This window comes from Cervus canadensis, chromosome X, assembly GCF_019320065.1.
Source record: "Cervus canadensis isolate Bull #8, Minnesota chromosome X, ASM1932006v1, whole genome shotgun sequence".
In the NCBI taxonomy this organism is placed as follows: domain Eukaryota; kingdom Metazoa; phylum Chordata; class Mammalia; order Artiodactyla; family Cervidae; genus Cervus; species Cervus canadensis.
This window is the reverse complement of record NC_057419.1, coordinates 97,525,970-97,598,058: the sequence shown is the minus strand read 5'-3', so window position 1 is coordinate 97,598,058 and position 72,089 is coordinate 97,525,970. Positions and strand designations below refer to the sequence as shown.

The 72,089-nt window shown below is 45.6% G+C and overlaps 1 protein-coding gene, 1 long non-coding RNA gene and 2 pseudogenes across 2 annotated transcripts; 2 read left to right on the top strand and 2 right to left on the bottom strand.

The window, feature by feature from the left end:
- The first annotated feature begins 14,933 nt into the window (after positions 1–14,933).
- Positions 14,934–17,877, top strand: LOC122435662 (annotated as a pseudogene).
- Positions 17,878–18,805: 928 nt separating this feature from the next.
- On the bottom strand, positions 18,806–20,266 carry LOC122435661 (annotated as a pseudogene).
- A 5,397-nt stretch (positions 20,267–25,663) lies between these two features.
- LOC122435926 (piezo-type mechanosensitive ion channel component 2-like) lies at positions 25,664–31,246 on the bottom strand. The gene is made up of 3 exons (XM_043460030.1): positions 31,117–31,246; positions 29,493–29,674; positions 25,664–25,701 (listed from the first exon to the last, which is right to left on the bottom strand). The coding sequence occupies exons 1-2, from the start codon at positions 31,231–31,233 to the stop codon at positions 29,495–29,497; spliced, it is 297 nt and encodes a 98-aa protein (XP_043315965.1). The 5' UTR covers positions 31,234–31,246; the 3' UTR covers positions 25,664–25,701; positions 29,493–29,494.
- An 8,930-nt stretch (positions 31,247–40,176) lies between these two features.
- Positions 40,177–55,023, top strand: LOC122435927. Its single transcript, XR_006267736.1, has 3 exons — positions 40,177–40,188; positions 45,125–45,127; positions 54,847–55,023. It is a non-coding gene; the product is annotated as an uncharacterized LOC122435927 (long non-coding RNA).
- The last annotated feature ends 17,066 nt before the right edge of the window (positions 55,024–72,089 follow it).

The following is a 72,089-nucleotide window of genomic DNA, read 5'->3' as shown; positions in this document are numbered from 1 at the left end:
TCGAGTGTAATATGTGGTGACTTAAGGGGGAGGTAACATTCATTCTATAAAAACTGAGCTATCCTAAAAAATAAAAAAAAAAGCTACCTTTTCTACACAACCGTCTCTGTGTGTGTCTGTCTTCTTCCTCACCAACACCACTCATCCCTTGGGTATTCCTGGTCCTGCTGGGGCTGGACATCAGCCCCCTTTTTTCTCCTCCTGCTCACCTCTATCTCCTTCCTCCCTCTCCTCTTCTTCATGTAACTCTGTGAACCACTCTGGGTGTCCCTCACTGTGGAGAATCTTTTCACCACTAACCTAGAAGTTTTATTATCAGTGCTGTATGAATGGAGAAGTTTTGAGGCTACTGGAAGACTAAGACTGAAATCCAGCAGCAGGAGGCTTAAGCCTAAAACTGAGAACACCGGAGAACTCCTGACTACAGGGAACGCTAATTAATAAGAGATCATCCAAAAGCCTCCATACCTACACTGAAACCAACCACCACCCAAGAGCCAATAAGTTCCAGAGCAAGACATACCACACAAATTCTCCAGCAACACAGCAACATAGCCCTGAGCATCAATATACAGGCTGCCCATAATCACACCAAACCCATAAACCCATCTCAAAACTCACTACTGGACACTCCATTGCATTCCAGAGAGAAGAAATCCAGCTCCATGCACCAGAACACCAACGCAAGCTGCCCTAACCAGGAAACCTTGACAAACCAATCGTCCAACCCCACCCACTGGGAGAAACCTCCACAATAAAAAGGAAGCACAGACTACCAGAATACAGAAAGGCCACCCCAAACACAGCAATCTAAATAAGACGAAAAGGCAGAGAAATACACAGCAGGTAAAGGAACATGAAAAATGCCCACCAAGCCAAACAGAAGAGGAGAGATAGGGAATCTACCTGAAAAAGAATTTAGAATAATGATAATAAAAATGATCCAAAATCTTGAAAACAAAATGGAGTTACAGATAAATAGCCTGGAGACAAGGATTGAGAAGATGCAAGAAATGTTTAAGAAGGACCTAGAAGAAATAAAAAAGAGTCAATTAAAAATGAATGATGCAATAAATGAGATTAAAAACACTCTGGAGGGAACCAACAGTAGAATAAATGATGCAGAAGGTAGGATAAGTGAGGTAGAAGATAAAATGGTGGAAATAAATGAAGCAGAGAGGAAAAAAGAAAAAAGAACAAACAGAAATGAGGACAACCTCAGGGACCTCTGGGACAATGTGAAACACCCCAACATTCGAATCATGAGTCCCAGAAGAAGAAGACAAAAAGAAAGGTCATGAGAAAATACTCGAGGAGATAATAGCTGAAAACTTCCCCAAAATGGGGAAGGAAATAGTCACACAAGTCTAAGAAACCCAGAGAGTCCCAAACAGGATAAACCCAAGGTGAAATACCCCAAGACACATATTAATCAAATTAACAAAGATCAAACACAAAGAACAAATATTAAAAGCAGCAAGGGAGAAACAACAAATAACACACAAAGGGATTCCCATAAGGATAACAGCTGACCTTTCATTAGAAACTCTTCAGGACAGACGGGAATGGCTGGACATACTTAAAGTAATGAAAGAGAATAACCTACAACCCAGATTACTGTATCCAGCAAGGATCTCATTCAGATATGAAGGAGAATTCAAAAGCTTTACAGACAAGCCAAAGCTGAGAGAATTCAGCACCACCAAACCAGCTCTTCACCAAATGCTAAAGGATCTTCTCTAGACAGGAAACAGAGAAAGGTTGTATAAATGTGAACCCAAAACAACAAAGTAAATGGCAATGGGACCATACTTATCAATAATTACCTTAAATGTAAATGGGTTGAATGCCCCAACCAAAAAACAAAGACTGGCTGAATGGATACAAAAGCAAGACCCCTATATATGCTGTCTACAAGAGACCCACCTCAAAACAAGGGACACATACAGACTGAAAGTGAAAGGCTGGAAAAAAATATTTCACACAAATGGAGACCAAAAGAAAGCGGGAGTCACAATACTCATATCAGATAAAATAATTTTAAGATAAAGGCTGTGAAAAGAGACAAAGAAGGACACTACATAATGATCAAAGGAACAATCAAAGAAGAAGATATAACAATTATAAATATATATGCACCAAACATAAGAGCACCACAATACGTAAGGCAAATGCTAACAAGTATGAAAGGGGAAATTAACAAGAACACATTAATAGTGGGAGAATCTAATACCCCACTCACACGTGTGGGTAGATCAACTAAACAGAAAATTAACAAGGAAACACAAACTTTAAATGACACAATGGATCAGCTAGGCCTAATTGATATCTATAGGACATTTCACCCCAAAACAATCAATTTCACCTTTTTCTCAAGTGCACACAGAACCTTCTCCAGAATAGATCACACCCTGGGCCATAAATCTAGCCTTGGTAAATTTTTTAAAAAATTGAAATCATTCCAGTCATCTTTTCTGACCACAATGCTGTAAGATTAGATCTCAATTACAGGAAAAAAAAAAACTATTAAAAATTCCAACACATGGAGGCTAAATAACACGCTTCTGAATAACCAACATATCATAGAAGAAATCAAAAAAAGAAATCAAAATATGCACAGAAACGAATGAAAATGAAACCATAACAACCCAAAACCTATGGGACATGGTAAAAGCAGTGCTAAGGGGAAGGTTCATAGCAATACAGGCTTACCTCAAGAAACAAGAAAAAAGTCAAATAAATAACCTAACTCTACAACTAAAGCAACTAGAGAAGGAAGAAATGAAGAACTCCAGGGTTAGTAGAAGGAAAGAAATCTTAAAAAATAGGGCAGAAATAAATGCAAAAGAAACAAAAGAGACCATAGTAAAAATCAACAAAGCTACAAACTATTTTTTTGAAAATAGAAATAAAATTGACAAACTGTTAGCCAGACTCATCAAGAAACAAAAGGAGAATAACAAAATCAACAAAATTAGAAATGAAAATGGAGAGATCACAGCAGACAACACTGAAATACAAAGGGTCATAAGAGACTACTACCAGCAGCAATATGCCAATAAAATGGACAACTTGGAAGAAATGGACAAATTCTTAGAAAAGTATAACTCTCCAAAACTGAATCAGGAAGAAATAGATGATCTTAAGAGACCCATCACAAGCAGGGAAATTGAAACTGTAATCAGAAATCTTCCAGCAAACAAAAGCCCAGGAGCAGATGATTTAACAGCTGAATTCTACCTAAAATTTAGAGAAGAGCTAACACCTATCTTACTCAAACTCTTCCAGAAAATTGCAGAAGGTAAACTTCCAAATTCATTCTATGAGGCCATCATCACCATATTACCAAAACCTGACAGAGATGCCACACACACACACACACACACACACACACAGAAAAAAAAAACTACAGGCCAATATCACTGATGAACATAGATGCAAAAATCCTTCACAAAATTCTAGCAAACAGAATCCAACATCTTTAAAAGATCATACATCATGACCAAGTGGGCTTTATCCCAGGAATGCAAGGATTCTTTAACATCTGCAAATCAATCAATGTAATACTCCACATTAACAAACTGAAAGATAAAAGCCATATGATTATCTCAATAGAGCAGAAAAAGCTTTTGACAAAATTCATCATTCATTTATGATAAAAAACTCTCTAGAAAGCAGGAATAGAAGGAACATACCTCAACATATTAAAGGCTATATATGACAAACCCACAGCAAACATTATCCTCAATGGTGAATAATTGATAGCATTTCCCCTAAAGTCAGGAACAAGGCAAGGGTGCCCACTCTCACCACTACTATTCAACATAGTTTTGGAAGTGTTGGCCACAGCAGTCAGAGCAGAAAAAGAAATAAAATAAATCCAGAAGGGAAAAGAAGAAGTAAAACTCTCACTGTTTGCAGACGACATGATCCTCTACATAGAAAACCCTAAAGACTCTACCAGAAAATTACTAGAGCTAATCAATGAATATAGTCAAGTTGTAGGATATAAAATTAGCATGCAGAAACCCCTTGCATTTCTATACACTAACAAGGAGAAAACAGAAAGGGAAATTAAGGAAACAATACCATTCACCATTGCAACAAAAATAATAAAATACTTAGGAGTATATCTACCTAAAGAAACAAAAGAATTATATATAGAAAACTATAAAATACTAATAAAAGAAATCAAAGAGGACACAAATAGATGGAAAATATACCGTGTTCATGGATTGGAAGAATCAATATTGTGAAAATGACTATGCTACCCAAAGTAATCTATAGATTCAGTGTAATCCCTATCAAGCTACCAACGGTATTTTTCAGAGAATTAGAACAAATAATTTCACAATTTGTATGGAAATACAAAAAAACCTCAAATAGCCAAAGCAAACTTGAGAAAGAAGAATGGAACTGGAAGAATCAACCTGCCTGACTTCGGGCTCTACTACAAAGCCACAGTCATCAAGACAGTATGGCACTGGCACAAAGACAGAAATGTAGATCAATGGATCAAAATAAAAAGCCCAGAGATAAATCCACATACCTATGGACAACTTATCTTTGACAAAGGAGGCAAGACTATGGAAAAAAGGAAAAAAGACAATCTCTTTAACAAGTGGTGCTGGGAAAACTGGTCAACCACTTGTAAAAGAATGAAACTAGAATACTTTCTAACACCATACACAAAAATAAACTCAAAATGGATTAAAGATCTAAATGTAAGACCAGAAACTACAAAACTCCTAGAGGAGAACATGGGCAAAACACTCTCGGACATAAATCACAGCAAGTTCCTCTATGACCCACCTCCCAGAATATTGGAAATAAAAGCAAAAATAAACAAATGGGACCTAATTAAACTTAAAAGCTTTTACACAACAAAGGAAGGTGAAAAGCAAGGTGAAAAGACAGACTTCAAAATGGGAGAAAATAATAGCAAATGAAGCAACAGACAAAGGATTAATCTCAAAAATATACAAGCAACACCTGCAGCTCAATTCCAGAAAAATAAATGACCCAATCAAAAAATGGGCCAAAGAACTAAACAGACATTTCTCCAAAGAAGACATACAGATAGCTAACAACACATGAAAAGATGCTTAACATCACTCATTATCAGAGAAATGCAAATCCAAACCACAATGAGGTACCATTACATGCCAGTCAGAATGGCTGCTATCCAAAACTCTACAAGCAATAAATGCTGGAGAGGGTGTGGAGAAAAGGGAACCCTCTTACACTGTTGGTGGGAATGCAAACTAGTACAGCCACTATGGAGAACAGTGTGGAGATTCCTTTAAAAACTGGAAATAGAACTGCCATATGACCCAGCAATCCCACTGCTGGGCCTACACACCGAGGAAAGCAGAACTGAAAGAGACATGTGTACCCCAATGTTCATCACAGCACTGTTTATAATAGCCAGGACATGAAAGCAACCTAGATGCCCATCAGCAGACGAATGGATAAGAAAACGGTGGTACATATACACAAACTCAGCCATTAAAAAGAATTCATTTGAATCAGTTCTAATGAGGTGGATGAAACTGGAGCCCATTATACAGAGTGAAGTAAGCCAGAAAGAAAAACACCAATACAGTATACTAACACATATATATGGAATTTAGAAAGATGGTAACAATAACCCTATATGCACGACAGCAAAAGAGACACAGATGTATAGAACAGACTTTTGGACTCTATGGGAGAAGGCGAGGGTGGGATGTTCTGAGAGAACAGCATCGAAACATGTATATTATCAAGTGTGAAACAGATCACCAGTCCAGGTTGGATGCATGAGACAAGTGCTCAGGGCTGGTGCATTGGGATGACCCAGAGGGATGGGATGGGGAAGGAGTTGGGAGGGGGGTTCAGGATGGGGAACACATGCAAATCCATGCCTGATTCATGTCAATGTATGGCAAAAACCACTACAATATTGTAAAGTAATTAGCCTCCAACTAATAAAAATAATTGGGAAAAAAAGAAATCTGAATATACATAAAGAAATAAAGACACTGGGGAAAAAAAGGAAACCAAAATTGAAAGAGACACATGTATCCCATTGTTCATTGCAGCACTATTTACAATAGCTAGAACATGGAAGCAACCTAGATATCCATCGACAGATAAATGGATAGAGAAGTTGTGGTATATATAAACAATGGAATTTTACTCAGCCATAAAAAGGAACACATTTGAGTCCATTCTAACGAGGTGGGTGTACCTAGAACTTATTATACAGAGTGAAGGGAGTCAGAAAGAGAAAGATAAATACCATATTCTAACACATATATACGGAATCCAGAAAAGTGGTACTGAAGAATTTATTTACAGGTCAACAATGGAGAAACAGACATAGAAAATTGATTTATGGACATGGGGAGAGGGGAGGAGAGGTATGGAAAGAGTAACACGGAAACTTATACTACCATATGTAAAATAGATAGCCAAAAGGAATTTGCTGTATGTCTCAGGAAACTCAAACAGGGGCTCTGTATCAACCTAGAGGGGTGGGATGGGGAGGGAGGTGGGAGGGAGTTTCAAAATGGAAGGGATATATGTATACCTATGTCTGATTCATGTTGAGGTTTGACAGAAAAGAGCCAAATTCTGTAAAGCAAATATCCTGCAATAAAAAAAAGATTAATTAAAAAATAACCCTGAATATCTACTCAGTATTCTAAATAATTGAAGCTGCCTTGCTTGAAATCAATTACATTGTTGGTGGTGAAAAATAATTCATTCTTTCTTGTATCTGGACAATGTGGACAACTTCCTGGAACAGGTCTTATTACTTGAAAATCACACACCTTTGGGTCACATTACATATCTCTGAGCTCAGACTAAGAATGATGCTGATTTTGCCTTAACAAACGTATCAACATTTGATGTTCTTCCTCCTTTCTGTCTTAATTATAGATAATTCTCAGGAATCAAAGTGCCAATATTTATAGAACACCAATCCTGTACTCAGCACTGTGTGAGCCACAGATGCGGATGGTAGCCTTTATTCCCTCCAGGAACACAGAAAGTAGTTGGGAGAGTTAAAATAATCACATTTGAAAAGAGAGAAAACTATTCAATAGTCACTAAGCCCTACTGTGTTCTGTTGTTGGGATGGGAAGATAAGTGGGGGTACATGCCCTCCGGGGATCAGCCTACAGTGCAGGAGATGTGGCAGCCATGGGTTCAATCCCTGGGTCAGGAAGATCTTCTAGAGAAGGAAATGGCAACCCACTCCAGTATATTTGCCTGAGAAATTCCATGGACAGAGGAGCCTGATGGGCTATAGTCCATGGGGTCGCAAAAGAGCTGGACAAAATTTAGAAACTAAATAACAACAACATGCCCTCCATAGCAGAGGCGTTTTCTTATTGGGGGATAGGGGGAGAGCTTCTAAGACTTGTAGAACTTCAAAGGAAGAGGAGACTAATGAAACTAGGCACAACTAAGGAAGACATTGTGGCTAAGGGATGTTTTGAAGGATGAGAAGAAGTCAGACAGGCAAGCAGTGGGAAAAAAAGATCATGAAGTAGAAATGACCAGCTTTGCATGATGCCCAGAGCCGGGGGCAGTACACAAGCTGGACACCCATATCCACTAGCCCTGGAAAGGTCCTGAAATGCTCATAGTAAGAGGAAAAAGCAAAGCACATTGAGCAATGGAGAATGAGAGCATGCTGGGCTGTGTGGAACAGGCTAGATTGTGGAGGGCCTCGAAAGTCCAGCAGAGAAAAATGGAAGGTGTATGGTAATCCATAGGGAGCACAGTATGTTTCTTAGTTGGGGACGGACACGGTGGAAGCATGTTTGGGGATAATTAGCAGAGAAACAGGAGGCAGAGGTGCCTGGAATATGTAGAATTAAGATCAAGGAGGTGGACTTGGAGGTAACCACAGGGACCCCCCAGTTGAGGTGATGACACCTGAGGCTATTGAACAGTCTAAATGGTAGTAGAGAAGCAAAGTGGAGGTGAGCATCTGGAAGGAAAACCCGACCAGATGGGATCAGAAGATGAGAAAGGATTCGGGCAGGGATTAAACACTATGGTGGTAGAACCCTGGCTGACTCACATAAATCCTTTAAGCCAGCAATACTTCTTAGGATCAATGTGCTAATAGCAAAAGATTCACAAAAGATGTGGCAGAGAAATAGCTTCTGTGACAAAACCTTTCCTCTTGGGGCAAAGACAGGTGATCCTGTCAGCAAACCAGCTGCAGAGGCTACATGCACGGTCAGGTGAGGCATGGCTAATGCATTCATCCACAGATTTGTCCCAGGGCTCATCATTCCAGAACTGTGGGCCTGGCTGTAAACAGTTTCGGGGGTTAAGGGAGCCTAGAAGTTTGAAAGTTACTCAATTTAGAACATCCTTGACCTTGTTCTGAGTAGTCACTGAGAGGACCTCAACCTCTGACATGCTCAACAGCAGTCTGAAAGTAACAAGAAAGGGCTTAGGGTCAGTGGGCTTAGCAGAAGCTTAACAGCACACCCAGGGCAGCTTGCACTGTTCCTCAGAAGTCTGTTTCTCTCATAGTCGCTTGGACCACTATTCAGAAGCAACTCCCCCAACTGCACCCCCATGGACCATGAAAACTTCACAGCAGGTATTAGAGCAGCCCCATAGGGAAACATGTGGCTCAGGCACAAGATAACTTATTAAAACCACTCCACCCTGATGCAAACACACCTACCCATCATGGAGATGTGATGCAAGAGTGCAGGCTAGGCAAAGCCAAGAAAGACACAGTGGGACGAGAGGAGGGAGGTGAGATGCATGGAGAGAGTAACATAGAAATTTAAAAGACTTTATGTAAAATAGATAGCCAATGGGAATGTACTCAGGGAAGTCAAACAGGAGCTCTGTGACAAACTGAAGGGTGGGATGAGGAGGGAGATGGGAGGGAGGTCGGGAGGGAAGGCAAATGGGTGTACCTGTGGCTGATTCTTGTTGATGTATGACAGAAAACCACAAAATTCTATAAAGCAATTATCCTTCAATTTAAACATTTTTTTTAAAGCCAATAAGTACTGAAAATATTGGGCTTTGGTGTTTATAGAAGGAAAAAATGCAGCATCGATGATTTGACACAAAGGCATTTCCACAGGCAGGACTTTAGAACACCCTTTCCTGCAAGGAGAGGCTCCAGGGTTCAACGGTCGATGAACCACTTACGACCACCTTGCCACAGAAAAAATTGGATGCAGTGTTGTCGTTTAGTTACTAAGTCGTGTTTAACTCTTTCATGACCCCATGGACTATAGCCCACCAGGTTCCTATATCCATGGAATTCTCCAGGCGAGAACACTGGAGTGGGTTTCTATTTCCTTTCCCAGGGATCTTCCTGACCTAGGGACTGAACCAGAGTCTCCTGCATTGGCAGGCAGATTCTTTACCATTGAGCCACCAGGTAATCCCCAATGCAATGTATCATCTTGTTAAATTAGAAACTACAACAACATCTTGAAATATGGATGTTTCATATGAACACACAGGGAGCTAGAAGGCGGGTGGCCCTAGTTTTGGTTCCCCCAGAGTCACACCCTAAAATAAGAATTCTAGAGCAAGTAGTTTCCTTGGGAGATGTGCTTTCCAGAGAAAGGATGGAGAGCTTCAATAGAGATAGGAAGGGAGCCAAGAAAAGTTGCATTTCAAGAAAGATTAAGGGAGCTTCATTCTACTGGAGAACTCTGCTAGCCTATGGAGAATTACCTGAGTTATCATGTTTGAGGCTGAGGGAGCTGGGGTATTTATACTCCAGTTCCTATGGGTCACAAAGCATCACGTCTCTGACATTTCCAGTCTGCCCTAAGCACTGACAAAGTAGGCTTCAGGCATGAGGGAAAAACCTCCAAGCCACTGACGAGCTGCTTGCACTTTAGTAACTGGCTGGTATGTGCTGCAGCCACGAGGCAGAGGGGACATGGGCAGGATCTGCCACACACGTCTTCCTCAGAAAATCTCCCAAATGTTAGGCCAGGAGACAGAGTTTTTAGGCAAACATGTTGTTTCTCCCAAAGTATATTTTTCTCTCATTTCCTTCAAGCAGATCCCCATTTCCCATTTTCTGGAGTTCCACCACTAGGAAGAGGCAAAGGTCCAAAAGAAGAATCAGGTATTAGTTTGCTAGGGCTGCCAGAACAAAGTGTCACAGACTGGGTAGCATGCACAATGGAAATTCATTTACTTTTTTTAAAAAATAATTTTATTTGTTGATTTATTTATTGCTTTGCTGGGCCATTGTTGCTGCACAGGCTTTTCTCTAGTTATGGCGAATGGTGGTTACTCTCTAGCTGTGATGTGCAAGCTTCTCACTGTGGTGGCTTCTCTTGTTGCAGAGCACGGGATCTAGGGCACACAGCCTGCAACAGTTTCGGCTCCCAGGTTCTAGAGCACAGACTCAACAGTTGCATGGGGTAGTTGCTTTGTGGCATGTGGGGTCTTCTAAGATCAGGGATTGAATCTGTGTCTTCTGCATTATCAGGCGGGTTCTGTACTACTGAGCTACCAGAAAAGCCCAAGAAATTAATTTTCTGACAGTACTGAAGGCTGAAAGTCCAAGATGAAGGTGTCAGCAGGTCAGGTTTCTCCTGAAGCCTCTCTCCTTGGCTTGCAGATGGTGGTCTCCATCCTGAATCTTCAGATGTCACCTTCCCTGTGCCTGCCCAACCCTGTGTTCCTTTATGTCTCCAAACTTACTCTTCTTATAAGAACCACAGTCAGAATGAATGAGGGCCCACTCATATGACCTCATTTAACCTTAAACACCTTTCTTTTTTCGTTGTTGTTGTTGTTTGTTTTTTAAATTAATTTATTTTAATTGGAGGCTAATTACTTTACATACTGTAGTGGTTTTTGCCATACATTGACAAGAATCAGCAGTGGGCATACATGCGTTCCCCATCCTGAACCCCGCTCCGAAGTCCCTATATTCAAACAGAAACACATTCTGAAGTGCTGGGGTTAGGGCCTTAACATGTGAATTTGGAGGGGGAAACAAAATTCACCCCATGACAGAGTGTAAAAATCATAGTCATCAGTTAGATTTGTACAATTTCTGTCAAAAAGGAAAGTAGTGTTTTTACCAGTCTCAAGCAAACAGTTACAGGGAAAAAATGAATAAGTGGACTTTAACTGCTGTTTTAATTTGGAGGAGAATTTAAATGGTCTTAATTTGGTTGAGAACTGCACCCTGGGTGGTCTGACTCAGACCACTTACAGGTCTACCCTTGAGGGGTTTACTCAGACCCCACAGGGGTGCTCCTCCTGGCTGGCCAGTCCCCTTGCTACCTGAAGGAGGAAGTGAGGTGGTTCCCCAGGATGCAGATAGCACAGCTCGAGATTTCTGGTAATGACAAGGTAGGGGGATTAGGGCCTGTGGAATCCCCTCCTCACCTTGACTCCTGGCACTGCCTGGACCTTCTTTGCTCTCTGACCTCAGCACACAGTCCTCAGACCTCTGTCTTCACCTCCTGGTTCCTGGAGCTCCTGTGAGAGAAATGGAGGTGACACATCAAGGGTATCCTGTGGCACAGCCTTGGGCCTTCTGTGATGGTAAGAGGGGTGGACTCTGTGAGGTCCCCCTGTTGTGCAGTGGGAGGGCCTCTTGGGGCCCCCTTGTAGTGCTCAGCTTTCCCCTGACCAGCCTGATCCCTCACCTTTGGGGGCCTGCAGTGAAACTCGTCTGCTTACAATGCGGGAGACCAGGGTTCGATCCCTGGGTCGGGAAGATCCTCTGGAGAAGGAAATGGCAACCCACTCCAGCACTGTTGCCTGGAAAATCACATGGACAGAGGTGCCATGTAGGCTACAGTCCACGGGGTCGCAAACAGTCAGACACGACTGAGCAACTTCACTTCACTTCACTTCAGTGAAACTCAGATCAAGACCCGAGTCTGAACAGAAATGGTGGTGGGGCCCCACATGCAGCCGCACCTGCCCAGGGCCTCCCACGGGTCTTAAGCTGGTGAGATGCTCGGTCATCAACTCCTCCTCACGTCCTGCCTGGCCTCCCAGCACGGACCACGGGGGTGGGAGTCTGCTCAGTCCTCCCTCGGGGTTAGGAAGTCCAGCCTCTGCCTTCTGCCCGAAAATCCTCACCTCCCGAGGTCCCTAAGTCAGCGATCAAAAAACTGCTCGCCCTGCACACCCAGTTCTAGAGCTTCCAAGAGTCCCCACAAGGGCCAGGATCGCTGCCTCCCTGTTGAGGTCTAACCCCCTCAGTCCATCCTTGCATGGAGCCTGAACTCCAGGCAGGACCAGGGACTGTCCCATGCACCATTTTGAGACCTCGCCTCTTTCACGAGGTCCCCAGGCTCTCTGAGACCCTCATGTGAGGAAGGCAGACATGCCTAGTGTGCTCTTCTCACCCCAAGGTCTTCCAGATGACTACAGGGACAGGAATCTGTGGGGTTCCATCAGTCCTCAAGCAAGGTCCCCTCAGTCCTCCTTCAGGCACCTCATCTTGCCTCCGGGCAGGACCTGGGATTCTCGGCTCTCCCCAGCTGAAGCCCGGCTCCTTATACCAGGGCCCCGGTCTCTCCAAGACTCGGATGTCAGGAATTCAGCACATGCCTATTGCACTCATCCTACCCCCATGGTCACCCTGGACTGACAACAGAAACGGGCTTCTCTGAGGACTCCTCTGGCTTGGGTCCAGGGTCCCCTCAGTCCTCCGTCAGGGTCCTTAACTTGAAACTTGGAGGAGCTGGGCTTCTTCCCTCTGCTCACCTGAGGCCACACCCCCTATCATGGGTCCCCAGTTTCTCTGAGACCTGGATGTCAGGAAAGGCAGCATGTGCTCATCCACCCTCTGTGCTCCCTGAGCCTTGATGTGAGGGTCCCGCCTCTGGTCAACACAAAGGGCATTCCCGGATTCACCAGGGCTCAAGATGAGGTCCCTGAGGGAGGATATAAGGAACCCCACAGATCCCTGACCCTGCTGTCAGCCCTGGGCGACTCTTGTGGTGGGATGAGCACTTGGCAGCCTGTTTTGACTTCCGCATCCATATCTCAGAGACATTAGGCAAATGTGAGAAGGGGCAGGGCCTCAGATGGGCAGAGGGGAAGATCTTAGTTCTTTTGAGAGTCAAGGTGAAGACACTGAGGGGACCTTGGACCCAAGAGCAGAGTGGGCTCTGGGAAGACATAGGGCAGATGAACACATGCTGCATTTCCTGACATCCAGGTGTCAGAGAGACTGGGGACCTGGTATAGGGGGCTGACTTCCCATCTTCCTTGTCTCTGAGAGACTGGTGTCCTGGTGTAAGGGCTGGGGCCTTATTAGGGGACAGGAGAGAATCCAAAGTCCTGTCCAGAGACAAGATGAGGTCCTTGAGGAGGACTGACAGGACCCTGAGGGAGGACTGATGGAACCCCACAGATCCCCACCCCTGTCGGCATCCCTGGGAGCCCCTGGGGTGAGAAGAGCACACTATGCCTGTGCTGACTTCCTCACATCCGGGTCTGTGAGAGACTGGGGACCTGGTATGAAAAGCAAGGACTCAGGCGGGGAGAGGACAAGGGCCAGGGGAGTCAGCTCTTCCCATCAGGTGACCAAAGTATTGGAGCTTCAGCTTTAGCATCAGTCCTTTCAATGGATATTCAGGGTTGATTTCCTCTAGGGTCGACTGGCTTGGTCTCCTTGCTGTCCAAGGGACTTTCAAGAGTCTTCTGCAGCACCACAGTAGTACTATTTTGTACACAGTAGTGTGTATCTGTTAATCCCAAACTCCTAATTTATCCCTTCCCCTGCTTTTCCCCTTTGGTAACCATAAGTTGTTCTCTGAGTCTGTTTCTGTTTGTAAATAATTTAATTTGTATCATCCTTTTTTCCACATATAAGTGATATCACAGATTATTCGTCTTTCTCTTTCTGACTTACTTCACTTAATACGATAATCTCTAGGTCCATCCATGTTGCCACAGATGGTATTACTTCGTTATTTTTCATGGCTGAGTATTCCTCTGTGTGTGTGTGTGTGTGTGTGTGTGTGTGTGTGTGTGTACCACATCTTCTTTATCCAGTCATCTGTTGATGGACATTTAGGATGTTTCCATATCTTGCCTGTTGTAGATAGTGTTGCAATGAATATTGGGGTGCATGTATCTTTTCATATTAGAGTTTTTGCCTTTTCCAGGTATATAGTCAGGAGTGGGATTGCTAGATCATATGGTAGTTCTGTTTGTTGTTGCTTAATGATCCTCCATACTGTTCTTCATATTGACTGTTCCGATTTATGTTTCCACCAACAGTGTACAAGTGTTCCCTTTTCTCTGCACACTCTCCAGCATTTATTCTTCATAGGTTTTATTGATGATGGCCTTTCTGACCAGTATAAGGTGATATTTCATTGGAGTTTTGATTTGAATTTGTCTAATAATTAAGAATGTTGAGCATCTTTTCAAGTGCCTCTTGGCCATCTGTGTCCTCTTTGGATAAAGGGTCTTCTTTGGAGAACGGCTTTTGTGTCAGGGTCACACAGGCTGGGTGGCTCAACCTGTGAACTGTGTTGGTTCAGGAGGCTAGGAGCCAAGGCTGAGGTGTCAGCTGACTTTGGCTCTCATGAGGGCTGTGGGGAGAGTCTGTCCCATCTCTACCACCTCACTTCCAGGTCATTGCTGGCCATGGTGGGCTTGGAGAACTCTGCCTTCCTCTTCACCCAGAGTTCTCCTGTGTGCCTGCCTGTCTATCTGTAAATGTGTCCTTCATATGGGGCCAGGCATCCTGTAAGAAGAGGGTCCATCATAATGGGCTCAGGTGACCTCCATCAGCTCTGTGAAGACCTTTCCTTTGTCTGTAGTGTCATGCTGAGGTACTTGCAATTGAGATTCCAGCACCTGACTCTGAGGGGCATGATGTGTCTCCTCATACCCTACAAAGGCTTTGAGGGAGGAAGACACTGGAATGTTACAAGTATGGAAGGATGACCTTCATGGCTACTGGTGGTGAATCCAGAGGTGAGGAGAGCAGGCCACCAGGGTAGGAACCAGAACTCATGGGACCTCATGGACCTGTGATAACTGTGGCTCTGCTGTGTTCAGTGAAGGAAAGGCCTGGGAGGCCCTGGGCTGGGTTCCTCTGGGACCTTGTCCTCGTCCTCACAGCCATGTGGAAACAGAGGCTCCCTCGGAGGTTCTGAGACCATGCTGAGGTTCAGGCCTGCGGCTCTGCTTCTCCGACTCCAACCCCCTCCAGTAAACAGGGACTCCTCTCCAGGTAAAAGAAAAGAAGGGAGATTGGAGGTGTGGTCAGGCCCCCTGCAGTCATGGGCTATCTTTCTATCTCTCAGCATCTCCCCAGCCATGGAATGAGGTGATAGTAACCTAGCAGATTATTTGAGGTTTGAATTCTGTGACCCCTGTGTGGTGCTGTCCCAGGCCCTGGTGATGACACAGAGTGTGCCCGTCCCAGTAGTCCCTGCACTCCTTTGTTCTTTCTCGAGGTTCTGGGCGAGAGCTGTGGCATCAGCTGGCAGTGGAAGCCAGGGTGTGTGAAGGGTTTGGAGGAAGGTGGCTCCCAAAGGCATGGGGAAGACACCTGGCAGGGCCGTCTGAGGTCCAGGGCAGCCCCAGGGCCAAGGCCAGATTGGTTAGCATGGAACTGCCCTCAGTAGCCCTGGGCTGAGATAGGGGATCTGCAGAGCATGGGCAGGGATGGGGCTGGGAGCCGAGGGGTGGGGTGGTGGCCTGGGTGGGGGAAGTCAAGCCCAGGACAGTGCCTGTCTGTGCTGGGAGAGGACTAGAGCCCAGCCTCTGGGCTGTGAAGCCAGAGGCTTGCCCTCCCTCCTCAATGCTCCCAGTGTTTTGGGGCCCTCTGTCTTGGAACTCACCACGTGCCTCTCTCCTGCTGTCTCGTCCTCCTTCCTGACCTCCCCACTGTCTCCATGTGATGGATGTGTCCTCTGGGTCACCATCCACCTGTCATCAGACCATGTGGAGACAGATGGAAGGAGTCAGCCCTCTCTGACCACCACCCCCCATTTTGTGTCAGCAGGCTTGGATGAAGCTCAGGTTCATAGGGCTGAGGTCCAGCCCAGGGCTGTGAGCTTGGAGACTGCTGTATCAAGCTCCAGACCTTTGTGGTTCTGTATATCTGCAGCAACAAGAGGCCCTGGGAGCCCTGGGAGATTAGGTTTAACTGTCTGTCCTTCTGACAGCATTTTTCAGGTTTCATCTTAAAGAGTGTCAAGACCCTGGAGATACAATGGTGGCCCATTCTTTGTAGTCCCGGCACTGTACCCTGGCCGTCCACATGGTGCACCGGGGACTGGGAGGACGTGGCCTGGTGGGAGCTGCTGAAGAAGAGGTTGGGGATGAGCCCCGCCCAGATCCAGGCCTTGCTGTGGGATGGGGACAAGTTTGGCTGCACAGTGATTGTGGGCAAGTGATGCCCTGCCCTGCACTGCCTGGCCGCAGTGCTGCCCTGGATCTCAGCCAGGTTGTGATCATTTGTTTTCTGTTGAACCAGTTGGTGGGGTGTAGGGGGGACTGAGGGTTCTTCAGAGGGACAGAGAGGGTGCCTGGGCTGGGAGACAGTGGCTGGGTTCCCTGACCACCACTCTGGGCCTCAGTCCCCATTTGTGCTCTGAGGCAGAGGCACATCCAGGTCTGTACGTGGCACTTGCCTCTGTGTGTGTGTGTGTGTGTGTCCCCACGTGTGTGTGTGTGTGTCCCCACATGTGTGTGTGTCCCCCCACGTGTGTGTCCCCACATGTGTGTGTCCCCACGTGTGTGTGTGTCCCCCGTGTGTGTGTGTCCCCACATGTGTGTGTGTCCCCCGTGTGTGTGTGTCCCCACATGTGTGTGTGTCCCCACATGTGTGTGTCCCCACGTGTGTGTGTGTGTCCGCACGTGTGTGTGTGTCCCCATGTGTGTGTGAGTGTGTCCCCACGTGTGTGTGTGTCCCCACGTGTGTGTGAGTGTGTCCCCACGTGTGTGTGTGTGTGTCCCCACGTGTGTGTGTGTGTGTCCCCACGTGTGTGTGTATGTGTGTCCCCACGTGTGTGTGCCCAGCAGAGACCATGAGAGGCAGCACAGCACCCAGCCTGGGAACCCAGGCAGTTCCACCCCCACTGCCTGCGGCCCGGCCTGAGCAAGTCCCCTGACTCCCCAGCGGTGAGGCCCCACAGCAACACCTGTCTGCTGGAAAAATGTTTGGGGACCTGATGTCCACAGGCTCCCCACCGGGGCCCTCCTGCTCTGTCCCTGCGGCCTTCAGTGGGCAGACTGAGAGCTCCCCATGGCCTGGTGGGTTCCTGGAGCACCAGGCCTCTCTGTTTCATTTTGCTCCCTCCCTCGCTTGGTCTTGCCCTGAATTCCCTTTGCCAAGGTGAGCCAGTCTGAATTGCTCAGCCAGAGGACCCAATTCACCTCGCGTCCCCTCCATGATACAGTCTTCGTCTCTAGGAGGCACGGCTTTGAATGACCTTGTTCTCTTTCTGTCTCCTGTCTTTGCACACAGGTCTTGCAGACACTGGGGACACTTTGCTATGCCCAGAAAACCTAGGTCCCGACGAGGTGGAAGAGCTGGAGATTCAAGCCCTGCTACCCGACCTGCGACAGAAGTAAATGACTGTGCTAGCCAAGTCCCGCTGGCTGTTGCAGGCCTTGCCAGGGAGGGGTGGGAGGGACGTCTTCCAGGTGGACATCCCCTAGCACCTGAACCCCTTTGGGCAGGAGTCCTGTCCAGACTGGGCTCTCAAAAGGGAGGTGACTGAGAGATCAGCACATGGTGACACCCTGAGTTACCACCCCACCCTGGACATGCGCATCTGGTTCTGCTTGAATCAGTCATGCCCTGTGGTGCCCACTTGGTGTGGGGCCCAGGGCAGGGACTCCCCTCATGCGGTGTTGCTCTGGACTCAGTGAGAGTTTCTGGGCCTTTGACCTTTACGGAATGCTAGCGTTGCCACTCACTTTGGCTCTGCTGGATCTGGGTGGTTGAGAGAAACGTGTTGTTAGGAAATCGGTTAGTGTTTTCCCCTCTCTGTTCTGGTCCAAACTCCCTGATGTTGGAACAGTGCCCAGGGAGTAATGGGGGAAGGCTGGGGGCAGGCTGAGCATAAGCAGACAGTGAGGCCTCGGGCTGGTAGAGAGGCCCGCAGGCCCAGAAACAGGCCGCGGTATGTCCTTGCAGGTGACCCTTGCCCTGCTGTAAACTGTCTTGTGAGCCAAGACAAGGCCTGCATGTTGGACACGCTGCCTGTACGCATCACATCCAAACACAGGCTCGTCAATACAGCTGTGAGGGCAGAGCAAAAAGGGCTGGTGTTCACCTTGTGGGAACCTTGTACTTATCTTTGGGTTTGGGGTCATGCGTTTGCAGGGCTCTTGGCGGGTGGGGTGAGTGACCCTATTTTCTGCTGAGCATCTTAGGGAGGGCCATGGATCGAGAGTTGGAGATGCTCAGCTGCTGATCAGAAACTTGTGGTATCATCGGGGGATCCTTGAGGAGCACCTTCCGCTTCAGGATGCATGACTCATGGAAAGGGACACCCCCACTGTCAGGAACAAGCCCATCCTGTGCTGGCCTCTGCACTCAACTCAGCAACCACACTCTTGGCTGAGCGTGTGAAATGTTGCTGCTTCAGAAAAAAGGGACCACAGGGACCAGACCGAAGCCTGCCTGGGGCATGGGCTTGCAGCCTCATTGGGCTCATCCTGTGCGGTGTGAATCACATGGACAAATATAAAGAACACAGACTCGCAGTTCTCGTTTGATACTTTACTCCCACAGATAAATCGATTTTTTTTATTACAAGAGAGTGATTTTGAGTGTCCCTAGGGATCTGGAAGCTCAGGAATTTTGTTTGTGCTTGAGTTGCTCACGGAGGGCACCCTTGTAATCTGAGGACTCTCCCTGCTACTCCTCCGCCTCAGAGGCCTCATCTGGGGCCATGACTGAAAGGGCTGCCATCATGGTGGAGTAAAAGGTCTTGTACACAGCCATCACCAAATTGTAACTTGGGTACTCCAGGGGGCTGTCGGTCAGTTCCCCTGCTCCCTCCCTTCCAGCAGTAGCCAGGGGTACAGACGTGGCATTGCTGGACATGCCCTCGTCACTGGGGCCACCCTGCTCACTGGGGAGATGGTTTCCCCTGGCCCACCTGGCTTGATTGCACACAGATCAAAGGCCAGAGAACAGAAATGAGTGCAGGCTGGGGGTTTCTGGGGTTCCATTCTGGGTGTTCTTGTCCATCTCTTGGGTGAACTCATGATGGAATTGAGGAGAGCATCTGGTCTCCACCGCTCGCTTCTTTCTCTTTGGGGTGGTTGTTGCGCTGGTGGTGGGCTGAGTAGTTGTTCTGGGGTCGCCTTTCCTCCGGATGTTCTGCAGGAGGAGAAGCTTGTCTCTCTGAAAGTTGAAGTTGCGATAGATCTGAAAGGAAATGAATCACTTTAGACAGCAAGGGCGAGAAGAGCCTTCCTCACCGCCCTCCTCCCTACCACCATCCTGGCCATGCCTAAGTATGGAGACAAGGTCTCTTCATTCCTGGCAGGTTATGAGGCCCTAGCATGCTGCTCCCTAGAGCTCCCCTGGGGCCAGCCTCACTTAAGGTGTTACTGGTGGTCCCTGGCATCAAGTGGCCCTGCAGGGTCTGGAGTCACCCCTGTGGGTCCTGTCTAAGGGGGGTGGTGGAACATGACAGACCCTGCTTCCTCCTCTTTCCTTAACTACCCTCTCATGATAACAATGTTCTTCTGGGAAATGAAACCTGTCCAGCACTCAGCTCATCTAGTCTAGTCTCCCCAGGAGGGCTTTCTACCTTACCATCAGCTTCTTCTTCCCTGCAGAGCACCTCGAAGGGCAGATTTTACTGAACCCATACAGGTTCATTTCACGAATGAAGCTCTTGATGCTGTCTGTCTTGAAGATCTGGTCTGCGCCCCTGAGCTGGAGGACCGCCGTCTGGAAGAGATTTGCCTCAATGACCACAGTGTCTCCCTTGTCGCTGCAGTGCACAGAGGTGAAGGCCGCATCCTCCATGATCATCCAGAGCTTCCTGGGGAAGGACAGCCCAAGGATGGTGTTGTTATCTTCCTTGTTGACCATTTCTGGGTTGGGGCCCTGTGGGGTCAGGTATACTTGGGAGCCCGGATCTGGGCTCTCGGGTTGGTCACCCTGCTTCTCCAAAGCCTCCCTTGAATCCACGTTTGGAACCGGGGAGTAATCATGGGGGTCCCCTGCTGTGGGCTCCCTATCAGTTGATGGGGCCAGCAGGGCTGCCCATGCCTCCTGAGAACTCTGACTAGCCATGGAGTCAGTTTAGCTCAGGAGCATTCTCTACCCAAGCATTGAATGCTCAGGGCAGAAGGGCCTCAGACCAGGGTTGGGGTGCCCCAAAAAAGCTCTCTGGAGAGTCTAGAATCTGGGTCATGGGACAGGCAGCCAATTAAGTGGTCAGCTTCCTTAATTGTTTCATGATGTCACAGAGGTGATGTGGAGAGGCAGCCTTGGCCCAGTGTGGGGGAGGCAGTCTGGGGACAGAGATGGGATCCCCAGCTTGTCTCTTGTCTGAAAGCACAGAAGCGTAGGTTTCAGGTTGCCTACAAAGGCTCCCATCTGCTGCCAGTTGCCTTGTTTCAGGGGGCCAGGCCCTGGATGGGTTGTCAAATGTTCCCCTGTCTCCACTCCCCTCACTAGCAACATGCAGGCTTGTGGCTGGCTTCTGCTGAAGGGCTAGGCCCTGGCAAGTCCTAGGTCTGCTACCACCAAGAGAGATCCCAGGGGTCAGATGGGCCCCTGGTGACTGTCCCTCCCAGAAGATGGGGTCCATAGTGGGCTGATTGGCTTTGCCTGAGTTGGTGCCCCCCTCCCATCCTTTTCCCCTTCTGGCTTTGTCGTCTTCTGGCTGGTACTGCTGGCTGGTTGGTCCCACTCAGTTGGCCCCAAAGTCAGATTCCTGTTGTCCTGCCCCCACCACCCCCCAGGTCGAGCTCTCCCCACAGGAGGGCTGTGGTTGAGCACAGTGGAGTGACCTCATATTCCACTTGACTGTTCCCAAGCACCTGAGACATAGATTCCCCAGGATGTCATGTGGGAGGGCAAAGCCAGGTGCTCCACTGAGCTTACAGCCTCCCGCATTCTGCCCACCGCCAGGCATCATCCCACTGCAGATCACATGCTGTTGCCTTCAGTTTCCAATTTTTCCATAAACACCACTCTGGTGGCCCTAGAGCGTTCACTTTGGGAACACCTGCATGTGCTTTTCCCCTCCCCAGAGCCTCGGATTCAGACTCCTTGGAGGCTGCTTTGAAAGCCCTGTTTCCTTTTGTCAGTGGGGTGCTTGGGCTTCTGCTACCTGCAGTCCTGGCTGCCCACGTCCAACTTGAGTCTATTTGGATAACTAACCTTTGAAGTACTTGACTGGGGGCTCAAGGTACAGCCTGTTCTGTTGAAAACAAGCACTTCACTGGTCCTCTTCGAGGCCAGCTCTGATCTTCCCTGCCCCTGCCCCTGTTCCCACCACCACTGTGGACCTGTTCTCAGTTACCCAGATGACAGGTCCATCAAATGATTTTGTTGGCTCACGGGTTAGGTGTTTTTCAAGGGCCCTGCTTTACACACACTCACTCCCAGGGACATGTCTGACTTGTTGAGCTATATGTGACCAAAGGAAGCCCCAGTCTACCTGTATTTGAAAAAGGATGAGAGGCTGGGTGTGGGCCACAGTTCTTGAAAAATCACTGTGTAGGGTACAGACTGGCACCTTGGAAAGGCCCGTATTCCAAGGCCCCAGGGCACTGTCTCCCACCTCTGCCAGTAGCAAGGTCATTTGCCCTGTGTGAGGGCCAGTCCCTGGTGTCTGAAAGGGGAGATCTAAGAAGGTGTGGAAGAAGCTCTCCCAGGGGCCTCTCTGCTTAAGGACTGGCGGCCTGGATGAGCTCCAGGTTTCGACTTGGGCTTCTCTGTGGCCTTTCTGCTTCTAAGCAGGTTGACAAATCTTTGCACCTGGTCGGTTCATCTGACTGGGACATGACTCTGGAGGCTGTAAACATTGGTAGGGGCCCCTGGTGGCTCCTTGGAAGGGGACGGAAGGTCATGGCATCTGTGGGCAGCCTGGCTAGGTGGTCTTTCTTGCTCCCTTTCATGCTTGGGGCCCCTCCTCATGCCCTGGGCCCTGAGGGAGCTGCTTTTTCTGGTCCCCCTTCTCCAGGAAGCACTCAGGTCCTGGAAGTGGATTTGTGTGTCACCAAGGGGGTCTTTGTCAGCCATGGCTCGGGACACTGTGCACACACAAGCTCTCGTGGCATCCAAGACCTGCTTTTCTCACCCTCACTCTCCTGCCCCTGTGCTTGGCGTCTGCATGTCGATGTCCCCAGACCAAAGGCCCTCCACCTGCTCCCCTCCCTTGCTGCGGCTGCAGAGACCTGGAGCCTTGGGGGTCCACCTGTGTTCCCTTCCCTTCTGTATCAGAGGAGACTCCTGTAGGGCCTTATCCCAGTGGGCACTGGAACCATACAGTCAGGCTCTCCCTCCCTCCTGCTCGGTGAGAAGCTGGTCAGCCTGGCAGGTTCCAATGGGCAGGAGGCCCCATGGCAGCAGCAGGGACAGGGTGCTGCCCTCATGCAGGAGGTGTTTGGACTGGACAAGGATGCCGGCCCCCAGCAGAGTCAGTTCTCAACAAACCACAGAGCAGCCCCATGGTGCTTCTGATTCTCCTTGTCCCCTTCCTTCTGTGGGCCTGCTTTTTGTCACCTCAGAGGCATCGTGTAGCACTAAGAGGAGGAAGGCATGAGAAGTTGGAAGGTCAGGCTGTGACCTGGGGTGTGCGGGAAGGGCGGGGGCTCCAGAGAAATTGAGACCAGAGCTCTGAGCCCACCCTGGCCCTCACTAGCACACACGTGGTCTTGGGAAGATGCCCAAGCCCCGTGGCCTCAGGTCTCCATCTGTGATGCGAGCGGGTGTGAGGAGCCCTGTGTGTTGGGCTACAGGATGCATGTGAGTGATGAGACAGAGCTCGCAGGGCCTGGTGACTGTTGGCCCTGTGAAGGCGGGGCAGGAATTTCTCACACTGTTTCCCCCAGACACTCCTCCTCTCTCCACTGGATTGGGTTGGCTACTTTGTGGTCCAGGGTGGGTTAGAGAATATGCACCTCAATAGGATGTCTAATTCCTAATTAGCCAAACAGGATGTTTCATAAATAAAACTAAGAAACTTTTCTACTTAGACCATAGTGGACCATACTGTTAGTCACTTAGTCATGTCTGATTCTGCAACTCCATTGACTGTAGCTTGCCAGGCTCCTCTGGCCATGGAATTCTCCAGGCAAGAATAGTGGAGTGGGTTGCCACGCCCTTCTCCAGGGGGATCTTCCTGACCCAGGGATTGAACCCAGGTCTCCAAAAATGCAAGCAGATTCTTCATTGTATGGGCTACCCAGAAAGGCCCATTTCCAGTTAGAGGACCTGTGAAATTTGGGTGTGGAGGAGTGTTCCAGCAGGACCCAAGGAAATAAAAGCAAGAACCACCCTTTGCATGTGTCCCAGCTGGTCTTCCATCACAACCCTTACTTTTCGTCATTGTAGCACCAATAAATGTTGAGTCTTTGATTACAGTGCCCAATTACAATGAAGATAATTAAAAGCTAGTTAACACCTTGAGTTCTGGATCCCCAGGGCCAGGAAAGAGAGGGTTGGTCCATGGATTTCTGGGCATCACTTCAAGGGAGTGTGATGGGAGTTCTTCAGGATTCCTAACAGATACTGGGGAGAAAACACCTAAGCCATCCTTGTGGTCAGCAGCAAAGTGACAAGAGCCAGGATCCCTTCCATGCTGCCCCAGAAAGAGATCTCTCTGGGGTTTATCCAAGACCCAAAATGCCACCTTACAGCAATGGAAGGTCCCATTCCCCCTCACTCCCACGATGCACCTCATATGACTGTGGCTCCTAGACCATCACTCTAGGTGTGGGTGTGTCCTGCTTCTCCCAGTGTCCCCACTGCTAACACAGGGCCTTTCACGGAGCAGAAGCTCCAAAAAGGTCTTTGCAATAAATGAGCCAGTGAGGAGGGGACTGCTTGACTCAAGATGAATTGCTACTTCCTTTGATAACCCAGGAAAATCCATATAAACCGAGATCACTTAGCTGTACAAAATGACACACAAAAAGTTTAAGAAGCAATAATTCACTACTATCACTTTTTATTTTCTAATTTTCCACCAACTATATCACTGCTAAATAAATTCACATTTCCAAAATCATGCTAATTCTAATTCCATGTCATCTTGTGCAGGACCATGGAATAAAATGAAAGTGTTCTTAATCTCTTTTACAGAACAGGAAAACTCTTCATCTTGAACTGGTTGAGTACAAACAAAGTGTGATCAACGTCATTGACATAGTTAGGTACTGGAATGCACTGTCTTCTCTAAAAAGGAATAACATTTGAAAAATTCCTAAAGAAACAGAGATGAGTCTCCATGTCATTGTAGAGAACAGGACCACAAAGATGCCACACACCGGGTTACCCCAATGGGCCCGGACCCTCACTGCTGAGAAGGCTGACTGTTCCCTCTTCAATCACAGAGGGAAGGATCAGCCTCCTTTCCTGTCCCCAAGAAAAGCTGTTGGACGTGGGCCTGGAAGGAGCCTGGCTGCTGCTCTGGCTCAGAATCCTCCCCCTCCTCCCTTGCAGCCTCTGCAGAGGGGGTGGAAGGAGCTGGGACCCTTTCAACTGACTGTCCAAATACTCCAGGACTTTAAACCTGCTGGTCTCCGCATAGGCCTGGGGACCCCACAGGAACTCGTAGCGAGCAGGGTCACTGTCAGGCACCAGCTGATACACCAGGTACCCCTCCTGCACCCACACTTGGGTCAGAGCTCCCTGAGCTCCCCATAGATGAAGTGTTCCTACCGGGACACACCCCCATCATGCTGAGTGCTGCCCAAATCTCCTCCTCAGGGGCATGGTCATCCTCCACAGCGATCAGGCACAGGATCACCACCAGGAGGCTGGCCTTGGGCAACCTCTGCCCATCCCTCAGCATCTCATTGAGGGTGAGGCCCAGGGAGGGGACCAGGATATAGGTATGCTCACTGGGGTCCACCTCCTTCACCTCCAAGCCAAAGACCAGCTGCAGGTACTGTGAGGTTTGACTGAGGACCACCAGGAAATGGTCCTGGTAATCTTTGAGCACACTATTCAGCACTTCTGCCTTTGTGATTGGCTCCTTGGCAAGTTGCTGCCTGCAAGACACCTTATGAGCAGGAATTGCACCAGCTCATTCTTCTTCACCCGTAGTGGATCTCGGAGCCAGGATCTGGCATCTTCCTGGTCACATTAGGTGCTTGGCACTTCATCTTGCCTGCTGAGACCGTGGTCTTCAGGTGGACTCCCCAGAGTGGCAGCCATGGCAGTGGGAGGGGGGCAGACACCCAGAGGGCTCTGGGGAAGACTGGGTATTGCAGCAGCAGCCACTTCCTTCAGGGGTCCTCCACCTCCTCCTCCTCTTCCTCCTCCTCCTCCCCCTCCTCCTCGTCCCACCTCCTCCTCCACCACCTCCTCCTCCTCCACCTCCTCCTCCTCCTATGTTTTGGCAATAATAAGTAAAGTCTCACTTCTTTATGAAAAATGCTTTTGTTTTGATCAAGTGTTCTTGCAGCTTCTCCATGTAAAGTTTCCATCTGCTCTTCTGCTTGATGCTCCCAACACTGCTTCCTTTCTGGCTGCTGTTCCTGTTGCTTGTGCTGCTTGGAGGCAAGAAGGAACTGAGATGCATTGTGAGTTGTGAACTTGTTGCCATAATTATCGTAGAAGCCTGCCACCCCCACGGCAGAGGGACAGTTGGAAGCTGGTTAGAGGGCGAGATGCTCAGATGCCTGTAAGAACAGTGATGGAGAACTTGGGGTCTGCAGCCCCCACTCTGCTTCTGTAGCCAAAGGCACACATAGGTTTTCACATCCACTGATGGCTCCTTCCCAGGTGGCTGTGGGACCTCTGTCCCAGGAAGAATTAGACTGGGGAACAGATTTATTCCTGCTCAATGGGATCCCAGGTTTTGGTCGTGGGTTTTCTAGTCTGGGTCAAGGACCACGCCTTTTTTCAGGGCCAAATTTCTCTAGCTGTAAAACCAATATGAGATGGCCTGCCAGTGGTAGAAAACTATCTTCTTCAGATGAATACAGAGGGTCTGGAGAGCTTCAGACAGGAGTGTTGTCAACATGAAAGTGCAGTTACCCCAAGAGGGGCAACCATAACACACGTGTACTTTCCTGTCTCTGGCTGTTTAGTAAGAAATTAGTAACTAGCGTAGGAGATAACCAGGTGGTTTGGCTTAAAGTTCCTATTGATTAAATCTAAGTGTGCTTTCAAAATAAATAGTGATGTACCTCACTCTGGGCACACCGGCAGAATCTCTGGGTATGATTGACAACTACACTGTGTCTGACACTAGGTACGAGGCAGTGTGCTGGCCACTTTTCACCAAAACCTGAAATACTTGTCCCGTGTGGGGGTTGGGTAATTCAGAGAGACACCCTGGACAGGGGCGTGAGCACCCACAGCTCAGCCAGGATTTGAACTTACTCTGTCTAGTTACAAAGTACATCCCTTTCACATCACAGTATCTTCCACCTCAACAGCACCCAGCTCTCTTGCCGCTGACCCTCTGGCACCAGGGGATGACTCCACTCAGGAGTCCTTGCAGTGACACCACGTGGCAATACCTCTCTTAGACCTATTTGAGGAAAAGCTGGACCCCTGTGATGTCTGGGAGCTGCTGCTGGAGCGCTTCCCTGGACAGTGGCCTGATGCTTAGGGAAGGTCACGTGCACCGACTCCATGGATGAGCCAGGTTGATGGACTTGAGCAAGTCGGAGGAGGCCCTCCTGCCGTGGTCAAGGGACAGCTCATCACCCAACTCCACCTTTCCTGAGTAACTGCCCATGATGTCGTCTTTGTCCCAGAGGCCATGACACTGAGGAGGCAGGGACGGGACAGCTCAGCCAGCTGTCCAGCCAGAGGCTGGGACTTGGTCCTGTGACACCCTAGCCACCAGGATGTGTCCCTCAGGATAGGAAACCACATGTCAAACAGGGCGACTGCAGCCAACGACCCTGATGGACAGTGGAGACTGCTAGGAGAGCACAACCTAAGTGTTCCCACCAAACACCGACCAATAGGCAGGTGAGGAAGTGGTGGATGTGTTGACTAACCTGACTGGGGTCCTTTCACCATATATACGCTCATCAAATCACCATGTGTACACTTCTGACAGCTTACAATTTCACTGACCAATTATAAATTAACAAAGTATCCTTTAGTTAAAGTTATGGTTTTTCCAGTAGTCATGTACGGATGTGAGAGTTGGACCATTAAGAAGGCTGAGTATCAAAGAATTGACATCTTCAAACTGTGTTGCTGGAAAAGACTCTTGAGGGTTCCTTGGACAGCAAGGAGATCAAACCAGTCAATCCTAAAGGAAATCAACTCTGAATATTCACCAGAAGGATTGATGCTGAAGCTGAAACTCAAATACTTTGTCCACCTGATGGGAACAGCTGACTCATTAGAAAATATCCTGATGCTGGGAAAGATTGAGGGCAAGAGAAGAAGAAGGTGACAGATGAGATATTTTGATGGCATCTTTGATTCAATGGACATGAATCTAAGCAAACTCCAGGAGATAGCGAAAGACATGGGAGCTTAGCATGCTGTAGTCCATGGGATCACAACGAGTTGGACATGACTTAGCAACTAAGCAACAATACATAAACAAAGCTGAAGTTACAAAAAAAAAAAAATTGAAAACCAAAGCAAGGTCAGGGATCCTAAGAAAGCTTATTATCTACCTATATGTAGCATTTCAAACTCATCACACCCCAATGACTCAGGAAAGACCCCCTCAAATGGAGGGTTAGGGACTGGCAGTTTGCAAGGTGGCAGGAGGCAAAGTGAAGGTCTTGGTCATAGTCCACATAGACAAAAGCCAGTGTGAAACAGCCCACCAAGTAGGATAGAGGTTGAAAACACATTTACATGTATGTGTGTGTGCATGTATGTGTGTGTTGCAGCCTGGCGGAGCAGAGACCAGAACCTGCCCCATGACTCAAGGGTGTGGCAAACTGCGTCCTCATGATTGTCCCAGGAAGCATGCCAAATAGACATTCTTGGGGAGGGACGTGCTCTCTGGTCCACTTCACTGTGTACCCCTGCGTCCATCCCCATAGAAACAAAATAAGATATTCCTGATCAACGGCAGAGCCTTCGCTAATCAAACTCCCCAGGGTAGCTATTCCCTAATGATCTCATGTGACTTCTGCCAATAAAACTGTGGGCTGAAAGGAGCCATTTTGTCTTCCTGTCATGGAGAGCAAGAGGGGCCCTTGACTCCCCGCTTGCCAAATTATATGTGTCTGTCTTTTCATTATGTGCTCACCCCCGTTTCAGGTCTTTCTCAACCACTGTGCGGGATGTGGCATGTGTGTGCCTTAACTTAGGCCAAGCTTGTTCTGAAAAGGAACTAACAAAGACACTACTTGATAAAATGAATGTAAGATATGCTATATCAATACAAGGAGACACAGTTAAAACAAGGGAAGGAAAGTGAGATTCTGACCATAGGCACATCACTACATCCAAAGCATGCTGTGTGACAATCTGTAACATGTAGAGTTGAGTGGCGTATCACAAGTTCAGCTTATGTTTCACAGTGTCTGAGATCAGAAACCCTGCAGGGGCTCAGCAGGATGACAGGAGGTACAGATCCCGAAAAGGTTACCCGCAGACCTATCTTCCCAGAGCAATGCAGGCATGGCTTTCTCAGAGGTGGCCTCTCTGGGAGTGCAGCCTGGCATCCCCAGGCCCATGGATTGGACAGTCTCTCATTAAATCAGTGGTTTCAGAGCCAAAATCCATGAGAAAAGCAATGCTCCTAAAAGGGGGTGGGCCAAGGTCAAACTGGAGAGGAGACCCCAAATACTAACTCCCCAGTGATCTGTCTTCAACTCAGGCACGACTTGGTGAATACAGCAATAAGAACCACACACCTTTTGTGGAATCCCCACAAACGTGGGATCATTAGGGTGCCTTCATCCCAGGGTGTGCTTTGCAGGTGGCGCTAGTGGTAAGGAACCTGTCTGCCAATACAGGAGACATAAGAGTTGTGGGTTCAGTCCTTGGGTCAGGAAGATTCCCTGGAGGAGGGCATGGCAACCCACTCCAGTATTCTTGCCTGGAGAATCCCATGGACAGAGGAGCCTGGCAGGTTATAGGTCACAGGGTTGCAAAAGTGTCAGACATGACTAAAGCAACTTAGCATGCAAGCATGCATCCCAGAGTAGAAATAGGGGGAAATCTCCCCCGATTGATCACAAACTCAATTATTGAGTACACAGTGTTGAGAAAACAAATGGCATGAACAAAACTGTTAACAGAGAAAACAAGAGCACACAGATAGACCCTGCCTGTAGCTCCCCAGCCCCTCCTGATCCCAGCTCAGGGTTCTCGGGAATATCCAGGGGTAATGGGCGGGCAGTACCTTCAGGATGGAGCAGTGGAAGAAGGTGCCAGAAGCTTGATTAGATCATAGAGCATGTAGGCATTCTTTGTCTCCACCCTGATGCTGTTGGGTGGGTGGTAAGACTTGTTCTTGTTCAGTTCCACATTCTTGTTCCAGGGGAAGAGCCCAAATGGGAAGAAGTACTTGACCACAATGGCCACCTGCACAGATGCAAGAAATGAGAAGAAATGACTCCCTTTAAGAATAGTTCTAGATGAGGAAGAGTGATACAAACATTAAGGGGAAAAGTCTCAGTTTTGGTGCTGGGAATGCACACAGCATGTGGAATAACAAATTCTCCTTCCACAGATATCAACCTCAAGACAAGGCCAGAACCACGTCTCCAGGTCCTGTGACTGCAGACACACTGGGGCCATGGAGGTTACTCCTGACTTGGCTCAAATGACTTCTTCTATTGTCAGGGAGTGGGCTAGTTTCTGGGCTTCCCAGGCGACACCAGTGGTAAAGAACCCACCTGCAAATGCAGGAGGTATAAGAGATGTGGGTTTGATCCCCGGGTCGGGAAGTTCCCCTGGAGAAGGGATTGGCAACCCACTTCAGTATTATTGCCTAGAGAATTCCATGGACAGAGGAGCCTGAAAGGTTACAGTCCATGAGGTTGCAAAGAGTCAGACATGACTGAAGTGACTTAGCGTGCATGCAAGGGCTAGTTTGTGTTGATTCAATTAGATGCTTATACAAATATTCAGCTATTAAATGAGGTGACTAGGACCAATGTGAACAGGAGGCTCTTTATTCTGCAAGCATGGCTTTAGCTCATAATCTTTAGGAGCAAACTGCACAGACACTATAGACAATTTTCACTTTATTCTGCTGTCTTTCTTCTCAGCATTTTATTGCTCACTGGAAGTTCTCTTCAAGAAGAAATAAAAGCAAATGAAACAAAACCTTGCCAGCTCAGGGTGTAAACACAGAGATGTTTGTAGAGATCTACGTTGAAACAGTCCTCCAATGTCTACATCATCAGGGTTAATTGCATCCAACTGTGTTTCAAGTGCTAACTGTATTGTTTGACCCAATGTCCACTCACTGACCATGCACTGGCCCTGGCACCATGCTTGTGTCTGCCTCACACTTACTGTCTTGCTGGTCAATATCACAGGGCAGACACCAGACCTCAAAAAGCCTCCCCCACCACTCCCCAGCTGGGTAAAATGAAAATGAAAGTGTTAGTCACTCAGTTGTGTCTGACTCTTTGCAACCCCATGGACTGTGGCCTTCCAGTCTTCTCTGTCCATGGGATTCTCCAGGCAAGAATATTGGAGTGGGTAGCCATTTTCTTCTCCAGGCAATCTTCCCGAGCCAGGGATCAAACCTGGGTCTCTTGCATTGCAGGCAGATTCTTTACCGTCTGAGCCACCATGGAAGCCCATTTTGGACCAATTATTTAATCTCATAAAGGCTGTTCCTTATCCCTGTTGTACAGAATGATATTAGCTCCTATGTTGTATGAAGTGTGAGATGTGAAAAGACAACTAGATTTCTCAGCGCCAACAACTGCTGGTTATAATCATGTGCTGACCTAAGATGATCTCTCTAACTATTTATTTATGTGAAGCAGGGGTCAGGCAGGGAAGCCTACCTCCTTGTAGACGACAGCTATCATCCAGAAGTGCCTGCTGGGCCACAGGATGGACAGCATGGCCCAGAGGAAGATGAGGATGGGCAGCACGAGGCTGATCATGGAGGCGGAGACCATGCGGCCGAGGATGATGACAAAGTAGCACACCATCTCGGAGCGGGCAACCAGCATGTTGTACAGTGCGTAGAAGAGCATCAGGAAGCGCGGCTGCCCCATGTACACCTTCTCTGACTCCTCCAGCTCGTTGTCTTGGAACATCCTGCCAGAATACTGGCCTCAGTTCCTCCTGGGCACTGATTCCATACGGTGAGACCCTGCCCTCCACTCCCTGCTGCCTGGGTCCCCAGGCATCCTGTGCTGTCAGCCTCCTATCGTGTTACAGAGAGAGATGTGAGCACACATGTGGTTCTAAATGTCTTGGGGGGGACTTTTTCCACATGGTCTTTGCCTCCAGCAGCCCAGTGGACACTAAGGGTCACTCCCAGCTCCATCGCTGTGGCCACAGCTCTTACTTGTTCAGCAGCAGCTCGCTGGCTGTCAGCTGGTGAGTCAGGGGTGGCAGGATGCTGGCCTCCAGTCAGTCCCAGCAGCTGTCATCTGGGCTGACCTCCATGGGGGTTTGGCCGGCCGAGTCATCCTGGGAGTTCAAGGACAGCTGCTCAAAGCTGATGGCCTTGCTGTAGGATGGCGGGGCCTCCACATCACCATCCTCCATGGGGTCCTTTGGGGACTTGGCCTCCTGGGCCCACTCGGGCGCCTCCTCATCCTGCTCAGCCTCCACCTCCTCGATGGTCTCTGTGCTCCCCTGGTGGAGTACAGCATTGTGCACTGCCTGGGCTCACTGTAGGGAGACACGGAGGGTGCTGCCTGACCTCAGGAACTCCCCAGCCTCCTGAGGCACCCACCACACACCCAGGCACATGGGGGGACACCCCCTCACTCCCCACATTCCATCTGCTTTGCTCCTTCTGGATAATCAGGTCTGGGTGCAGAGACAGGGGAAGGGTGCTGGGCGGCGGGTCCCAGGGCACCAAACCCTCCCGTGCATAGCTTTTCAGTCCCACTGATGTTCCTACGCCGGCTCACCTGCACAGACCTGCCTTACCCAGATATGTACCACGCTCAGAACGAGGTGAGGAGAAGCAGTCTGGGGGTGCAGTGAGGGCTGGGACTGGGGGTGGGATGGCTGCACCCCAGGGCTCACCATTCACCCCCACAGTGCCTGGCGCCTGGTGCCCATGGTTGGAGTGGACAGCATGCTCCCAGCCCTGCTTGGCCCAGACGAGGACCCGCTCCAGGGCCTGCAGCTGTCCAGTGCCACAGCATGGGGGGGGGGCCCGAGCCCCAGGCAGGCGGGGGAGGCAGGGGCCCAGCATCAGAGGGAGACCTGTGCCAGCCCCCACCCCCGAGTGCCCAGGTGAGACGTCCCACTGGGGGGCTTCAATCCCAGGGGGCTGGAACCTCTTGGGCCTCCCAAGGCAAAGGGGTGCTTTTGTATTCCTGCCACAGTGGACGAAGCTTGGAGCCCGAGGGGGCCATGGTCTCCCTGTGACGTATGCCTGGGGCAGTCCCATCACAGCCGAGCATGCAGCTGGCCTCCCACCTCTGAGGGAGGCCTGCCCTGCCCTGGGGGCCACAGGTAGAGTCAACCCTGCCAGGGCAATTCCACTCAGTGCACAGGTGAGGACTTCTGTGGAGATGGTGGGTGGTGGTGGTGGCTTGTAAGGCTAGGGAAATGCTACCTCTGAGCTTTGACCCCCTGCATCTGACCCTCCCCCGCCACCGCATACACACATGCATGCCACTTCCTTTGAGGGCACTAACCCTGTGGAACTGGGCGAGTGAAGGTCCTAGCAGGTGGTGGGCATGACAGGAGGGCTGGTCACTCAACTCTCGGGACCCCCCGCCTCAGGATGGACCCCCTCCCAAACCTACCTGCTCTGCTTCCCTCCTGCTGCAGACTCTGCAGGTAGCCAGTGTCTTCTCCCCTATGGGCAGCCCTGCCTCCACTCCTGCGAGGACATGTCTCCCCAAGGTCGTGTGCCAGCCAGACTTGACAGGCTTCCAGCAGCCCAGCTGTGGGTGACCCCCAGGCCAGCTGTCCCAGGATGGCCTTTGTGTGCCCCACCCTGCCCACTGGCCCAGTGCCACTGTCAGTACCAGCCCAGAGGCATGGGTCAGTGTCTCCCCCAACCCGCCCCCCAAGCACAGCAGTGCCCTCCCGCCTGGCCCCTTCCACTCTGCCCACAGGGGCCAGCCTGGGACTGTAGGATGGGAATGGGCAACTCCTGTGTCCCAGGGCTGGTGCCCGTTGGGGATTCTGTGTCCTCCACCCACCAGGACCCTGGTCCCCGTGGGTGGAGACAGCGGGGTAGAGCCCTGAGCAGGGTTGGTGATTGGCTGAGCCATCTGAAGCACCCGCCCCACTCCTGTGCCCTCAGGGATCCCTGAGAACCAGAGTCACTCTGTGGGGTCTGGGCTCAGCTCCTGGGAGAGCCTAGAGCCTGGAGCCTGGAGAGGTAATGGCGGGGCTGTGTGACAACTGGTGAGCCAAGAGCACCAGGGAGGCGTGGGCTGCCAGCTGGGCAGGAGGGACCCCGGGGAAGCAGGCAGGACCCTGTCTTCTGAAGCCCCGCCTTTATCCCCAGCACCTGTGAGGTGGGCATCCTGCAGTGCCAGGTGGTACTTGCCCGCCCCGGGCCGGGGGTGTGGGGCTCCTGGGAGGAATGTAGCGTCACCTGTGGCAGACGGGAGCGGCTGCCCGGGGCCTGCCCACCAGAGCCCCACCTGCTGCACCCAGGTCTGCAAAGGTGAGCACCGGCCCAGGCCCTGTCTGGGCACTCTGACTTCACTCCTGATCCCCATCCTGGCCTTTAACCCTGACTCGCAGGTTGCCTTTTGACCTCTCCCACCCAATCCGCCACATGCCACCCCTCACCCAGGCCAGTGGTGGGCAAACAGAGGAGGAAGCAGGCAGATTTGCGGGGCAGGGGAGACTGTAGGAGCAGGCGTGACCTAGGGTCTGGCCCAGGGAGGGTGTGGTCTGCATGACTCCGGGGGCCACTGGAGGGGATGGGCACTGGGGTGAGAGGAGGTGGGCAGAGCAGGCCGTGAGGGTGGTGTGGCCCGGGCGCTAATTCAGGTTTCAGCTGGTAAAGCGTCTTCCCACAATATGGGACACCCAGGTTCGATCTCTGAGTCAGAAAGATCCCCTGGAGAAGGAAATGGCAACCCTCTCCAGTACTCTTGCCTTGAAAATTCCATGGACGGAAGAGCCTTGGGCTCCACTTGAGCTACAGTCCATGGGGTCGCAAAGAGTTGGACACAACTGAGCGACTTCACTTCAGAGGCAGGCTGCCTGGCCGGGGGTGTGTACCGTGAGTGCCTGCCCAGTGAGGGGTGCCCCTTCTCATGGGCCCACTTCACCGGGCTGGTGGGCTACTTCTCTGCCGGCTGCGAGGAGGGCTGTCACTGCCCCAAGGGCAACTTCCTGCACAGCTTGGCCTGTGTCCTGGTTAGGACTCCCCCTGCCAGGAGCCCAGGGCCCTCCCCTCATCCATCAGCTCTCACCTCTACAGACCCTGTGGCCTCTGGACGGCCTCTAAGTGTCCTGACTTAGAGCTGGTGGCCCTGAGATCCCGGGCAGGGGAAAGGAGTCAAGGGACACTTCCCAGCAAAGCTAAACTCAAAAGCATGTGTTCCCGTTCCTGGCTCAGACCGTTTTTGCCTCCCTCATTCCCCTCTCGCGGGTCCCATCCTCTAATGGCCTATGTTGACCCTGCCTTGTCCTGGCTCAATGCTCTGATCAGGAAAGAGCCTGGACAGCCCCGGTCAAGCCACAGCCTTACACTGCTCATGGTCAGCCCCCTGACGCAGGTACACAGTCCAACTTGCTACTGGAAGTGCAGTCTCAGGGCCCAGAGCTGTATGGAGTCTCCTTCCCACCCATCTCCTTCTCCCCACCCCGCTTCCAAGGATGTCCACAGTGGGTGGTGGGCAGAGGACTGGCCCCCGGCAGGTGGCTCCAGCCCGTGTCTCTGCACTTTCACCCCCACCCCAGGAATGCCCCTGTGTGCCCACCGCCTCATGCTGCAGGAGCTGGAAGCTGCAGGTGCTGAGCCAGGGGCTCACCTGTCTGTCCTGGGAGAGGAGGGTCAGCCTCTTGGGCCTGGCAGTGAATTGGGCTCAGGTCAGAGCCTCAATACAGACTTCCACAACTGGTGATGGGGTGGGAGGTTTGGGGTGGGGGAATTTGATAGATTATGAGAGTGTAGGAGATTTGGGATGGGGGTAATTTGAGGGGGATGATGAGAGTGTGGGAGATTTGGGATGGGGAATTTGAGGGACCCCTGAGCACCCCTATATATATCCCTCCCCAGGGGGCAACACCCTTATACATTATGAGGTCAGCAAGTCACTTCCCCAACCAATGGTGACCCTGGGTGAGCCTTGACATCACAAAGGCCCATCCTGACACCTCTAGGGGAGGATGGGGAGAAATTAAGATGGTTTGGTGGGATAAAAGAGGCATTTCAAATGCCCCTTATGAGCCCGTGAAACTCACCTGCCATCGTCATCTCTCTGACTCTACACTGATGTGTCACATGGCAGGGGTAGTGTGTCTCCTCCAAACCTTGTTTCACAGCCACAGTATTCAGGCTTCCCTTTCTCTTCTCTCTCACCTTTCACCATTATCTAGTCTTTTAATATCTTGCCTTAAATCACTCCTTGATAATTAGGCTGTGTTTGAGGTCTTAAACCACCTTGAAGACCATTTAATTCTGGGCCACCTACCAGAAAACTTCCATCCCACCTTCTCTTCTCAGTGTTCAGGTAGCTCTCCTGAGTTTTACAGTTTCCAGTCGGAAACCCCTGTCTTCAGGCTGGGAGAATGCACTGAATACACCTGCCCTTGCTCCACTTGGAGCTGTCGTTTGCCATTTTGAAGACTCGCAGTTGTCTCCTCCAGAGCCCCTGAGCACCCCTATATACACGCCTCCCTAGGGGGCCACACCTTTATGCTTTACGAGGTCAGCAAGTCACTTCCCTTCCTTTTCAACCTGTAAAGAATCAATTTTCAGTTTATAAATGACACTCATAAGCATTCTTCCTTTTGTCCAAGATTGGGCAGCATAAGCACAGTAAATATGTATGCATAACCATATATACATATGATAGAATACACCTGGATTTTATAAATTCCATTCTTAAGCATTCTTATATTTCTCCACATGAGGGGAGCACAAGCACAATAAATTTTTATTCATACCCACATAAACTGTTGAGAGTGCTTGGATTGAAAGGAGATCAAACCAGCCAATCCTAAAGGTAATCAGCCTGAATATTCCTAAGGAGTGATGTTGAAGCTGAAACTCCAATACTTTCGCCACCTGATGTGAAGAACTGACTCACTGGAAAGTTCCTAATGCTGGAAAAGTTTGAAGGTGGGAGGAGAAGGGGACGACAGAGGATGAAATGATTGGATGGCATCTCCCACTCGATGAACCTGAGTTTGAGTAGACTCGGGGAGTTGGTGATGGACAGGGAGGCCTGGCGTGTTAACAGGACATGGGGCCGCAAAGAGTCAGACATGACTGAAGGACTGAACTGAACTGACTGACATATACATTCATATAAAACCCTAATACAGCCTCAAAATGGACATATTATCCCAAGAGTGGTGTACTAAACACGTTTTCATAATATATTCATCAAAATAACCACAGATGAATACTTCTATGTATGCTTAAAAAGGATGCAAGAAACTGTACAGCTACAACAGTCAGGCCATTTGAGGCAACATGGATGGACCGATGGAAGATCATACTAAGTGAAGTGAGTCAGACAAAGACAAGCACAAAATATCACTTAAACGTGGAATCGAAGATATGACACAAATGAACATACGTATGAAACAAACACACTCATGGACATAGAGAACAGACTTGTGGCTTCTAAGGCAGAGAGAATTGGGGGCGGGATGGAGTAAGAGACTGGGGCTAAGAGCTATACACTGGAGTACATGGAATGGATGGACAAGTTCCTACTGTAGAGCAAAGAGAACTATATTCAGTATCCTATGATAAATCATAATGGAAAAGAATATATATGGGACTTTCCTGACAGTCCAGTGGTGAAGACTCCATATTTCCATCTGAGGGGATGCAGGTTCAATCTCTGGTCAGTGAACTAAACCCACACGCGGCACAGTGTAAGGATTAAATAAATGAATCTGTATGTATACACACACACCCACAGAATGCATATTGCACATATATGTGTATAACTGAATCACTTGGCTGTAAAGCAGAAAGTAACACAACATTGTAAATCAACTAATCTTCAACTAAAAAAGAACATGTCTGGGGAAAAAAGATTGGTATATTTCACTGTATGTAAAGCTTACATTTCAAAGAAAACTGCTATAAACAAATACAGCTCACTACTTGATGGTAGGCCTGCTGAAATACAAAGACACATACTGATGTCTGCAATCTCCCACAAAATGCACCAAGGAGTGAGATCGATTAATGGATGGATATAGGGATGGAAAAATGGATAGATGCGTGACAAAGGAAGTACGGAAAATGGTTACAGTAGAATCAAGGTGGGATGTCTTTGTGTATTGGCTAGAAAAAATTTTCCACTTTGTTGAATGTTTGGAAATTTTTATAATAAAATCTTTGGGAATGTACAGAGCAAACCAAAATGCACATGAAGTCTAATTCCAACTTTACAAATATGAGCTGAAACACGATGGGGAGAAGTGGGCTAGAATATGCACTGTGGCAAAAATAGTCACGGTTTTTCCTTACTTTTTCACACTCTGTGCACTGACCAAGTTCTTTTCCCAATATCCACAGACTACATTTTCCATAGTAAAAGTAGCATCACCTTTCCTGTGGCCCAGGGGAGACAGGCCTACTGTGCAGCATCTTCGTCCTGCTTGTGCTCCCCTCCTGGTGATCTTGGCTTTGAGTACTGCTGGGGCGCCCAGAGTCCTCCAGTCACAGCTCTAGAGACGTGTCCCTGCTGGCTTCACGGGGCTGACCAAACTATGGCTGACTCCTCTGTTTGGAGTCCCAGGTGCAGCTCCAGCCCTCCTGGCTTCATCTTGGTCCATCATGGAGCTACCCGCCTCCACTTCATTTTTTTCTCTTTATACATATTTATCTATCTATCTATCTAGATATATAGATATATTTCAGGGTAGTTTATTGAAAAGTACATGTTTCGGAAAGGCACACAGGTGAACTCAAAGAGAGTTGCTACCCCTCCCCACAAACTTTTAACCTACACTCTTTAGGTCCTTGGAATTTTTCTCAGTTATTTAAATTGTTTAATTTAAGTGATCTTTGTCCAGTAGCTAAAAAGGGAAATTTTGCACTTTGTAGAAAAGTTTCTGCAATGGGTAAATGAATAATAAACAAGGAATTATAAAATGACAACTGAGAAATATTTGGTAGATAGCTGACAAAGGGTGCATTTAGCTAATTTATGCAGAGTTCAAAAGTTAAAATAAGAAAAGATGATGAAAAACCCAATAGAAGACAAACATGAAGTAAACAAAGAAAAACAAAGTACTTAGAAGGAAAATAAGAAAAATTACCAAAAAGCAGGAGGAAATCTTTAACTTAATTGTTAATCAAAGAAGTGAAGTCACTCAGTCATGTCCGACTCTTTGCAACCCCATGGACTGTAGTCTACCAGGCTCCTCCGTCCAAGGGATTTTCCAGGCAAGAATACTGGAGTGGGTTGCCATTTCCTTTTCTAGGGGATCTTCCCAACCCAGGGATCGAACCTGAGTCTCCTGCACTGTAGGCAGATGCTTTCACCATCTCAGCCAAAAGGGAAGTTCCAATGCAAACCAAAACAATAATGGAATACAACTTCTCACAATGCAAATTGCCAAAAGTTCAATGAAAGCTTTGAGTGATACCAAATATTTCCTCTAAACTGAGGATGAGAGGTTGGAAAATGAATGTTCATGCATTGCTGTGAAAGCACAAAGTGATGCAGCTTTCTGAAGGACAATTTGACAGTATCTAGTAGATTTATAAATGCATGGAGCTACTTAAGAAGAACTTGTTTGGCATTTACATTGCAGAAGTATTTATACAAGTTCACCAAGATTTTATATATATATATATGTCTCATATGGTATATATATCATATAAATCATATATTGATCTTCCCTGCAATATATCTTCCCATCATCCTTGGAAATCTCTTGGGCCCCATCCCCACACTGCCCTTACCCCATGCAACCCCTGTTCTCAGTTCTCTCAGAAGAGGTTAGTTTTGCCTGATCTAGAACTTTCTACAAGTGGAGCCTACAGTATGTAAGTTGCTTTACTATGTTGTGTTACTTCCTGCTTTACAGCAACGTAAGTCAGCTGTGTGTAAGTGTTTTGTTTTTTTTTTCTCCTAATTCCCTTCCGATTTAGGCCACCGCAGAGTACTGAAGACAGTTACCTGTGTGAAGATAGTTCTCATTAGTTATTAAGGCATTATTCTCCAAAATATACAAACAGCACATGTAGCCCAGTATAACAAAAAGAAAAACAACTCAGTCAGTAAATGGGCAGATCTAAATAGGCATTCTTCTAAAAACACACAGATGGCCAACAAACACTTGAAAATATGTTCAACATCACTAGTTACCAGAGAAATGCAAATCAAAACTACAATGAGGTATTACTTCACACCAGCCCAAATAGCCCTCATCAAAAATTCTACAAGCAATAATTTGGAGAGGGTGTGGAGAAAAGGGAACCCTCTTGCACTGTCGGTGGGCATGTAAATTGGTACCAACACTATGATGAACACTATAGCAGCTCCTTAAAAAACTAAAAATATAATCACCATATGACCTACTCCTGGGCATTTTCCTGGAGAAAACCTTAATTCAAAAAAATGCATGCACCCCAATGTTCATTGTAGCACTATTTACCATAGCCACGACGTGCAATATTGTTTAATCATAGCAAAAATGGAAAACCAACAACAACAACAACATGAAAACCTTGAAGCAAACAGTCTCTAAACAGGGGGTTAATTAACTAGGTATTTGTAAAATTAGAGGCTGAGAGATAAGTAAAGAAAGCAAGAATCACTTATCAGAATCAAGTTCTATGTTGGCATTCAAATAGCAGAAAAGATAATTTTATACTAAAAGAACAAGTGTACCCTCATCTTTTCATCTCCCTGTCCCAGGAACTCAGAATTCTGAGCTAATGATAAATGATATCATGGATGACTTTTTTCTTTCCTTGTATTTTTCTAGCAACTTTACATTTTCTGTTATGAGTATGTATTAATTTTTAATAAAGTTATACAGTATCTTCTTCAACATGTAAAGAATACATTTGGATTTTATAAATTACATTCATAAGCATTCTTCTATTTCTCCACGACAGGGCAGAATACCAGATTAGACCAACTGCAGTACAATGTCCTAGAAGTTCAGGAGATACTGTCTGTGCGATTGGCTGGTACTTGCAGGACAGTTGTCACTGGCCATCCTTTCCTCACTTCTGTCCTGGAAATGGGCACTGCAGAGATACTTCGACCAGTCTCCCCAAGTCTGTGGATGCCTCGTGCCTCCTCTTCTGGTTGCTCCACGTCTCACGTTCTGTCGCCCTCACCTCTGTGTCTTCAGCGGGCCAGACACATGCACAAACACAGGCGACACAAGCACACCTGTGTACACACACTCGTGCAAGATACAGGGACATAAACACAAAACAGGGAACACAGATGTTTCAGTAGCTGAAGACGCCTGTCTCCAGCAATGTGGGAGATGATGTTAGTAGGCTCCATGTCCTGCCCTTTTGGGGTCCCTGTCCATTGCCTCCCCCAGCCCTTCAGTATTATCACCAGCCAGGCTAAAGCCATTTCCAGCTTTGACTGTGTGTTGGTGGTGAGAGGCCAAGCGGCGGATGTGGAAATACAGAGAAGACTCCAAAGTCAGCACACAAGTGCAATGTGACACCAGAGAGAAGCCCGTTGCAATTGGTGGGGCTTCCCAGGAGAAGGGGTGGGGGTGAAGGGCCCAGGGAATCTCAAACTCAATGAGCAGCAGGAGGCCTGTGGATGGCAGGACCCAGGGAAGGCAGATTCTGATGAAGGAGCTTGATTAACCCTGCCTCTATCAGAATCACATAGGACTCTCATGCTGTAAGCACAGCTGCTTCATTTGTGACTTGGACACGAAGTGACTGGAGGATGACTTGAGGATGAGGTCCTCAATCATCCAGTCTATGTGCATGACATGAACCAAGGCTCCACATCCAGCCTGCATGAGCCTGAGATTCCCCATGTGGGAAAGGAGTGTCCTGGCCTCTGCACGGCTGTGCCTTCAGGGCCCAGCTTCTGATCCCCTCACAACCCATGTTTCTCTCAGTTACCTCTCATTTCAGAACCTTCTACCTGGGTAGTGCTGCAGGGGACTGATTACAAGTCTTCGTCGATGATCTGCTGGCAACACAAACAAGGCCAGCACTGGGCTGACCAGGCCCCAAACCCTCCCATGAGCAGCCAAGAACTCTAATAGCAATCATCAATTCTGCAGAGGCCCAGAGAGACTCCACCTCAGCAATCCTGTTTGATCCTGGGCAGTTGTGGTCTGACAGCCAGTTGAGGAAGTTAAGGCTGCTGCTGTGCAGCCCATTGGTTGGGAGCTCTCCTTTCATAATCCCAGAGTTACTGGACTAGAAGCGAATGATGCACCCTGGAGGAATCCTGTATCCTGGGGAATACAGGGGAGACAGGGTCGGATCATGCAGGAGGAGCATGCACTCCCTCTCCCACCCACTCACATTGCACTGGGAGCTAAGTTGTGCCAGTGATGTCAAGGCAGTATTCCTTAATGATCACTGTCTTGCACAAGTAGGGGTTGTTCCAAAAGGAAAGTATCAGCTTGCAGCGAGACTGGGGATGGCTCAGCTCCTGCACATTTCAGGACCAGGAAGAGGGAAAAGGTGCAAGCTTCTAGGGTCCTCAGCTTGCCTGCCAGGCAGGCATCAACAGCTTCTGCTACTCCTCTCCGAATGCTCACACCACATGCACAGGGATAACATGATTCCCCCTCATCCTTCCCCATTCAGCTCCCCTACCCACCGGTCCTCTGAGTCTCCCTCTGCTGCTGCTGCTGCTGCTAAGTCACTTCAGTCGTGTCTGACTCTTCCCGACCCCATGGACTGCAGCCTACCAGACTCCTCCATCCATGGGATTTTCCAGGCAAGAGTGCTGGAATGGGAGTCTCCCTCACTGAGCTTCCAATCCATCATGTCGTTCACCAAGTATTTGTCTTGGTTACTGATAATGATGGACACCTGGGGGTGGTTCATAATCTGCTTTACGTCAAGGAGCCAGTCATGTCACATGCCGGGCAAGGGAGTGCCACGAGCAACAGGGCTTGTCCGGGGCAGACAAGGACGCTGACACAGGCATCTGCAAGGGCTCTGGGCACTCCTTCGTGCCCAGCCACCCCACCGCTGTCCCCAGCCCCTGCCATACCATCAGACATGCTCATGAGTCTCGGTCCCCCGTGGTCTCCTGCATCTGAGACTATCTGCATCCGCCTAGGGAGAGTGTTTCTGACTGCTCCTCATTTCTGCCTGGCCTGTGTTTGTTGGGTAGCGCCATGTCACCGTTTAGAATGTCAGGAACGGCAGTCTCTGTGGCACATTGTGTCTGCGGGCAAGTGTGTACGTTGTGTGTGGGTACACTTGTGTGTCTGTGTGTGTGTTTAGCAAGAAAACCCTGGGTCTATGATCTGCTACCTATCTTCAAAAGGGGTGGCAATGATGTGTCTGCAGTCATCTTTCACTCGTAGCATCCAAGGACAGCAGTCCCTTCCAGCTCCACAAGGGTGGACACCCCCGTGCTTCTGCACTGCACTCGTGGGGAAACCTTCAGGGGCTCTGACGGACTAGGACGGGTTGTGAGACTTCTGCTGTCTCTACCACTTTCCAGGATTATCCACAATTGCGATGAAAGCTCTCTGGGAATGTTCCTCTGGGCTACTGTCACTGGTAACTTCTGACATAGTGTCCCCGCCAGGAGACTCCTGTGCATCTGCTCTTCAGATGCAGGGGTAAAAGAGGCACCAAGAGTCATGCCTCTGACACCTACAGCTGTGATGGCCCTGTCCAGGCTCTCCTCTTGGGGTGCTTTGGAGACTGCCACTCCACCAGCCCCTCTTCCCTCAGCCCCCTCACCTTGCCTGTGCCCTCTTCCCAAAACTTCCTCCTGCCACCTCTCCATGTCTTCCTCTTGAGAAGCTGAACCCATGGAGTGGAGGTCAGGATACAGCTTTGGCCCAGAAGCCAGGGATGCCTTGGATGATGGCACTTCTTCCAGCCAAGTGAGCCTTCTTCCTGTGTCAGTTCTGCCACCTGATAGGAGTGCAGGTCCTGTGGTCTTTCTCATGTCGAGAGCTCATCTCCGCCTGCAGGGCTGCCAGCACCTCTAGTCCCTCCAGCGCAGGCCATTCACTCGGGGCTCCTGGCCTTGAATGTTCCTGGCTCTACTCCTTTGGCTTCTCCTCACACACCTATGATGACATCTGCTCCTTCTCCTTGTCAGTCACCACCTCCATCTCCTACATAATGTCTACCACCAGCAGCTTGAACCAGCAGCAGCACGATCCCCGTCAATTCTGCCCCCTCCAGGTCCTTGACTTCCACACTGCCTCCACCCTGAAGAGAGCAACCTCCTTGCCTGGAACGTCCCCTGGTGCCTGCAACATCCCTGATGACCCCATGGTGCTGGTAGGTCACAGAGGCCCTGCCCCCTGAACCCAGGATCACAACTACAAAGTTCCACAGTCCTCCACGGCTCCGGCCTGCTTCTGGCTGTGTCTCACTCTCCACATGGCCCTGGCCTTGACCCCGAACTGGGGCGGCAGTTAAGGGGCTGGACATGACAACATGGCAGGTGGCATGCCCAGCCTGTCCACAGGCTGCAGTCACCCTCTGGAGATAGCTTCATCTTTCTGGGGGTGCTCTGAGACTGAAGAAAATGGCGGGGAATGGCCTGGGGCATGGTGCGCATTCCAGCCCCAATCACCCAGGCACTCGGGCCCCCTAGGCTGCTGGAGCTGTGAGTCACGCCCAGGTTGCTGGGCAAAAATCTTGACCAATCACAGAGAAGGATGTGGGAGGCACCCTCCAGGGACACGCCCCTAGCCCAGAGGGAATTGCTCCAGGGGGTCCTGGGCTCCAGCGCCCACACGTGGCTGCCTTTGCTCCAGTGAACGTGCCTGTCCACATACTTTCCCTGCCTTGTATCTGGCACCTCCCGGGTGCCAATGGCCATTGACTTGGCCTCCGGAAATCCGAACCACGAGTTCCTTGCTTCCATATTGAGAAAGCACATTCCCCACAGGAACTTTAACCACTGAGAGCTCTCCCAATGTGTCCAATGAAAGGCAGGGGGTCAACGTGGCTGGATAGTTGCCCTCCATTGGACAGAGAGTCAGATGCTGTCTGGATGATAGTGAATCGGGTACAAACGCACCTGTTTGCTACATTTGAGCTCCACTGCTCAGGGCACCAGAGCCATAGGGCACAGAGTTCTCTCTGTGTCTGTCTCTGCTTCTGTTTTCCTGCCCAGCGTTCTGTGTGTGTGGTAGGGGCTTTTGTCTGTTTGACTCTGTCTCTCTAACTGGTGTTGTTGCCCTCTGTCAATCTCTGGACAACAGAGCTTGGAAAAGACCCTTAACCTTGGCATGAAGCCAAAGCCCTCTCCTGTGTGAGTTGCATCCAGGGAGAGGTGACTTTGTCAGTCCACACAGTTGAAGAATGCTTTCTCAAACTTGAGAGGCAAACACAGGCAATGTCTGCTGAACCACAGCAGAGGACAGGTGTTCTTCCCTCCCTTGCATGATAGACATGAACACTGCACAGGACTAAGGCGACTTGGCCACACTTTGGAGAGAGGGAGAAACAGAGCATGCTCTTGCTGGCATGAAGGAACTCCCAGAACCCTGTTGCAATGCCAGACAGTGAGATATTAAGGACAGCACTGCATTAAGGGCCATGATTCTTTGGTATTAGATGAACTGAAGTCTGCCCATTTACCACATAGAGGCCCTTTCCAAGTTGTTCTGTTCTCGTCTAGCCTCCAGATGAGAACACTTCGCAGCCTATCCTGTCTCCCCAGGGGCTGGGAGCAATGAGAGAATCAACCTAATCCATCCTTTGCATAGTCCTGTTACCCAAGGGTTCTGCGAAGAATACAAAGAATGACATTTCAAACTGGCAAACTCTGCAGGTAGCACCTGCTTATGCTGCAGCACCTGTCTGTCTCCCAAAGCTTACAAAAAAGGCAAGGTGTGCTCATGTGCCTGGTCATGCTGGGGAATGTTCCTGCACTTGAGAAGGACAGAAAGGTCTCTGTAGCTGGGCATCCAAGGGCTGTAGGCCCCGCCTCGTCTGTGCCTGGGAATCCACCCCATTCCGTTTTTCATACTCTATGCATCCTCACTGACCACCCCCAGTTGCTTTCTTCCAGCCTTTCCTTTCTGGCAGGGATCCAGGGTGCAGCAGCTTGTTTCCAATTACAGCTTGCTTGCTCGGTGAGATCCTTGGGCTCCTTTCCCTGGCTTCCATGATTCTGCTGCCCCAAGGTCTAAGAACTTTACACAAGTTCTTTCACGGTTTTGGTGTCCATTCTTCCGTCTCCCAGCCCAGCCAGTTCTGATATCACACACACACACACACACACACACACACACACACGCACACACACAACCTTAAAGGAGACTTGCACAAATACAGAACTATAAGTCTACTTATCCAGAAAAATGGAATTTGTAACCACCCCTCTTTTTCTGTCCTGGTCACTTTCTTTCATTCGCTCTTCAATCAAGTCAATGTCCTCTTCGACCTCTATGACTTACCCTGGAAGGTTATACAGTCCTTGGATTTGCTCGTGAGGGGAACCGACCTGTAAAGAGGTGGGCGGGTTTGGAGGTTCTCCCCATGGAGAGCTGAGTGATGTGCCCCTGTGTTCTGTGTCCTCCCATCATGTTGGACAGGGTCACAGTGCCCATCACTTTGGCATGCTTCCTTTCCCTGGGCTTTCCTTCCAGGAACCACACAGAGATGGCCAAGGATTTCGCACTTGGCTGACTTCAGTTCAGTTCAGTTCAATCGCTCAGTCGTGTCCCACTCTTTGTGACCCCAAGGACTTGTAGCACTCCAGGCTTCCCTGAACATCACCAAGTACTGGAGCTTACTGAAACTCATGTCCAATAGTCAGTGATGCCATCTAACCACCTCATCCTCTGTCATCTTTCCCCTTGTATTTTGATCTTTCCCAGCATCAGGGTTTTTCCCAATGAGTCAGTTCTTCATGTCAGGTGGTCAGATATTGGAGTTTCAGCTTCAGCTTCAGCTTCAGTCCTGCCATGGAATAGTCAGGACTGATATCCTTTCGGTTTGACTGATTTGATCTCCTTACAGTCCAAGGGACTCTCAAGAGTCTTTTCCAACGCCACAGTTCAAAAGTATGAATTCCTCAGTGCTCAACGTTCTTTATAGTCCAACTCTCATGTCCATACATGACTACTGGAAAAACCATAGCTTTGACTAGATGGACCTTCGTCAGTAATGTAATGCTTCTGCTTTTAAATATGCTGTCAAGGTTACTCATAGCTTTTCTTCCAACGAGCAAGAGTCTTTTAATTTCATGGCTGCAGTCACCATCTGTAGTGATTTTGGAGCACCCCCCCCAAATAAAGTCTGTCATTGTTTCCATCGTTTCCCCATGTATTTGCCATGAAGTGATGGGACCGGATGCAGTGATCTTAGTTTTTGGAATGCTGATTTTTAAGCCAACTTTTTCACTTGCCTCTTTCACTTTTATCAAGAGGCATTTCAGTTCTTCACTTTCGGCCATAAGGGTGTGTCATCTGCATATCTGAGGTTGTTGATATTTCTACTGACTATCTTGATTGTAGCTTGTGCTTCATCCAGCCTGGAATTTCGCATGATGTACTCTGCACATAATTTCAATAAGCAGGATGACAATATACAGCATTGACACACTCCGTTCCCAATTCAGAACCAAACAGTATGAAAAGGCAAAAAAGATATGACATTGCACAAAGAACTCCCCGGGTCAGTAGGTGCCCAATATGCTACTGGAGAAGAGTGGAGAAATAGCTCCAGAAAGCATAAAGAGACAGAGCCAAAGCAAAATGTAACTGATGATGGAAGGAAAATCTGATGCTGTGAAGAACAATACTGCATAGGAACTTGGAATCTTAGGTCCTTGAATCAAGGTAATTTGGAAGTGGTCAAACAGGTGATGGCAAGAGTGATCATTGACATTATAGGAATCAGTGAAGTAAAATGGACTTGATTTGGTGGATTTAATTCAGGTGACCACTATATCTACTACTATGGGCAAGAATCCCTTAGAAGAAATGGCATAGCCCTCATAATCAACAAAAGAGTCTGAAATGCAGTACTTGGGTGCAATCTCAAAAATGACAGAAAGAGCTCTGCACGTTTCCAAGGCAAACCATTCAATATCACAGTAATCCAAGTCTATGCCCCAACCAGTAATGCTGAAGAAGCTGAAGTTAAATGCTTCTATGAAGACCTACAAGACCTTTTAGAACTAACACCAAAAAAAAAAAGATGTCTTTTACATCATAGGGGCTAGAATGCTAAAGTAGGAAATCAAGAGACACCTGGAGTAAAAGGCAAAATTTGGCCTGGGAGTACAAAATGAAGCAGAGCAAAGCCTAACAGAGTATTGCCAAGAGAACGCACTGGTCATAGCATACACCCTCTTCCAACAACACAAGAGAAGACTCTACACATGGACATCACCAGTTGGTCAACACCGAAATCAGATTGATTATATTGTTTGCAGCCAAAGATGGAGAAGCTCTATAGAGTCAGCAAAAAGAAGACCAAGAGCTGACTGTGGCTCAGATCATGAACTCCTTACTGCAAAATTCAGATTTAAATTGAAGAAAGTAGGGAAAACCACCAGGCCATTCAGGTCTGACCTAAATGAAATCCCTTACTATTATACAGTGGAAGTGACAAAGAGATTCAAGGGATAGATCTGATAGACAAAGTGCCTGAAGAACTATGGATGGAGATTCATGACATTGTTCAGGAGGCAGTGATCAAGACCATCCCCAAGAAAAAGAAATGCAAAAAGGTAAAATGGTTGTCTGAGGAGGCCTTTCAAATAGCTGAGAATCTAAGAAAAGCTAAAGGCAAAGGAGAAAAGAAAAGCTATACCCATTTGAATACAGAGTTCCAAAGAATTAGCACAGAGATATAAGAAATCCTTCCTCAGTGATCAATGCAAAGAAATAGAGGAAAGCATTAGAATGGAAAAGACTAGAGATATCTTCGAGAAAATTAGAGATATGAAGGGAATATTTCATGCAAAGATGGGCACAATAAAGGGCAGAAATGGTATGGACCTAACAGAAGCAGAAGATATTAAGAAGAGGTGGCAAGAATACACAGAAGGACTATAAAAAAAGATCATCACGACCCAGATAACCACAATAGTGTGATCACTCTCCTAGAGCCAGACATCCTGGAATGCGAAGTCAAGTGGGCCTTGGGAAGCATCGCTACCAACAAAGCTAGTGGAGCTGATGGAATTCCAACTGAGCTATTTCAAATCCTTAAAGATGATGTTGTGAAAGTGCTGCACTCAATATGCCAGCACATTTGGAAAACTCAGCAGTGGCCACAGGACTGGAAAAGGTCAGTTTTCATTCCAATCCCAAAGAAAGGCCATGCCAAAGAACGTTCAAACGACCACACAGTTACACTCATCTCACACACTAGGAAAGTAATGCTCAAAATTCTCCAAATCAGGCTTCAACAGTTTGTGAACCATGAAGTTCCAGATGTTCAGGCTAGATTAAGAAAATGCAGAGGAACCAGAGAAATAAAATTGCCAACATTGGTTGGATCATCAAAAAAGCAAGAGAGTTCCCAGAAAACATCTAGTTCTGCTTTATTGACTACTCCAAAGCCTTTGACTGTGTGGATCACAGCAAAATGTGGAAACTTCTTAAAGAGGTGGGAATAGCAGACCACCTTACCTGTCTCCTGAGAAATCTGTGTGCAGGTGAAGAAGCACCAGTTAGAACCGGACATGGAACAACAGACATGGAGCTGACTTAGAACAACCTTTTCTCAGCATGCACGTCCTAAGAATATTCCTTACCAATGCCACGCTCGTCGCAGGCCCCCCACTCCCTGTCCAGGGCCAGCACCTTCTGACCGAGGTTCCCCTGCTCTTCCCTACTCTGTACTTTTCCATTTGCAACTGTTTTCCTTTACACTCAGTTGCTATCTTCCTGTAGCAGGAAAACGCCAAATAGATGCCCAGTCTCCCAAAAGGCCAAAAAGAATGTGACAGGCCTCTGACTTTGATACAGTGCCGTGAAGAAGGTGCACATGGATCCAAAGGGTCTCTGCCAAAACGAAGCACTGAACACACAGCTGAAATGGTAAGCTGGCCTCCCTTCCTGTCGGCTCTACAGTTTACTACTACCAACAAAGAGCCCCACACGAAAGGCACCCTGGGATGTCTGCCCACTCTACGCCCACAGCTCTCCTCTCCCTTGTGCAGAAAGCAGCATTCCTCTCCTAAATGCACCAAGAGGGGTTGATTCCACCAGGCCTCACTGACTTGCTGAATGGCAAGGCTCTCTTTCTGCTGCCCTTGCTAGGCTGTGGTAGGTCTGCCTACAGCTCAGCTGTCCCTAACTCTTATACACAGTGTGGGCCATCAAACCCAGCCAATGGTTGGGCTGGGGGACATCCAAGACACTCACTTAGAATCCAGGGTCCCTGTGAGAGTCACGTGGTGCAGGTCTCCTTCAGGAACTCTATGATGAAAGCGAGGTTGTGCTCCAGTGAGGCTTTCAGGACTCTCCTTCAGGTGCAGACTGACACCTTTAACCCTTTGCCTTCCATGGCCAAGGAGGAAACTGCCAAGAAAGGAGGAAATTAGTGTCAAAACCTCTGGAGCTTTAGGTAGATATACTTCTAAGTGTTTTATTCTCTTTGTTGCAATGGTGAATGGTATTGTTTCCTTAATTTCTCTGTTTTCTCATTGTCAGTGTATAGGAATGAAAGGGATTTCTGGGTGTTAATTTTATATCCTACAACTTTATTATACTCATTGATTAGCTTTAGTAATTTTCTGGTAGAGTCTTTAGGGTTTTCTATGTAGAGGATCATGTCGTCTGCAAACAGTGAGAGTTTTACTTCTTCTTTTCCTATCTGGATTTCTTTTCTTTCTTTTTCTGCTCTGACTGCTGTGGCCAACACTTCCAAAACTATGTTGAATAGTAGTGGTGAGAGTGGGCACCCTTGTCTTGTTCCTGACTTTAGCAGAAATGCATTCACTTTTTCACCATTGAGGATAATTTTTGCTGTGGGTTTGTCATATATAGCTTTTATTATGTTGAGGTATGTTCCTTCTATTCCTGCAGCACTGTTATAATAGCCAGGACATGGAAGCAACCTAGATGCCCATCAGCAGACAAATGGATAAGAAAGCTCTGGCACATATACACAATGGAATATTACTCAGCCATTAAAAAGAATACATTTGAATCAGTTCTAATGAGATGGATGAAACTGGAGCCCATTATACAGAGTGAAGTAAGCCAGAAAGATAAACACCAATACAGTATACTAACACATATATTTAAAAAGATGGTAACGATAACCCTACATGCAGGACAGAAAAAGAGACACAGATGTATAGAACTGAATTTTGGACTCTGTAGGAGAGGACGAGGTTGGGGTGATCTGAGAGAATAGCATTGAAACATGTACATTATCAAGTGTGAAACAAATTGCCAGCCCAGGTTGGATGCATGAGACAAGTGCTCAGGGCTGGTGCACTGGGAAGATCCAGAGGGATGGGATGGGGAGGGAGGTGGGAGGGGGGATCACGATGGGGAACACATGTAAATCCATGGCTGATTCATATCAATGTATGGAAAATACCACTACAATACTGTAAAGTAATTAGCCTCCAACTAATAAAAATAATGAAAAAAAAAAAAAAACTTCTGGAGCAAGCAATGGGGCCTCTTTTACAGGACTGCTATTCACTATTCCCTGGAGCCTGAAAACCAGCAGGCTCTGAACTTCCAACTGTCTCTCACTGCCCAAGGGTCCCTGTACACAAACAGCCCACCAACCTTGCTTCATCGCTGTTCTCTCTCTCACAGACACACACCAGCATAGGGGCACACACATGCACCTCACACCATTGCTTTTCTCACCTTTCTGCAGGGCCATTTAGGCTGGAAGTTCCTGGATGGATTCCATACCCATACCATGTCTCTCCTAGGATGCCTGGGCTTTCGAACTGAGGCCTTACCTTAGCCCGTCATTTGTCTCGCATGGTGCCAATGTGTGCCACCCTGGGGGTGGGAGGGTGCTGGCTGACAGGCTGATGCTAGGCAGCACTAGCCCAGGACCTTCACCTATCTCCTTCTCACATGTGTGGGAGAAGTAAGTCTCCAGTGAAGCAGGCTCACTTTCCTTGCCTCCTCCTCCCAGTCTCTACCCTTTTCTCAAGGACCTTGGTCTCTTCACAATCCTGGGTCCTGCAGGAGCCATATCTACCTTTCCCATGGCAGCCAATGCCCCACAGACGGAGGGGTCCACAGGCAGCAGTTTTAAAGCCCCACACCACTTGATCTACTCTGGGTGACTCCTCAAACCCTCTACCCCTGCTTAACAACACAAACAGACAAAACAACACAGCAGAAATTGTGAGCTTGTTTATGTCTCTTTCTCTAATTGCAGAGTTGTGGACTCACTGTCAGGAGCTATCCCTGGCCATCCTTCTTTCGTTGCTGTCCTGGGCATGGGCACCACACAGATGTGTGGACCAGTCTCCCCTAGGCTGTGGGTGCCTTGGGCCTCCTCTTCTGGTTGTTCCACATCTCATGCTCTTTCACCCTCATCTCTGCATCTGCAGTGGGCCAGAATCATGCACCATCCACAAACACAGGCAACACAAACCCACACCTGTACATGCACACGGGTGAGACACAGGGACAGAACCATAACAGAGAATACATGCTTCAGTACCTGAAGAACCAGTGGTTCACACGAAATACAGAGATTTCCATAGTTCTTATAGGAAATTCCCCATTCTGATCTTCAAATGTGAAATACAGAGAAGCCCAACTTTATGAAAGAGTATTAGCATCCAGATTTTTATATAAGAGATACAGAGAATTCCATATCTCATGGCAGAAATTTGTCTTGGTATATGTGTGAGAAATACAAAGAATTCCATATTTCATGAAGAAACAGTGATGCCCATGGTGGTAATGGCGACCTCATTCAAAAGGACTTATGCCAGGACTGTTAGAGTCAGTGCTCCTGAACCCATGGCAGGCCACTGTCCACACACGCCTCCACCAGAGACTCCTGAACACCCACTGGCAAGTCTAACTCAGTCTCTTGTGGCCTCACTCTTCCTCGCTCTTGGGTCCTGATGCACACAAGGTTGTGTCTGTGCCTTCCAAATGTCTGTTTCCCTTGTCCTGTGGAAGTTCTGTAACCAAACCCACTGGCCTCCAGAATCAAATACGCTGGGAGTTCTCAGTCCCTTTGCTGGATCCACAGGGTGGGAAATCTGTTTTGGGTGCTAGAACTTTCAAAACAGTGAGAGGACTTCTTTGGGATAATTGTTCTCTAGTTTATGGGTTGTCTGCTCCCAAAAACTATGGGAATCAGTAAAAGCAGTGCTAAGAGGGAAGTTGATAGCTATACAATCCTACCTCAACAAAGAAGAAAAACATCAAATAGACAGCCTAACTCAATACCTAAAGCAGCTGGGAAAATAAGTTAAAAAAAATCCAAACCCGAAATTAGTAGAAGGAAAGAAATAAAAATCAGAGCCAAAATAAATGAAAAAGAAATGAATGCAGCAGTAGTAAAGATATACAAGACTAAAAGCTGGTTCTTTGAGAAAATAAACAAAATTGACAATTAGCCAGACTTATCAAGAAAAAAAAAAAGAGAAAAATCAAATCAAGAAAATTAAGAATGAAAAACGGGAGGTTACCACAGACAACACAGAAATACAAAGGATCATAAGAGACTATTATGAGCAACTATATGCTAATAAAATGGAGAACCAGAGGATATGGGCAGATTCTTAGAAAAGTTCAACCTTCTATGGCTGAACCAGGAAGAAATAGAAATTATGAACAAGATTATTACAAAAACTGAAATCAAAACTGTGATCAACCATCCCCCCCCAAAAAAAAACCCAAAGCTCAGGGACAGATGGCTTCACAGGTAAATTCTATCAAACATTTAGAGAAAAGTTAATACCTATCCTTCTGAAACTCTTCCCAAAATATGCAGAGGAAGGAACACTTCCAAACTCCTTCTATGACAGCACAACCACCCTGATACCAAAGCCAGACAAAGATATCACAAAAAAATAAAATAACAGGCCAATGTCACAGATGAACATAGATGCAAAAATCATCAACAAAATTCTAGCAAACAGAATTCAACATCACATTAAAAAGACCACAAGTATGATCAAGTCCGATGTATCCCAGGGATGCAAGGATTCTTCAATATATGCAAACTGAATAATGTGATATGCTATATTAATAAACTGAAAGACAAAATCCAAATGATAATCTCAATAGATGCAGAAAAAGCTTTTGACAAATTTCAGCACCCTTTTATGATAAAAACTCTTCAAAAATGAGTATAGATGTAACCTGACTCAACATAGTAAAGGTCATATATGATAAACCCACAGCAAACATTATTCTAAATAGTGAGAAACTGAAAGCATTCCCTCTGAGATCAAGAACAAGAGAAGGGTGCCCACGCTTGCCACTATTATTCAATGTACTTTTGGAAGTCCTAGTACGGCAATCAGAAAAAAGAAAGAAATAAAAGGAATCCAGATTGGAAAGGAAGAGGGAAAACTCCCACTATTTGCAGATGACATGATACTGTACATAGAAAACCCTAAAGATACCATCAGAAAATTACTAGAACTAATCAGTGAATTTAGTAGTTGCAGGATACAAAATCAATACACACAAATCACATGAATTCATATATATTAACAATGGAAAAAAAAGAAAGAGAAATTAAGGAATCAATCCCATTTACCATTGCAACTAAAAGAATAAAATACCTAGGGATAACTTACCAAAGGAGGCAATAAAACTGTATACAGAAAACTATAAGGCACTGATGAAAGATATCAAAGATGATATAAACAGATAGAAGGATATTCCATGCTCCTGGGTTGCAAGAATCAATATTGTGAAAATGACTGTATTACCAACTGCAGTCTACAAATTCAATGAAATCCCTATCAAATTACCAATGGCATTTTTCATGGAACTAGAACAAAAAATTTCACAGTTTATATGGAAACACAAGACTCTGAATAGGTAAAGTAATCTTGAGAAAGAAGAATGGAACTGGAGGAATCAACTCACCTGATCTCAGACTATACTACAAAACTACAGTCATCAAGACAGTATGTCACTGACACAAAAACAGAAGTATAGGCCGATGGAACAAGAGAGAAAGCCCAGAGAAAAACCCACACACATATGGGCACCTTGTCTTTGACAAAGGAGGTAAGAATATGCAATGGGAACAAGACAGCATCGTCAGTAATTCATGCTGGAAGAACTGGACAACTAAGTGCAAAAGAACGAAATTAGAAAACTTCCTAAACCATACACAAAGGTAAATTCAAAATGGACTAAAGACCTAAATGTAAGACCAGAAACTATAAAACTCTTGGAAGAAAACATAGGCAGAACACCGAAGGATGTAAATCATAGCAAGATCCTTTATGACAAACCTCCTAGAATAAAGGAAATAAAAGCAAAAATAAATAAGTGGGAGCTAATTAAATTTAAAAGATTTGCATAGCGAAGGATACTATAAACAAGGTGAAAAGACCACCCTCAGAATGGGAGAAAACAATAGCAAATGAAACAACTGACAAAGTATTAATATCCAAAACATACAAGCAGCTCATACAAGTCAATACCAGAGAAACAAACAACCCAGTCAAAAAGTGGGCAAAAGTCCTAAACAGATATTTCTCCAAATAAGACATATGGATAGCTAATAAACACATGAAGAGATGCTTGACATCACTCATTATTAGAAAGTGTTAGTCGCTCAGCTGTGTCCGACTCTTTGCAACCCCACGGACTGTAGCCTGTCAGGTTCTTCTGTCCAAGGAATTTTCCAGGTAAGAATACTGGAGTGGGTTGCCATTTCCTTCTCCAGGGGATCTTCCCGACCCAGGGTCTGAACCCAGGTCTCCCACACCGCAGGCAGACTCTCCACCCCCTAAGGCATCAGGGAAGCTCATTATTAGAGAAATGCAAAGCAAAACTACAATGTGATATCACCTCACACCAGACAGAATGGGCATAATAAAAAAAAAATCCAAACAACAAGTGCTGGAGAGGGTGTGGAGAAAAGGGAACCCCCGTACACTGCTGGTGGGAATGTAAATTGATACAGCCATTATGGAAGACAGTATGGAAATTCCTAAAAAAAAGCTGGGAATATAACCACCATGTGACCCATCAATCCCACTATTAGGCATACATCCTTCAAAATCCAAAGCTAAAAAGACACACAAACATCCCAGTGTTCACTGCAGCACTATTTACAACAGCCAAGACATGGAAGTAAGCTAGATGTCCATTGACAGAGGAATGGTTAAAGAAGCTTTAGTGTGTATATACAATGGAATACTTCTCAGCCATAGAAAAAAAAGGAATGCATTTGAGTCAGTTCTAAGAAGGTGAATGAACCCAGAACCTATTATATAGAGTGAAGTACATTAGAATGAGAAAAACAAATATCATATATTAACACACATATCTGGAATCTAGAAGGATGGTACTGATAAACCTGTTTGCAGAGGAACATTGGAGATGCAGACATAGAGAACAGACTTATGCACAAGGGTAGGGGAGAAGAGGGAGTGGGTGAGATCAATGGAAAGAGAGTAGCATGGATGCATATACACTAACATATGTAGATAGATAGGCAATGAGAATTTGCTGTATGCCTCAGGGAACTCAAATGGGGACTCTGTAATAACCTAGAGGGGTGGGAATGAGCGGAAAGTGGCAGGGATTCAAGAGGGAGGGGATATGTGTACACCTACACCTATGGTTAATTCAGGTTGATGTATGACAGAAATCAAACCAATACTGTAAATAATAATCAATCAGTGAAAATATATTTTTTAAAAAGCCAAAAAATGGTTATTTGGAAATTATCTAGAATGTCACAGTTGAGAGAAAAAAACTTAGTATGTGGTCTATTGCCTTCCAGGTTCTGTTCTCTTCATTTTTAAAAAGTATGAGATAGGGGAGTTAATGTCTTCATGATACTGTATCTGCTTTTCTGTTTATCATTATACTATGGTTATGCCACTTTTCATAATAATAAGGGTGCTCCACTAATGCTGGTCACAGGAAACACATGTTGAGATCTTCATTTGGACCAGGAACTGTTCTCTGTAATGTGTGCGTGTTGACATGACACCCCACGGTCTTTCATGCACATAGGAGACACTGTGTTCAATCCACACACAGATTCTTATACAGTAAAGTTTCCTGCAGATGGACATGTTGATCTGCCTTCTGATTCAGATGACACTAGACACTGCACCATATTCCAGATTTGGGGTCAGATACAATACGTCTCTGTTTCTCTCTGGCCTGGGCACCAATCTGATTCAGCTCTTGCCAGGAATGTGACTTTGGGCAAATTCATTCACCCGTTAACCGCTATGTGTTTCTGCTTCCCCAGCTGCTGAAAAGGATGGCAGCAGTAAAAATGCTTAACCTCATAGTGCTGCTATGAGTACTCAAAGATTGTATTATACGTGTACACATGGAGAGCTAACCACGGTTCAGAAGGGTGAGCTTCTCTTCTTGCCTCTCTTCACTTCCGTTTCTGCTTGTACTCATATTCCCTTGTCCCTGCCCCCACCCTTTCCTCCTCCAAGCCAAACTCCACTCTCTCTCACCTGTGCCCCATCCTCAGACTCTCCATCCAAAAACATGGCTGAAAATCTCATGATTTACCTCATAAAATATCCATATCATCACCCTTGGATTAAAAAATTATGAATATTAGCAGAAGAAATCAGAAACACTCTAAAACTGGCTGTGTGAAAACTACACAAGAAATAAAGCATTATTGATGAAAGTTTGACTATTGACATTTTCATATCTTCATCAGATTCAGATTTTCAGAATTTGATACAGAAGAATTAGACTTGATAGAAATAATGGCAAAAAAAGCCATGTTATGAGGTTTCTTGGCCTTTAAGTGTCCCTCTATAAGATTTTTAAAACTATATATACTCATGTTCTATAACTGTCCAGCGACCACTTATTTCCTGTCATTAGAAGGGTCATTAGACCTGTAACTTCATAGAGAATATGCACTAAACGTTTCCATACGTGCACACAATGAAACCTCAGTGTTGCATTTAGGTTTTGCAATTTCCCCATAAGAAGAGGCAAATATTCATTATGCTAAAAGAAAAAAAGGACTTCCCCCATTCCCCGATGCCTCATACACTCTGTTCTTGAGGTCCTGAAGGGTTGAATTGATAGTGCAAGGCCCATGCTGTGAGTCAAAGGTGGTGTTGACACTGTGTCCCTGGAACACTATGCAGGGAAATGTGGAACAGCAATAACATTAACAACAGTAATGACAACAGCTAGAATTGACTGCAACGTACCATATGGCAAATATTTTTCTGACAATTCCCCATGTCTTAACATGGTCAGTGTTCTATACTGCCCCATGAAGTAGTTAACTTTACTCCAAGCTAGTGTTTCCATGGGGCTAATGGAGGAATGAGGCACAGAGACTCTAAGTAACTTGCTCAGTGTCACCCAGCTGTAAGGGAGCCACTGTTCTGGATGCGTTGTGCAACATTGTGTGTTTGTATTTATTCAGTCAAGGGTAAGATCCAACGGCTATGGCAAAATATGTAGAATAACAGCTACCACATAACACAAGCAAATTTTACATTATGGAAATGCACACTAAATAGAAATCTGATTTCTTCAGAAATCTTTCAGATACAGGCTTGGCAAGACTGGAATCAGGATGTTTTGTAGAAATGATGGTCTGAGAGCCTCCTGAGAACAGCAGACAGAATGTCAGTGAGTCTGTTAGACTGGAGGTCTTGGGTTTGTGTGTCAGAGAAGGCAGTAAACCCCTGTCACCTACACAAGCTCCCATTGGAGACAGAGCACGGCAGTAGGCAACATAAGACCATTCCTCTGCTCTGGTAGTGCCTAGACAAGTTGTCCATGTCAATCAGAACTGAGGAATTCTAAAAGAGAAAAAATTGCAGGTTTCGTGATCTGCACTCAGTGAATCTCACTTAGTGCAGCTACAATAGTGCCCTAGAATCTGTGAGTTTTCACTCTGCTTGGGAAACTCTCAGGGACTTTATTAAACCCCTTTAGTACTGAGACTGTCAGCAAAATAAGGGAAATAGTGATCAGAACAGATATTAGGAAAAAAAAAAATAGAGATTATCAACAAAACCCAAAGCTGGGTCTTTCAAAAGATCAATACAAATTCATAAACTTCTACTCATATAGACCAAAAAAAGCAAGATAACTAAAGACAACACTTATCAATATTGGGAGTAAAATAGGTTTCAGATCCCACAGAGTTTAAAAGGATTCTGTGACTGATTCTACATAACTACATCTGGCAACTTCAGTGAAAGGAACTAACTAACAAAGTTAAGCAAAAAAGAAATTGATAATCTATTTAAAAACCGAGCTTGCATTTGAAAAATTTACAGAAATATCCAGGCCCACGTGGTATCCCTGGCACAAAAGAGAAAGGGAGGGGAAAAGTGGGTAGGGACAGAGAAAAGGTGAATATATTCTAATACAATCAGTTACTCAAGGTAAATTGAGCCAAATCCAACCAATGTGATGAAGCCATTGGGTTTTATTTTCTCATTGTCCTCCAGCTTCCCCATCCTGCCTCCCTCCTTTGCCCCAGTTGCTTTCTCCTTCTTAGGTCCTGCCCTCCATCAAGAGTAGCATGATTATGAGGCACGATTCCCACATTATAACTGATACCCACTGGCTGACTGACATTCAGCATGGAGGCTACCATCCCTGCAGCTGGTATACTCGGCTCTCTGTCTCTCATCATACCAGAAGGTTTCACTCCTAATTTCAGGTATAGCTAGGAGAGACTGTACACAGCACATGTTGGAGCCTTGAGTCCTTCATCTGTGAAATTTGGATGACCACAAATTGTGGGAGAAACAGAGACAGCAGCACCAGACCCCTTTCAATGAGTGCTAAACCAATTGAAACATGCCAAACCCAGAGTATCACAGGACTCCTTGACATTCAGAAGCATTTCAGGTAGATTTCCCTGCCAGGACTGTGGCATTTATTGTTCCTCCTGCTGGGAATGCTCTTCCCTTAGGTAACACTACGGCCTGCTCCCTCACTTCCTCCAGATCTCTGCTTAATTGCCATCTTTCAGGGAGACTTTCCCTCATTATCTTGAGTAACATAATAACATCATACCTACTCACACCCTTTCTGTGATCTAGCAACTCATGTCCACTGAGTCTGTGATACCATCCACCCATCTCATCCTCTGTCATCCCCTTCTCCTCCCTCTTTGATGCACATTTCTCTAATAATTAGCGACACTGAGCATTTTTTCATGTGTTTTTTAGCCAGTTGTATGTCGTCTTTGGAAAAATGTCTATTTAGATCTGCCCATTTTTGACAGTTTTTTTTTTTTTTTTGGATACCGGCCTACATAAGCTCTTTGTATATTTTGGAGAATAATGCATTGACAACTAATGAGGTTTATGACATTACACAGGAGGCAGTGATCAAGATCATACTCAAGAAAAACAAATGCAAAAAGGCAAAATGGTTCTCTGGGGAGGCCTTACAAATAGCTGAGAAAAGAAGAGAAGCTAAAGTCAAAGGAGAAAAGGAAAGGTATACCCATTTAAATGCAGAATTCCAAAGAATAACAGGGAGAGATAAGAAACCCTTCCTCAGCAATCAATGCAAAGAAATAGAGGAAAACAATAGAATGGGAAAGACTAGAGATCTCTTCAAGAAAATTTGAGATACAAAGGGAACATTTCATGCAAAGATGAGCACAATAAAGGACAGAAAAGGGATGGACTAACAGAAGCAAAAGATATTAAGAAGAGGCGGCAAGAATACACAGAAAAACTATACAAGAAAGATCTTCATGACCCAGATAAACACGGTGGTGTGATCACTCTCCTAGAGCCAGATACCCTGGAATGTGAAGTCAAGTGGGCCTTAGGATGCATCACAATGAACAAAGTTAGTGGAGGTGATGGAATTCCAGTTGAGCTCTTTCAAATCCTAAAAGAGGATGCTGTGAAAATATTGCCCTCAATATGCCAGCAAATCTCAGAAATTCAGCAGTGCCCACAGGAGTGGAAAAGGTCAGCTTTCATTCCAATCCCAAATAAAGGCAATGCCAAAGACTGTTCAAACTACCACACAATTGCACTCATCTCACACGCTAGCAAAGTAATGCTCAAAACTCTCCAAGACACGCTTCAATAGGACGTGAACTATGAACTTCCAGATGTTCAAGCTTGATATAGAAAAGGCAGAGGAACCAGAGATCAAATTTCCAACAACTGCTGTATCATCAAAAAAGCAAGAGAGTTCCAGGAAAACATCAACTTTTTCTTTATTGACAACACCAAAGCCTTTGACTGTGTGGATCACAACAAACTGTGGAAAGTGCTTAAAGAGATCAGAATACCAGACCACCTGACCTGCCTCCTGAGAAATCTGTATGCAGGTCAAAAAGCAACAGTCAGAACCGGACATGGAACAACAGACTGTTTCCAAACTGTGAAAGGAGTACATCAAGGCTGTATATTGTCACCCTGCTTATTTAACTTATAATATATTTGTGAAAGTAACCTCAGATGAACACCTCTATATATGGTTAAAAGGATACATGAATGTGTACAATTACAATAAGGCCATTTGAGTCAATATGCATGGGCCGAATGATGATCATATGAAGTGAAGTGAGGCACACAGAGAAAGACAAATACCAAATGATATCACTTAAATATGGAATCTAAGATGTGATATAAATGAACATATGTATGAAACAGAAAAAAAAAAACACTCATGGACATAGAGAACAAACTTGTGGCTTTCAAGGTAGAGAGAACTGGTGGAGGGATGGAGTAAGAGATTGGGGATTATAGATATAAACTAGAGTATATGGAATGGACAGATTGGTTCCTACTGTAGAGAATAGATAACTATATTCAGTATCTGATGATAAATCATAAAGAAAAAGAATATATACAGGACATCCCTGGTGGTCCAGTGGCTAAGACCCCACACTTCCACTGCAGGCGATGCAGGTTCAATTCCTGGTCAGGGAACTAATCCCACATACTGTACATTGTAGCTATAAAAAAGATTAAATAAATGAATACATATCTATCTATGTATGTATGTATACACACAATGTATGTAAGATATATATGTGTATAAATGAATCACTTTGTTGTAAAGCAATAATTCACACAACACTGTAAATGAACTATACTTCAAATAAAAAATAACTAGACTGGGAAAAAAAGATGGCAGTATTTCATTGTACATAAAGTTTATATTTCAAAGAATACTACTGTAAACAAACATAGCTCACTACTTAATGGCAGGCTTGCTAAAATACTTACAGAGATGCATACTGCAATTTGTCTGCAATTGCAATTTGCAATTGTCTGCAATTTGTCACAAAATGCACCAGGGAATAAGAGGGATTTAAGGATGGGTAGAGGGATGGACACATGGATAATTACATGACAAAGGAAGTACCATAAAATGGTTACAGTAGAATCAAGGTAGGAAGTCTGTGTATTAGCTAGAAAATAATTTTCAACTTTGTGGAATGTCTGGAAATTTTTATAATAAAATGTTCGGGAAAGTACAGAGCAAAGACCAATGAAAACCAAAATGCACATGAAGTATAATTCCAACTGTAGAAATATGGGCTGAACCATGATGGGGAGGAAATGGGGTAGAATGTGCACTGTGGTGAAAGTAATCACGGCTTTTGTTTACTTTTTCACACTCTGTGCACTGACCAAGTTCTTTTCCCAATATCCACAGACTACATTTTCCATAATAAAAGTAGCATCACCTTCCCGCTGGCCCAAGGGAGACAGGCTTACTGGGCAGCATCATCGCCCTGCTTGTGCTTCCCTCCTCGTGACCTTGGCTCTGAGCACGTGCTGGGGCTCCCTGAGTCCCCCAATCACAGCTCCAGAGACGTGTCCCTGTTGGCCTCACAGGGCCAAGCAAGCCTATGGCTGACTCATCTGTTTGAAGTCCCAGGTGCAGCTCCACACGTCCTGGCTTCATCTTGGCCCATCATGGCACTACCCGCCTTCACTTACTTTTCTCTCTCTATATATATATATTTATATTTCAGTGCAAAGTAAATAGTTTATTGAAAAGTATATGTCGAAAGGCACACAGGTGAACTCAGAGTGAGTTACCCGCCACCCTGTAATTCTTTTAGTGTACACCCTCTAGCACCCTGGAGTTTTCTCAGTTATTTAAATTTCTTAATTTAAGTGATCTTTGTCCAGAAGCTAAAAATGGAAAATTTACACTGTGTGGTAAAATTCCTGTAAATAAATAATAAACAAGGAATTATAAAAAGAGAATTGAGAATATTTGGAAAATAGCTGACAGAGGGCTCATTTACCTAATTTATGCAGAGTTAAAAAGTCAAAATAAGAAAAGAAGATGAAAAATCCAATAGGAGACAACCAGGAAGTAAACATATAGTATAAACTAATACAAATTACTCAAAAGAGGGAAAAAAAAGAAAAATTACCAAGAAACAGGAGGAGATGTTGAAACTAATTGGAAATAAAAGAAATTCAAGCCAAAACAATAATGGAATATGATTTCTCACCATGCAATTTGTAATAATTCAATGAGACAGTTGAAAGACACCAAATGTTTCCTCCAAATTGAGGATGAGGGATTGGAAAATGAGTGCTCATGCAGTGTTGTGAAAGCATAGAGTGATGCAACTTTCTGAAGGATAATTTGACACTATCTAGTAAATCTGTAAATACATGGAGCCACTTAGCAAGACCCTGTTTGGGATTTACATTGCAGAAATATTTATACAATTTCACCAAGATTATATGATGCCCAGTGCAATTTTTTCTCAGCATCCTAGAAAATCTCTTTGATACCCTTGCCCACACTGCACTTCCCCCATGAAACCCCTCTTTCTCAGTTCCATTAGTAGAGATTGCTTTTGCCTCATCTAGAACTTCCTATAAATGGAGCCTACAGTATGTTCACATGTAGTTGCTTTACAATGTCCTGTTACTTTCTGCTGTACAGCAACCTAAATCGGCTGTGTGTGTGTGTGTGTACATATGCCCTATTTTTTAAATTTTCTTTGCATTTACGTCACCACAGAGCACTGACAGTTACCTGTGCTACACAGGTAGTTCCTATTAGTCATCAAGGCACTATTCTCCAAAACATACAAACAGCTCATGTACTCAAGTATCAAAAAAAAAAAAGAAAAACTCAATCAAAAAACAGGCAGATATAAATAGATATTTCTCCAAAGACATAAAGATGAAGATAAAACACATGAAATGAGGCTCAACATCACTAATTATTAGAGAAATGCAAATCAAAACTACAATGAGGTATTACTTCACACCAGTCTGAATCGCTATCATCAAAAATTCTACAAAAAATAATTCATGGGGAGAGTGTGGAGAAAAGAGAACCCTCTTGCACTGTCAGTGGGCATGTAAATTGGTACAGCCAATATGGTGAACAGTATGGCAGCTCCTTTAAAAGTAAAATGGAATTACCATATGACCTAGCAACCCCTCTCTTTTACATATTCCTGGAGAAAACCTTATTTCCAAAAGGTACATGCACCCCAATGTTCATCGCAGCACTATTTTCCATAGCCACGACTTGCAACATTTTAAAATCATAGCAACAATGCAAAACACACACACACACACACACACACACACACACAAAACCAAAACATTGAATCAAAGAGTCTCTAAACAGGGGGTCAAATTACTAGGCATTTGTAAAAATAGAAGCCTGAAAAAAAAATAGAAGCCTGAAGATAAGTAAACAAAGCAAGAATCACGTATCAGAACCAAGTTCTATGTTAGCATTCAAATAGCAGAAAAGATGATTTTATACTAAAAGAACTAGTGCATCCTCATCTTTTTATCTCCCCTTCCCAGGAACTCAGAATTCTGAGCCAATGGTATATGAAATCATGGGTGATTTTTTGGGTGTTTGTATTTTTCTAGCAACTTCACATTTTCTGTTATAAGCATGCATTAATTTTTTAAAAAGTCATACAGTATCATTTTCAACATGTAAAGAAAACATCTGGTTTTTATAAATTGCATTCATAAGCACTCTTCTGTTTCTCCACGAGAGGGCAGAATAATCACAGTATATATTTATTCATAGCCACATGTACTTATGAGAGAATACATCTGGATTTTATACATTACATTCAAAAGCATTCTTCTATTACTCCATGAGACGTCAGCACAAGCACAGTAAATATGCATTCATACACACATATATATATGAGAGATACCTTGGATTTTGTAAATTACATTTATTAGCATTCTTGTTTATTCTTGAAAGGGCATCATATGCACAGCAAGTATTTATTCATACCCACATACACATATGTGAGAACATCTGGATGTTATGAATTGCATTCATAACCATTCTTCTATTTCTCCACGACAGGGCAGCAAAGGTACAGTAAATATTTATTCACACCCACATACTTTGGCCACCTGATGTGAAGAGCTGACTCATTGGAAAAGTCCCTGATGTTGGGAAAGATTGAAGGCAGGAGGTGAAGTGGATGACAGAGAATGAGATGGTTGGGTGTCATCACCGACTTAATGGACATGAGTTTCGGTAAGCTCCAGGAGAGGTGATGGATAGGGAAGCCTGGTGTCCTACAGTGCATGTGGTCGCCAAGGGTCAGACACGACTGACTGACTGAACTGAACTGACTGACATAAACATATAAAATACTAATACAGCTTCAAAATGGACGTGCTATTCCAAGAGTGGTGTAATACACAAGTTTTCATAATATATCCGGGAAAATAACCACAGATGAATACCTCTATGTATGGTTAAAATGGTACAAGAATCTGTACAGCTACAACAATAAGGCCATTTGAGTCAACATGGATGGATCGAGAGACGATCATACTAACTGAAGTGAGGCATACAGGGAAAGACAAACAACAAATGATATCACATCAATGTGGAATCTAAGATATAACACAGATGAACACATGTATGAGACAGAAACACACTCGTGGACATAGAGAACAGACTTGTGGTTTCCAAGGCTGAGAGAATTGGGGGAGCAATGGAGTATGAGACTGGGGTTAAGAGATATAAACTAGAGTATATGGAATGGATTGACAAGTTCCTACTGTCAAGGACAGAGAACTATATTCAGTATCCTATGATAAATCATGATGGAAAAGAGTATATATGGGACATCCCTGGCAGTTCAGTGGTTACGACTCCACACTTCCACTGCAGGGCATGCATGTTCAATCCCTGCTCAGGGAACTAACCCCACATGGTTAGAAGTGTAGCCAAAAGAACAAAAAAAAGTAAAGATGAAATAAAAGAATGTGTGTGTATATATATATATATGTATATGTATATACACACACACACCTTGTATATATACAATATATGTGTATAATTGAATCACTTTGCTATAAAGCAGAAAGGAAATGGTAAACCACCTCAGTATTCTTGCATTGAGAACCCCATAAACAGTATGAAAAGGCAAAAATATAGGACACTGAAAGATGAACTCCCCAGGTCGGTAGATGCCCAATATACTGGAGTATCTGGATACTGGAGTATCTCCCTACTGGAGATCAGTGGAGAACTAACTCCAGAATGAATGAACAGATGTAGCCAAAGCAAAAACAACACACAGGTGTGGATGTGACTGAAGACAGAAGCAAGGTTCGATGTTGTAAAGAGAAATATTGCATAGGAACCTGGAATGTTAGGTCCATGAATCAAGGCAAATTGGAAGTGGTCAAACAGGAGATGGCAAGAGTGAACGTCAACATTCTAGGAATCAGTGAACACAGATGGACCAGAATGGGTGAATTTAACTCAGATGACCATTATATCTACTACCCTTAGAAGAAATGGAGTAGCCATCATAGTCAACAAAAGAGTCTGAAATGCAGCACTTGGATGCAATCTCAAAAATGACAGAATGATCTCTCTTCATTTTCAAGGCAAACCATTCAATATCACAGTAATCCAAGTCTATGCCCTGACAAGTAACACTGAAGAAGCTGAAGTTGAATAGTACTATGAAGACCTACAAGACCTTTTAGAACTAACACCCCAAATAGATATCCTTTTCATGATAGGGGACTGGAATGCAACAGTAGGAAGCCAAGAAACACCTGGAGTGACAGGCAAATTTGGCCTTGGAGTACAGAATGAAGCAGGGCACACCAACAGACTTTTGCCAAGAGAACTCACTGGTCATACAAACACCCTCTTCCAATAACACAAGAGAAGATTCTACTCATGGATTTCACCATATGATCAACACTGAAATCAGACTGATTGTATTGTTTGCAGTCAAAGATGGAGAAACTCTATACAATCAGCAAAAACATGACCGGGAGCTGACTTTGACTCAGATCACAGTCAATAATGTGATGAACAATAATGAACTCCTTACTGGCAAATTCAGACTTAAATTGAAGAAAGTGGGGAAAACCACTAGACCATTCAGGTATGACCTAAATCAAATCCCTTATGATTATACAGTGGAAATGAGAAACAAATTTAAGGGACTAGATCTGATAGAGTGCCTATTTCATTGTACATTTCATTGTATGTAAAGTTTATATCCAAAGAAAACTGCTGTAAACAAACATGGCTCACTACTAAATGGCAGGCTTGCTAAAATACTTACAGAGAGATATACTGATGTCTGCAATTTACCAGAAAATGCACAAGGAAAAAGGTCAATTGATGACTGGACAGAGGCATCGGCAAATGGATAGATACATGACAAAGGAAGTATTGTACAATTGTTACAAAAGCAGACCCTTACATATGCTGTCTATAAGATACCCATCTCATACCAAGGGACACGTACTAAGTGAACATAAAGGTTTGGAAAAAGGTATTTCATGCAAATGCAGACCAAAAGAAAGCAGGAGTATCAATACTCATATCAGATGAAATAGACTTTGAAAGAAAGGCTGTGAAAAGAGACAAAGAAGGACACTACATAAGGATCAAAGGATCAAACCAAGGAGAAGATATAACAATTAAAAATATATATGCACCCAACATAGGAGAAGCTCAATATACGTAATGCAAATGCTAACAAGAAGGAAAGGGGAAATTAACAGTAACACAATAAGAATAGAAGACTTTAATGTGCCACTCACGCCTATGGATAGATCAACCAACCAGAAAATTAGCAAGGAAACACAAAGTTTAAATGATACAATGGACCAGTTAGAACTAGTTGATATCCATAGGACATTTCACTCCAAAACAATGAAATTCACCTTTTTCTCAAGTGCACACAGAACATTCTCCAGAATAGATCACATTCTGGGCCATGAATCTAGCCTTGGTAAAGTAAAAAAAAAATCGAAATCATTTCAAGCATATTTTCTGATCACAATGAGTTAAAACTCTAATCAACTTCAGGAAAAAAACTATTAAACTATTAAAAATAATAACATATGGAGGCGAAACAACATGCTTCTGAATAGCCAACAAATTACAGAAGAAATAAAGAAGAAATAAAAATATGCATAGAAACAAATGAAAATTAAAACACGAGAAACCAAATCCTATGCCATTCAGTAATGCACTGCTAAGGGGAAAGTGAGTGAAGTGAAGTTGCTCAGTCGTGTCCGACTCTCCGACTCTTTGCAACCACATGGACTGTAGCCTACCAGGCTCCTCAGTCCATGGGATTTTCCAGGCAAGGATCTTGGAATGGGTTGCCATTTCCTTAGTTGATAGCAATAAGAGGTTACCTCAAGAAACAAAAGAAACATGAAATAAATGACCTAACTTTATACCTAAAGCAACTAGAAAAAGAAGAAATGAAGAACCCCAGGGTTAGTAGAAGGAAAGAAATCATAAAAATTAGGGCAGAAAGAAGTGGGGGAAAAAAGCAGACGATAGCAAAAATCAACAAAACTAAAAGTTGGTTCTTTGAGAAGATAAATAAGATAGACAAACCATTAGGCAGACACATCAGGAAAAAAATGGAGAAGAATTGAATCAACAAAATTAGAAATGGAAATGGAGAAATCACAACAGACAACACAGAAATACAAAGGATCACAAGAGACTACTATCAGCAGCTATATGAAAATCAAATGGACAACTTGGAAGAAATGGATGAATTCATAGAAAAGTATAACCTTCCAAAACTGAACCAGGAAGAAATAGAAAATCTTACCAGACTCATCAAAAGCACGGAAATTGAAACTGTAATAAAAAATCTTCGAACAAACAAAAGCCCAGGATCAGTTGCCTTCACAGGTGAATTCCACCAAACAATTAAAGAGCTAACACCTATCCTACTCAAAGTCTTCCAAATAATTGCAGAAGGCAAACTCACAAACTCATTTTATGAGGCCCCCATCACCCTAATCCCCAAACCAGAGAAAGATGCCACAAAGAAAACTATAGGCCAATATCACTGATGAACATGCATGAAAAATCTTCAACAAATTCTAGCAAACAGAATCCAACAACATATTCAAAAGTCAAACATCATGACCAAGTGGGTTTATTCCAAGGATGCAAGGATTCTTCAATATTTGAAAATCAAACAATGTGATAAATTGCATTAACAAACTAAAAGATAAAAACCATGTGCCTATCTCCATAGATGCAGAGAAAGCCTATGACAAAGTTCAACATGCATTTATAGTAAAATACTCCAGAAGGCAGGCATAGAAGGAACAAAACTCAACATAATAAAAGTCATATATGATAAAACCATAGCAAACTTTATCCTCAAAGGTGAAAAATTTAAAGCTTTTCCCCTAAAGTCAGGAAAAAGATAAGAGTGCCCACTCTCACCACTACTATTCAACATAGTTTTGGAAGCTTTAGCCATAGCAATTAGAGAAGAAAAAAAATGAAAGGGTATCCAAATTTGAAAGGAAGAAATAATATTCTCGCTGTTTGCAGATAACATGATCCTCTACACAGAAAGCCCTAAATACACCACCAGAAAATTACTAGAGCTAATCAATGAATACAGAAAATTTGCAGGATATAAAATTAATACACAGAAATCCCTTGCATTTTGATACACTAACAATAAGAAAACAGAAAGTGAAATTAAGAAACAATCCCTTTCAGCACTGGGATGAAAATAATGAAATACTTAGGAATAAAACTACCTAAAGAAACAAAAGGTCTATATATAGAAAACATTAAAACACTGAGGAAAGAAATCAAAGATGACACAAATAGATGGAGAAATATACCTTGTTTATTGATCTGAAGAGTCAACATAGTGATAATGAGTATACTACCCTAAGCAGTTGTAGATTGAATGCAATCCCTATCAAGCTATCAATGGTATTTTTCACAGAACAAAAACAAATAATTTCACAATGTGTACTGAAATACAGGAAACCTCAAACAGCCAAAGCAATCTTGAGAAAGAAGAATGGAAGAGGAGGAATCAATCCACCTGCCTTCAGACTATACTACAAAGCTACTGTCATCAAGACAGTATGGTACTGGCACAAAGAGAAATATAGATCAATGGAACAAAACAGAAAGCTCAGAGATAAATCCACGCACCCATGGACACCATATGTTTAACGAAGGATGCAAAAATATACAATGGAGAAAAGACAATCTCTTTAACAAGTGGTGATGGGAAAACGGGTCTACCAAATGTAAAAGAAGGAAACTAGAACACTTTCTAACACCGTACACAAAAAGAAACTCAAAGTGGATGAAAGATTCAAGTGCAGGACTAGAAACTATAAAATTCCTAGAGGAGAACATATTCAAAATACTCCCTTACATAAATCACTGCAGGATCCTCTATGACTCACCTCCCGGAGTAATGGAAATACAATCAAAATTAAACAATCTAATTGTTTAGACCTAATTAAACTTAAAAGCTTCTACACAATAAAGGAAACTATGAGCAAGGTGAAAAGACAGCCTTCAGAATGGGAGAAAATAATAGCAAATGAAGAAACAGACAAAGGATTAATCTCAAAAATACACAAGCAACTCCACACCAGAAAAATAAATGACCCGATCAAAAAATGGGACAAAGAACTGAAGAGACTTTTCTCCAAAGAAGACATACAAATGGCTAACAAGCACATGAAAAGATGCCCAACATCACTCATTATCAGAGAAATGCAAATCATAACCACAATGAGGGATCATCTCCTGCTGGTCAGAATGGCTGCTATCAAAAAGTCTACAAACAATAAATGCTGCAGAGGCTGTAGAGTAACGGAACCCTCTTAAACTGTTGGTGGGAATGCAAACTAGAACGGCCACTATGGAGAACAGTGTGGGGATTCCTTAAAAATCTGGAAATAGAATTGCCAAACAACCCAGAAATCCCACTGCTGGGCATACACACTGAGGAAACCAGAGCTGAAAAAGACATGTGTACCCCAATGCTCATCACAGCACTGTTTCCAATAGCTAAGATATGGAAGCAACCTAGATTTCCTTCAGCATACACATGGAAAAAAAAACAACTGTGATACATATGACTCAGCTATTAAAAAGAACGTATTTGAATCATTTTAATGAGGTGGATGAAACTGGAGCCTATTATACAGAGGGAAGTATGTCAGAAGGAAAAACACCCATAGAGTATATTAACACATATATATGGAAATTAGAAAGATAGTAATGATGACCACATATGTGAGGCAGCAAAAGAGACACAAATATAAAGAAGAGTTTTAGACTCTGTGGGAGAAGGCCAGGGTGAGATGATTTGAGAGACTAGCATTGAAACATGTATATTATGATATGTGAAATAGATCACCTGTCCAACTTTGATGCATGACATAGGGCACTCAAAGCCGCTGCACTGGGAAAACTCTGAGGGATGGGATGGGGAGAGAAGTGGTAGGGGTTTCAGGATGGGGAAGACATGTACACCCATGGCTGATTCAACTCAATATAGGGTAAAAGCCACCACAATACTGCAAAGTAAGTAGACTCCAATTAAATAAATATATTATTTTAAAAGAAAAAGACCCATGTACCTGCCGTCTACAAGAAACCAACTTCAGACCTAAAGACACATACAGATTGAAAGTGACAGGTTGGAAAAATATATGCCATGCAAATGGGAATCAAAAGAAAGATGGAACAGCAATCTTCTTATCATACCTTAAACTAAAGAAGATTACAATAGATAAGGAAGGACACTACATAGTGATGAAGGGATCAATACAAGATGAAGACATAGCAATTGTAAACATCTATGCCCCCAACATAGGAGCACCTCAATACATAAGACAAACACTGAGAGACATTAAAAGAGAAATTGAAGTAAAAGAACAATAGTCAACTTTAACACCCAACTCACACCAATGGACAGAACATCAAAACAGAAAACTAATGCAGAAACACATGTCTTAAATGATACATGAGATGAGATGAATCTAATTGATATCCTCAGGAGATGCCATCCAAATGAAGAATAATACACCTTCTTCTCAAGTGC

What these genes read in the sequence shown, in the direction of transcription:
- LOC122435926 (XM_043460030.1), bottom strand. Translation starts at nt 31,233, where the DNA reads ATGGTCTCCGCCTCCATGATCAGCCTCGTGCTGCCCATCCTCATCTTC. An exon ending in TAGCTGTCGTCTACAAGGAG is followed by an intron (nt 29,675 to 31,116) that starts GTAGGCTTCCCT and finishes GCATCTGTGCAG; the next exon opens with GTGGCCATTGTGGTCAAGTA.